Source organism: Stegodyphus dumicola, chromosome 2 (genome assembly GCF_044657685.1).
Source record: "Stegodyphus dumicola isolate Sdum_Otavi_A_Nest chromosome 2, ASM4465768v1".
NCBI lineage: Eukaryota > Metazoa > Arthropoda > Arachnida > Araneae > Eresidae > Stegodyphus > Stegodyphus dumicola.
Genome location: NC_140769.1, coordinates 224,914,812 through 224,986,900, shown reverse-complemented (window position 1 = coordinate 224,986,900; position 72,089 = coordinate 224,914,812). Strand labels below are relative to the sequence as shown.

The 72,089-nt window shown below is 32.8% G+C and overlaps 1 protein-coding gene across 1 annotated transcript; it reads right to left on the bottom strand.

The window, feature by feature from the left end:
- Positions 1-23,824: 23,824 nt before the first annotated feature.
- LOC118185087 (zinc finger TRAF-type-containing protein 1-A-like) lies at positions 23,825-62,551 on the bottom strand. Its single transcript, XM_035354881.2, has 5 exons — positions 62,336-62,551; positions 56,664-56,902; positions 43,386-43,597; positions 31,865-32,024; positions 23,825-28,019 (listed from the first exon to the last, which is right to left on the bottom strand). Exons 1-5 carry the CDS (start codon positions 62,534-62,536, stop codon positions 27,818-27,820), a joined length of 1,014 nt encoding a protein of 337 aa, XP_035210772.1. The 5' UTR covers positions 62,537-62,551; the 3' UTR covers positions 23,825-27,817.
- Between the last annotated feature and the right edge of the window lie 9,538 nt (positions 62,552-72,089).

The following is a 72,089-nucleotide window of genomic DNA, read 5'->3' as shown; positions in this document are numbered from 1 at the left end:
GCAAGTACGTAAGCCTACACGTGTGTATAAGCGGAGCCAGCAAAAAAACAGGCTTTATAAACGTGTGGAGGGTAAGACGAATTGCGTTCGCTAGGACATCTAAGCGAATTTCTTGGTGTTATGCAGCAATCAGTTAAATTTACATCGGAATAGTAAAAATGAGTAACCACCAACGTTTAGATGATGGAATTAAGTGATGGATTGTGGGGAGGCTAGAGGCAGGTAAATCTCAAGTCCAGATATGCAGAGAAGTTTACTTTAACGCCCAGCGTCGTGCGTAACCTATAGAAACAGTTCCAGGATACTGGATCCATCGAGAGAAAGCCTGTGTAAGATCGTCGAAGAGCCACGACGGCCAGAGAAGATCGCTATTTGACCATTTTAGCGAGGCGTAACAGAGGGGTTACAGCTTCTCAGCTCTCTCGGGCCTGTATGCAGCCACAGGAACCCGTGTAACAAGGGTGACTGTTTTTCCAAAAGACTGAATGAGAGAGGAGTTGTTTTCCAGAAGACCGGCTGTTTTATGTCTTGCTCACGTCTACGGACAGGAGAATCCGATTAGCATGGTGTAGGCAGCATAATGATTGGGGTACGGAGCAATAGGCGACCGTTTTGTTGACAGACGAGTCCCGTTTCAGCCTAAACGGGACCGATTCTCGCCGTACTTTCATATGGAGAGAGCCAGGGATCCGCTACCTACCCTCTAATGTCCTCGAAATCAACAATTATGATGATGGCGGTGTAATGATCTAGCCAGGCATCATGTTGGATGACCGCACTCCTCTCCACGTCTTTGACAGATGCTCTGTGACTGGTGTGAGGTCTTAGAGCCTTATGTTCGCCTTTTCCGGGGTGCAGTGGACCCAAGGTTCATCTTACAGGACGCTAACGCAAGGCCACATAGAGCTCTTCTGGTCGACGAATTTTTCTAGAGCGAGGATATTCGCCGGATGGATTGGCCAGCCAGGTCACCACACCTCAACCCTATAGAGCATGTCTGGGATGCTCTGGGGAGGGCAATTGCAACTCTCAACCCACCTCCGAGAACTATCCAGGAACTGAAAACAGCGTTGCTGAATGAGTGGGGCCATTTGCCACAGGCACTGATAAACTGCGTTATTTCCAGTATGACGTCACGCTGCGAGGCTTTATGGCTGTAAGAGGGGACCATACCCCCTATTAACCCATTTCTTTTGTGTCTTCTGCAACCGCTGTTTCAGACTCCCATGAGTGTTACATACGAACATGAGTGTTTATTATAACTGTTAAATATTTATTTTGTTTGTATTATATCAACCTATGTTCACACCAAATTTTATTAAATCTGTCCAGTAGTTCTGGAGATCGTAGATCAAATATCAAAATTCTCTTAATTTCTTTCACGGAGCGATTTAATTCACAAGAAATCATCACCCGTTATCATCATAGCTCAATTTCAAGTCACGAATTGACCAGTGTAGTAAAATTGATTTTTAAAATTTAATATTTAGAATGGAAAAATTGCTCTGATGTATACACAGGATGGTGCAAAAGCGATGACGGGCGAAAATGTTGATTTTAATTCCTTTGTTAAAGTTGTTGGTAATGAACTTGTAGCTTTTCCACACCGTCTGATCCATCAAGTACTTATAATCTATATTGAAAGCCGTATCTTTAAGAGTCGTTTAGTTTTAAATCATGTAAAAACATGGAATCCGAATGAAAAAATCATTATTACTTGCAGAAATACGATGATATCAAGAGGGCGAAGTTTAAGATTATTATTATTAAAAGACAAAATTATTATGTTTTTAAACAAACAAAAATCTTTTTTTCTGCAAATTAATTTTCATTAAATTCCGTTGACTCATTACTAAGAATTTTAATTAAAGTAGCTTTTCGTCGAATTTAATGTTTATTGCGTATTTGCTAAGTAATGTATCTATTCTCAAAAGAACGCTAGTTAGAAAAATCGACAGTAAGATTAAAATGCTGTGCCATACAAAGCACATCACCCTTGTGCGTGTATGACGCTATAAGTTATTACAACTTTTAAGGAGATCGGTTGTCATATTTTTGGTCTTACTTGTTCCAAAGTAACCTTTGATGTGATCTCAGCATCAACGATAGTGGGAATTTCAAGATCATTTATTTTAATGGATAATTTTAGCAGTGAAAAATGTCATTTAAAGCATACCCATGAACGATCACATGTTACATCCAACTTAAGTTCTTAGTTAACTTCCGATCCTAGGATGACCTGGAAAGCTAGCTAAGAAAACTAAGACTGTCCTTAACTACGATTCATTGAAAATGATAGCAGTACTATGTGAAGAAAACATCATTAATATTTTAATGACATTCTCAAAATCTTACTTTTTTTTTTTTTTTTTTTTTTATGCAGAACAAATTAATATATCGTAAACAGGTGTGAACTTACTTTCACTTGGTATCGGGTCAAATATTTGTATAATCCGCTATGATTGTTGTTGTTAGTAACCTTAAAACGCCTTGTAGGTAAAACTTAAAAGAATTGGCCTATCCTTTTACGTATTACTTGCCTCTCTGATTTCATAAATTCAGAGCAATGTTATAAAGTATTTTCTTCCTCCTTCGAGCATGCCTTCATGGTGTAAAGGGTAGCACACTCGGCGCGTATTCGAGAGGCCCAGGCTCGAGTAACGGTGACGGCACTGCTCCTTTTTCATGTCTCCTGCTTCAAAAACAACCTAATGAATTCGCTGTTATTCCAGTGACGGAAATATATCATAGAGCGAATGCATAATAAAACAGTTTTCATAGTAAAAATGTTTATTATTGTTAGATTTTAGTGTGAAAATTATGAATTCTTTCAGCTAATTTACATTTTGAAATTTTGAAAATGTATTGTTGCGTGCGTAGTGGTTCGTAGTGAATTGAAAGCACACAGAAACGATGATAGCTTGATAGCATCTATTTTTTCAAAAGAAACACTTTTTCTTCCACACTTAAAAAAAAAAAAAAAAAAAAAAAAAAAAAAACAAGTTCTGTCACTTTCCACAGAAATACAGTACAACTCTTCTCAGTATAACAGAACAATAATCAGTAGTTACCACTTCAAACTACTAAGAGCGTTAAACACGACGCAGTGCAAAGCGAACCTCGCAAGATCTCACACCGAAGTCTATTCTGAACTAAGAAACTGTTCCTCTCTCTGATCTAATGTAATTTTCCGACGGCCGAAATCTCAAGTCCCTTCCATTTCTCGAAATTGCTGGAAGGCATATACGGTTACAGTTACATATAAGGGTCCATTATAATATCATCCAATGATAAGTAAATGTATGTTAACTTTTTATATCGCTTTAATATGCCACTACGCATAATGTTTTTTCTTCCTTTGCAATGTTTTTGCAGTTGTTTTCATAATAATACATCTACTTTATTAAACGTTAAATTGATTTAAATTAATGTTTAACCTTTTGTTGATGCAAATTTATTTTTCGCTCAAATAATAAGGGTATAATTGTTTGGATATATTGTTTGGCTTGTAAACACGAAACATACATTAATAAAAATTAAATTTTATTCAAAAATTTCGATAAAATAAAATATTATTATTATTATTATTTTTATTGAAAATTGGATGATACTGTCGTTGTATTAGGTTATTTTTGTTAGATACTGGCCCTTAATGAATAGACTGCAATGAAAGGTCTTCAAATTGTGTACTGTCTCGATATACTACAATTCATTTGCAATAAAAGCTTTTTATTGCAACTATTGAAATTCCAGTGCTAGCTAGAATTACGCTTCTTTTCGACAATTCATTCTATCATATTTTTAAGTATCTCCACAGTATCTACTGTAACTTTTCCTCTCAAAATTTGATGATGTTTTTGCACAAGTTCTTTACTTTGTTCTTTTCAATTGCAGTAATATCTTTTCACTATTTCAAATAAAAATCGTAAGAACAATTGGAAGATGTTGCCTGAATAATTTGAAGCATTATGTGTAACATGCAGTCAAAGAGAATATAACAAATATTTACCATTGTTTTTCAACATTTAACAAAAATCTATCGGAGTGTACTGGACATTGAGCCGTTACATATACACACAAACAAAACACTAATAAATATTCTCTTTACGCTATATATATGTGTGTGTGTGTGTATGCGTGTCTCGTCGCAGACAGATAAATATTCTGGATATAATGCTATATTGTTACTATACATATATTATAATTGCGCTTCTGAGAAAAATTTCTAGATATAATGACATATTGCTATCAAAATCCTAAAAAATGCGTTATTGTCTTTTAGTTTTGTTTCTACGTTCATTTACGAGGTGTAATTAGAATACAACTTACATGCAGACTATACAGATATGCCAACAAGAGACACGTATTTGGGAGACCCTGAAAAGAAACCAGATCATAAAATCCAGATGGAAAAATGCCATCGACGCTTTATTCAGTAATGATGCGCTGCTTCAGAATGTCCACTTAAATACACAAGATAAGAATAATCAAGGATTCATGTTTCATAAAAACCGCATATCGTACTCTATTAGTAGAAATTTAACAATCGTAATAATGAATTTATCGTCTCAGCCCGCTTCATGATGACTGAATAAATAACGATCAGAAAGCTAAGGATAAATTACAATTTAAATCGTTTCACATGCTGCTTGTGTCAATATACGCTTGATTATTAATAAGCGACAGCTAAAGACTTCACAAGTATTCAGAGATAAGAGTCCCACAAAGCTTGAGAAAAGTTGTCACGATCCATGATGTTCCTGACTATCCTGTTTCCTCTCTTACTCGGTATTTCCTATGGTTTACCAATTTCTCTAGTAACGGATGGAGGTCTTGACCTTATCTCCGATTACCAAGACACCTATAATGGACCTTACAGTCTCGATTATAAGGCCAGTTTAATAAGCAACACGGGATTGAGAACTTCGTGGCCATTCGATCGGTATGGACCATTAGTGACGAATGACGTGCTTTTGAATTCAGCTGTCTGGGACTCGGATCTCTTATCTAGACCTGCAGAATTTTTGTACAGTAGTGTTTATCCCAGGGGCGTAGATATCGCCAGAGCTACTGTCCTAAGCTCGGATCTGCTAGCTAGACCTTTTGATTATTTGTACAAGGCAACTTACCCTAAAGCTGTGGACTTCGCCAAGGAGAATTACGTTAAGGATTCTTTGCTGGGTGGGACCGAAGTTGGCATTCGAGATTCCATCGCTATACGACCTGGATTTGTGCGACCGCCTTATTCAAGATATTACAGTACCTTGTCTCCTTCCTTTAGATCTAATGGACTTCGTCAGCTGGACAGTTACTATTATCCTTACAGTGCTGATTACAATTACAGACAACTGGCTTCACTGGGTGTTGGATATCCCAGACCTGCTTCATTGAGATGGGGAGGAGATCAAACAATCCTAAGGCGATGATTTTATTCATTCTTTTGAAAGAAGATTTTGGCTTAAGTAATCTTTGGATCTCACTTCCATCTGTATTGTAATCTTTTTAAACGTTTCTTACTACAGTGGTGTCTTTATTATTTCTGCTTGGTTTAGGAACTTTTGTATTTTGATTTATATGCATTCTTAAAAGTATGTCCTAGGAAACGCAAAATTGTTCTATAATTAGACAGCGTGAATAAGTAGTTAAAGCATAACAATGTGCTTGTATCGATATAAAATATAATTTATAACAATAATAAAATGTTTATTTTTGATCTCTACACTTTTCCTGATTACAAAATTTTCGCATATCTGTATACATATATATGTATAAAAATGTTTGTAGGCTTTTTATTTTATGATAATTCTGAATAAGACTTTTGTTTAATTGCTAGTAGTGTTATTTGATAACGAATGAAGACAGAAATTAGTCTCAAAATCAAAGAATATCCTTTAAATACTTGCTCATTTTTATAAATAAGTTATAAATGAATAGTTATAAGGTTTTTATTCAGTGTAAATTCCTTGTTGGCCCAATACGGGGAAAACCAGGATCTTAAATAAATATCTACAATTTTTTTTTCAGAGAACAATATGTATATTATGATTTATATCTTTCAGTAACCAATTAATTATGTATTTGAGCCGTAATTGATATTTGATTTAATTATGAACTTAAAATTGTTAAATAGTTTGTCTATAGATATTTTACATGAATATCACAGAAATTTCTAGGAATACAAGTAATATAAATATCGTTTGGAATTAATAATTGTGGGCTTCTGCAAAGCAAACTATAAGGTAAGATAATAGATGAATATGAAGTTTAATAAATAAAGAAGACTACAAATAAAGAAAACTGAGGAACAAAATAATTATTGTGTTCGGGATTAAGTTTCTCTCCAGGAGATATTTTTATGTCTTTTTTTTAACAGAGTAAATTTCAAAAGTGTTCTTTTTTCTTTACTTACACCATACATGTAAATAAAACTGATGTTTTATTACAATCAAAAATATGTGAAATCAGAATGCTTTTGGATTTAATAAGCATTGGTCTTACTATTATATACAAATAGTTATATTTTACTGTTATATAAAATACACCGTAATAATTATTTTAGATCTATAATAAAAGGTGCATATCTGGCTGATTTAAATCGTGTTTGATTGGTTAAGAACTTAATTAAAATCAATTTTTGATATATCAGAATTCTTTGATCGGGGAAAGGAATCAGCGATCATGAATCATTTTTTGCAAACGTTATTGTGATTTAAACAGAATAGTTTTTGGAAAGATTAATAAGCTTTTTATAATAATTTGGAAACCGAAAGTAATTTAAAAAACTTAAGAACTGATAAGTTAAAATCACACAATTTGCTAAAGTTGGATAAAGCTCTTTGAGTCTCAGTGCAATAGCAGAAGAATGAAATGATTTTGTTTAACATTTTGTTCTGAGTATAGAAGATTACCTTTTTCAAATCCTTCCTAAATTCGTATTCGTTCGTAAATTCATGTACGCTCTCATAGTGTCAATAATAACACGTCCAACTAGCACTAGATGGTCTATGGCTGGAATCCTGGATAGGCAAAAATTTATTTTCTCGCTTCCAAAAATTATCAATTTTTATATAATGGCACCAGAACTAAAATGTAGCGAACGATAATTCGTCACCGGTAGTGTTTTACTGAGTATCATGGCTCTTTTCAGTTGCTCTTTAAGTGCATAAGAATGTAAAGAATTATCAATTATCATGTTCTTTTTTGTGGGCTCTGGTGGGATAATCTGTAGCATGTCCAGGTCGCAGCGACGTTATTCTTGGTTTTTCGCTCCGAAAAATCGTAATATCTCTACAGCGTTAGTATGCTAACTTACATGAGTTGTTGTTACACGAGTGACTTATTGCAAATAAAACTGCGCTGCTTTTCTAGCTCCTCCATCTGAAAGAAATCTTTTTTTATATTATATTTATAATTAGGCGGGGCCTTATAATTTAACTGAGTGATATAACTGAAAGTAATTGTTTTTCATAAAAAGAGATCTTCAACAGTTTTTCAATAGGCTTCTTCTTGTAAATGCGAAAATTATAATGCGAGAGAATTATTTGATGAATAAAAATTTATAAAGATTTTATACATACAGAAAACGAAAAAAATCAAAATTATTTAAGATTCAGAACAACATATTCCACATGAAGGACATCTTTAGATGCAGACTTCTTCGCAATATAATTGATTGCGCTTAATAGAGGTGCGACGAATTGTAAAAAGTTCCCGAATCATCCGTATCAGAATGATAACAAGGAGAAAGAAAGAAGGGTGGGCTGGGGAACTCATTTACTTAATATTAAAAAAAAATGAAATTTAATAAATAAAGCACATAGTTAAAATCCTTGAATTCTGAAGTTCATTTTCTCAAGAATAAGCACTTTAGGTGAACCGGAAAGAAAAAATTAATGGAAATTTTTTTTATCAAAAAACACACATAGGAGAGGAAAACTAAGTGTCATACTGAAGAAGAGTGGCACCCAGAGCTGTAATGAAATGATACAAATTGATACCATTTAAAATTGATACAAACAATGCTACAAGCCTCTTTTTTTTTTTTTTTTTTTTTTTTTTTTTTTTTTAAGAAAATCTTCTCTATTACATATCAATGATGCTAAGTTTTCCAAAGTTTCTAATTAAAATATTTAATGGCTTTTAGGATTAGAATTCGAAAAATGCGAACAGTAAAAATAGCGGGAAGTTTTGCATTTTCGAATCTCGTAAATCCTTTTCAAGATTCATGAGATTTGAATATATCATCTCTAATATTAACCATTCACTGTAATGGGAATACGAGGAGGAGCTGTACAATACAGAAAGACCTTAAGTGTAAATATTACACTGATGCATACACGATTAAATGTTTGTCCAAAAAACTTCTAGAGGCACATTTCTATCTGTACCTCATCAACTAAAGGCAGCCACTAATGTATACATTGAACTTAATTAAAACGAAAACCATTCATAGCCATTTATAACGAATATGTCGGAATAGCTGAAGTCATGAAATATTAATACTTAAGCAACCAACTATGCCTAGTAATGGATAAACAAATCGTTTTATAGGGATGTAGGGTAACAAATATACCTTATTAGAATAGATCTACTTGTTTTTGTGCGTGGAAGAAATCTGCATTTATTATTCTTAGGAACAGCTTATTGTATACACAAGTTCGACAATACGGCATATCTGATAATCCGGCTAGCTTTTCACCGAATTCCGCCTTAAGATGCCACTACTAGCATTTCATTTGGCTTGGCAATTGTATGTACGTCTTTTTTTTTTTTTTTACACCTTTAGTTAATGTTTTATTATTGAAAATTTCACTTTTATATATAATTTATTTTCTTTATTTAATTAAAATATTTTCTAAATTTGATAAAAATTTTAATATGGAAATGAAACAAACACGTGATTTTAAAAATTCGTCAGAGCTAGGCAATATTAACTGTTATGTTCAACTTTTTAAATAATTTTGGAAAGCTTGGCCTTATGAAGACCACTAACCTTTTAGAGCATATTTTATGGCCTCTGAACTCATTATGGGTATCATTACTGTATTATATTCTCCACCGAAACGGAAAGTATGAAGCAGTTGAACAACTTTATTGAAAGGATTCCGCCCCCAACCTGTTAGCCGAGTTATTAAAATCTGCTAGTATGCATTGAATGCTAGTAGTTCGGCCTGGTGTGGATTCAACCCCAGACGAAAGGCTAGCTTCATGTTTGGTTTTCATGGTTTTCCCCATGTATAACGTAAATATGAGCCAGTTTCCCTCAGAAGGTCCTCCACAAAGGCATCACTTCTTTTAGGCAGATAGGCTTTACCATATTCAAATAACCTGACTTAATGCTCTGCCAATAATGATAATTTCAAAGCAGGTTAAATACAGTTATACTGTGAAAAAATTTATTTATCAGCAAGTCAGATTAATTAAATGTATAGGCATAATAAAAATGTGCAGCGTACCGAAGAGCCTGGGTTCAAAACCCGGAAAAGACATGGATGTTTATAAATAGTGTCTATGCGCCATGGGGGCACTCAAAATTTGTGACGAGACGATATAAAAAAAGTGAGATTAGTCACAACAACAAAATATGCAGTCCCCACATTTCTTAATACATTTAGTAACGCTAAAATAAAATTCGTTTTGCAGTATTATACAATTTTAATCTTATAATCTGGCGTTGCTTAAATCCTAATACAGTAAAAATATGAATTATCATATTTTTAGCATCTTAAATATACTGAAGGTAAAAATTAAAGAAACAGCTATAAAAACTCATGTAACTTGAAACGATTCTTTAACTAACAAATGGAACTTGCACAAAAGCTTTTTACCTTCAAAATGTAGAATTTTATACTTCTTCAAAAAGTAAATTTAAATAAGAACATAGAAAATGTGATTAGGGAAAAGTTAGCGCTACAATCTTTTAGAAATACGTAGAAAAAATTGGTAAGGTGTATAATCCTCCCCGATCGAAATGGGAGCTTCACAGTGTTTCCTCATCCTGTGTAATGGACTGTCCAGGATTTTCTACGGTAATAAAATCCATTCACTATAAATAGAGCTTTGAAATAATGTATTCCAATCGGGGTTTGAACCCCGGCGGACGGCTGGCTGCATGGGTGTTTTCGTTGTTTTCCCCAAAGTGTAACGCATATACGAGTCAGTTTCACATAAAAAGCCCTCCACGAAGGCATCTCTCCTTTTAGACAGATAGCCCTTGTGTGCTTTGCCATCTCTCGGAAGTGTTAGGCAGGTACACGTTGGCTCCTAATGAGTGCCATTCATGTTCTATGGATTTAAATCCGAAGAATGCACTCTCTTAGGGCAGTGATCTAAAAATCAAAATTGCATGCGGGTTGAATACACGATCTGAATACAGTTGACAGATCAGAATTTCTTTTTAATAAAAAATTTTATTAAAAAAATAAAGAACATATTTTAAATTAGTTTTAAATTTTGCTTACTAAATATTTACGAGTATTTAAACAGACATAAGCAATAATAATAATATTGCAAAAGAAAAAAAATTTAATTTATGTTTATTTTCTACCTGAAATCTAAACTCTGCTGCCTGTCAGAAATTGGCAGATAAATATTAAATTCTTAGATTTACGTTTCTTTCAAATAATTATAACTTGTTTAATTAATCATTAAATAAAAACAAAAAATTATGAAAACTTTTCAAAAAATGCTTTCAGAGAAAATTTACCAAGTGGGACAAAATTTCCGAAATAACAACAAAAGAGTCTCTTTCTGTTTTTTATTAAATTTTTCTTCAATGCGAAGATAAAACTACCGTGTTTGTATTGAAATCAAGCACTTTATTTTTTACTGTAGATTGACACTTGAAGAAGTTTCGGTTCTGATTGAGTTTATAGCCTTGGACAAAAGTTACTAAAATAGTCTTCATCATGGATTGTAGATACCCTATGGTCAATAGGGTCCTGGTCCTTCTCTTGTTAATTTTCGACTTCACGAGATCATTCTTAGAGCAGAAATTCGTAGCTGAACTTATTTATTTTTCTGACCCGTAAGAATAAATGTGTATAAAGTCTTGTTCTCTTAGAGAGCATACATGATAGACTTTAAAAAGGCCTATTGAAGAATTATCTTGTAGCCTTGTGAAACAGAACAAAAGTCAGAAGAAGAGTGTGTGAGACTGTTTTATTCAACTCAAACTTAACAGTTACCCAACCTGAGTTTAAACAAGCCAAGAACTTCTGGCTTGTTGATCTTCTGGCTTACATACCGTTGATCAAATTAAAAAATGTGGTAGATTAGCCTAACGGCTCACAAGATAATTTAACAGTCAGGCAAGGCTCTGGATTTGTAGAAAATCGGCATAACAAAGCTAAATGGCTAGAAGCATTCAAAGCGAATAAATCAAGTCGCTAATAATCACGGTACAACGTGGCCTGGAATAGGTAGACACGCTCTACAACTAACTTCCGAAAATCTTGCTTAAATAGCACTTCTTTCTGCTTTAATCTGAATAAACGCTCGTTGTCCCATTTACTTCTGGCATGAAAAGCGTAGATGGAAAAAAAAAAAAAAAGTAATAGGAAAGTAGTAAAATTTAAATAAATATTAACCTCACATGTTAATCAAATTTGTATCTTCAAATATTTGAATAAGATTTATATTACACTGTAAATTAATTAGCTCCATTTATTGATTTTTCTGGTGCGTTTATCATGTTCGTTTTTATTGGAAATAAAAATAATATAAACTCAGACTTCAAATAACTAAAATCTTGAAATCTTTACAACACCGTATTTACAACAAATACATTACTGAAATGTCATAGCGGGACGCATAAAATCGTTTTGGGAGCCGTATACGGCTCATGACACGCGAGTTTGAGGCCATGGCTTTAGGGGATCATTTATTGGTGAGCACAGGTTTCCCGACCCTAGTGATTTTTCTTCTTTTCCTCTTTTATTGTCTCTTGTGCTTTTGTTTACCTTTGTGGTTTCTTTCTCGGAGGGGGGCCCATCAGCGGCTGAGCGGCAAAGTCGCTAAACTCTGGTAATTCGGTCTGGGGTTCAAATCCGGAAGAACGGGCTGGCTGCATGGGCTTTTCGTGGTTATTTCTATGTGTAACATGCATGCGAGCCGCTTTTCCTTAGAAAGTCCTCCCCATACGCATCCCTTCCCTTAGACAAATAGCCCTCGAGTGCTTTGCCATAATCAAATAAACCATACCAACCTTTCCCAAGGCTGGTGTTCAAGATGAGAACTTGTTGCATCCCTTTTGTCTTTGGTTTCTCATGGGAAGAAAAGAGCCTACGCATTTGTTAAGCGTGCAAATCCGTAAGGCTGGGAAAAAGGGGCCTGGTAGTTTAGGAACGAAGTACTGTCCTCAATATACAGCTTTGGTCTCTGCTTCATACTGAAAGGGAAGCATTTAGCTGTTCTTACTAACGTCAATTGGCTCCTTGGTGTCAATGGCTTGGGGATAGGTTTGGTAATCAGGAGGTTCGGAATTGAAATTCCGGCAAGGGCAGGGCTTATTTTTCACGTTTTGTTTTAATACCTAATGACTCTACAAGGTTCAGCACATGGTAGCACAGCATCTCTGGTTCAGCATATGAGTCATTAAATTTTTCCAGTGGAATTACCTCCGAATTCGACCTTCTGCTCATTTCAGATGATGAATTCATTTAGGAACTTGCAGAACAAAATGTCTAAGCGGATAAAATGGCGAAAGGAAGATCAGTTGATTAACACGAAACACGTTATTCTTACCGTGAACAGGTCTGTTTTGCCGACTAGTTTTAAGGTACTTAAATTTTCCGTAAGGCCATACTCAATCCTATGATGCTATCAATGCAGCGTTTCGGTCGCTCTAAGATATATTGTGATACTCTACATGCGCTCGACGGTGTGCGGAAGCTCACGACTGCGATGGTGTGCACTGGGCCATTACGCGTTAACTGCGATAGGAGACAAGCAGTAAAGATAATTCCGTATGCAAAAGCGAAGAAAACTGTATAGAACACACAGCGGCGACCAAATACTTCCTATACTAGTGCTAAGTCAACTAGAATAATAGCTACTCCTACGATATCTGGTATTTGTGAAATTTGGTTGTTTACCAAAACAACAGGAATATAATAAAAAACTGACCAGAAAAAAAAATAAAGAACCTATCTATCATCTCAGATAAAATAAACAAAAACAACTGATAAACCACAAAATTCTGAAGAGGAAACCTCGAAAGAATCTAGGAGTCCTTAGTACCTGCTCTGCAGAATGTGTGTACTTAGCCACTAGACCCATGAAGTATAGAAACTGAATAGAATTGGATATTCTGAAGCATTTGCTTCCTCCAATGTCTAAGAAGAGCACATCTTGAACACCAGAGAATAAATATTCATTTCTTGGAACTGTCTTGCCTTTCGTGGCTATTTTGATATCCCAAAAGAGATGACTAATATTTATAAATACTCCTGAAACCAGAACGTTGAACCTTGAAGCTTCATGAATACTCAGTAATGAGGAAGGAATGTGTTCCCACTGACAACTTCACTTTAAGCTATTGCTGTAAAGATAAAATATTCATGATTAGATATTCTGTGTACCTGCCACCAATGAACAAATTCATCAATAATAGTTGGATGATCTCATAAAAAAAGCTGCCTGTTTCTTTTGTACTTGTAGGCAACTTTAACAGACATATTCCTCGATACATTAGTATTGACGCTAACTCACGTGAATGACAGACAGAGCGAGTAAAGAGGAGCATTTTCTATGTCTCGTTAATAAGAGCGAGAAAAACATGCTTTCATCAATTGAACCTGCCGTTTGTTCACCTTCTCTTATGCATCTTTTCACTTTTAGTGCCAAGAATGATCCTTTGAATAGCGATTATTTCCCCATATTTTTGTCTGTAGTACGAGACGGCATATACCCTGTTTTAAGAACTGCAAGACCTCTGTTTGGACAAGCCAACTGGGTCTTCTTCTTTGCTTACACTATGATCACAGAAGAAATGGTGAACAAATACATTACAGATGAAACAGTAGAAGCCATTACTGAAATTCTTTAGACAGCTGAACGCTCTATTCCACAGACATCAAACAAACTTATGGAATATCCAAAACCATGGCGCAACCTCGAATGCAAGGAAAATCCGGGAGAGCAGCGAAAATTTGGGCAACTTTTCGTTGATAACCTACTTGGACGAACTTTGTAACCTTAAAAAAAGCGAAAGCAAATGCTTGGAAAATTAAGAGGGATTCATAGATGTCCTTGTGTGTCAGGAATAACATTCTCTCACTCCAAAAACAGAAGTATGGGTTAGAGTTAGGAAAGTATGCAGAATGAAGATTACTCAGTTCCTTTATTGAAAAAAAAAAAAAAAAAAAAAAAAAGGTCGAATGGTAAGCATCCCAGAAAAAACAACAGATACAACTAATGAGATACTGTTCCTGTTGTTTCCATAGGCAAAAACTGCCCGCTAGCGTTTCTCTCTGCCAATTTTGCTCACAGAAAAGTCCCATGGCATTCAACTTTCGTAAAAACAGAGTTTTGTAATGGCGATTTTACAATATTAGAAGTTAAATTAGTTTTGTTGCAGACCCACAAATCTAGCATGGGTATAGTTGGTATCAGTTGAAAATGAAGCATTTTTCCTTACTTATTGAATGCTCTTATCACTCAGCTGAACCGATTGTGGAAGCAGCATACTTTTCAAAAAAAAAAAAAAAAAAATTATCATTCCTATAGAAAACGCAGGAACAGACGCGAAAAAATCTCTCTAACTATCGGCCCATTGCACTTAACAAGTTATACTTGCAGACTTTGAAAAAATGATAAACTACCACATAGTCTGTTACTTTGGAAAAAAAAAAATGCATTAGAGTGTTTTTCGTAAATGCACAAGAACCATGAAGACGTTCCTTTTGGAAACCTCCATCCATAAAGCTTTTATCAGAAATCACTATTTAGTTCCTGCATTTTTTTATATTGAAAGCCTATGGCATGGCCTCTGACGAAAGTAATATCGCAGGAAGAATCTCTTTAACTTCCCGGTGTATGGTCCCTTTCGATTGTGACAAATCTCGGGGATCTGATGTGTACACCTGAGATTTCAGATAAGCCCAGAACTAGAAATCCATTGTAGTGATGTCTATGGATCGTGGTGGCCACGACACTGCAAAGTTACGAGAGATGACTCTATTTTAAAACGTTGTACATGATGAAAATTTGATCCTGTTCATCAGCAGGATCTACCGATTTTTTCGGCAGTTTTCAAAACATCTCCGGTACAGAGTCTGTATATATACTGTTTTTTCTAACCATCACTTCAATTGAGGTATGAGCAGTTGTCTCTTATTTTAATATTTTATGTTAGCCTAACAATGCTAGTCAATTCCCTTTACTTGAAATCATATATAGCCTCTTATCTGCATGGATCTCCGTTCCATATTAGAGGTCAGTCACTGATATGCGTTAGAGCTGGTGCTGGCGGCCCGATCGGAAAAACTCCTGCAATTTTGAGAAGCCCCAAGCACTAATTTTAGGAATATTACAGTAAATTTAGAAAACTCAACAGGGAAAAGGGGCACCCACACCCAGCTTAAGCTGGTCACGGTTAATCGTCCCAATCCCTGAAGGCGATCCGATGAAGCATACCTCCCGGTTAATCTAGGAATTTCGAAGAAAATTTTAGAATTTAAGAAAGACTCTGGGGAGCAAAATTTTTAGAATTTACATATGGATCGGATAGAAGACGTTTAGAAAACGCACAGTTTGTACCGGGAGGTAAAATATCTAATGCCAGCCCTGGTCACTTATTGAAAAATACTTCAAATCTCGCGTAGCTGTCCAGACACCTGAAATCCTACCTTGCGAGAGTGCACGAATTCAGCTTCTGGATGTTTTCCATAATTTTGATTAAAAAAAAAACTCTTTCTTGAGCGTATGACAATACGAAAAATTATTTTCCAATATACACAGATGGATTCAAAGCAAGTTGACACATTGTAGCACTATTTGTTACAGGAAATCATATGCAAGGCAGACGACTGCTCTATGCCTGCTTTGTGCTAATTTCGAAATTAATTATTCTGTCTTTTCATTCATTTCGAAGCTATGCCGGAGAGAGTTTATAATTAATATTGACTCTATAATGCGCTTTTTGATACACAGAATCTTCTGAAGTTCTTCAGACCTTGATTAAGTAAACGTTCTTAATCTCAACTTAAGGAACCATTGAAACAAGATTTTCTACTGCTGAGTTCTAGGCATATAGAAATAAAAGGAAAAGAATAAGCAGACATCACAGGAAGTCTGCTGTGGACCTGTCCAGTGGCCTCTTCGCTTTTACAGATATGTAATCATCAAACGAAAAATCTTGAATAGATGACAACTACTCTGAGATAATCAGCTGAATAAGAAATTGAAGAACATAAAATCTACAATATTAATTTAACTCCTCCAAGAAGGGGAAAATCTCGAGTTACCCTTAATTACATGGACAGAGAACATCTTTGCTTATGCGTCATACCTGTTAACATTTCAAACTTCAATAATTCACTGAATAATGTAGGTAAAGAGAAAAAAACTGACACACATGCTTGAAATGCCATGGGGTTTTCTTGAAAGCTAAAACGCCAACAGATGGCGCTTAATGTGATAACAAAAGCTATATTTAGCATAACAACTGATTTTTTTAATAACAGATGTTCAACATGTCAGCCGTCATTCATCACAATACCTATAGTTGAGGAGCAATGCTGTGAACAGCATATCTATAGGAATGGTGAGAAATTGCCGCCGCATGTTGTCTTTTAGCATTTTTAATGAAGTCGGACGATCGCGGTAGACTTACGATTTCAAGTAGCCCCACAGCCAATAATCACATGGACTGAGATCTGGGGACCTGAGAGCCTAAACAACAACGGAAGTGGTGGCTCAGCACGCGATCCTCACCAAACGATTTGAGCAACATATCTTTTACATGTATACAGGCTGGAGCGCCCTCCTGCATAAAAGTCATATAATGTGATCTAAAAGTCCGTTAACATTTGAAAATTCAATAATTTATGGGATAATGTAGGTAGAGAGGTTAAAATTTGACCACATGTTTGAAATGACATGGTGTTTTATTGAAAGCAAAAAATAAATTGCAAAAAAGGCCAATACATAGCGCTGGGCAGCAAAATGTCAGTGACGACGCATGAGAATCGTGTATAAAATAAGTTGTAGCGACAGAATGAATCAGTCCTTTGATGATTTTGCCACTTTTCCATCATTGCCTCCGGGTGTTGCTCACAGTGTGATGTGGATTTATCACATCAACCGTGATCGGACTTTTTTTTCCCAAGGATTTTGTGATTCTGCTACTCAAACTGTCGGTGTGACAGATGCGAAGTATGCTGATATGTTACAGAATCGCATCATCCCTAGTTTAGCTGACAAACACCTGTTGAAAGGTATTTTAGTCTACTGCCGAAGACTTCGCCAAAAGTGTTTCGGTGATTGTCATGCGACTTTTGACCATTTAAGTGGAAAATAAAATTCAAATTTAAATGTATTTAGGTTTATAAAAAAGAAAATGAATTTTGTGATTTAATCTGATTTGGTTTTAATGCATTTCAATAAATACATAATACATCTGGTTGTAACGAAAGTTTTCTGCCAAATAAACGTTCTTAATAAATTTGGGAGGGGTGGACATGAAAGCAGTATCACTAGTGCGGGTAGTAATCACAACCCAAATCTATGATATGACGTTTTGATAGTTTTTCAAAGCCTTCAGCCTAGAAACTTAGCGGCCGCGTGTCCAAAAACAGATCAACTTCATTTCGGACGACCTGTTCAGAATGGAAGATAGCACCAGCAAGATGTAGCTGCAGGTGTGAAAAAAAAGGTAGAAATCTCAAGAATCGATGTCGGGACCAGGGATAAATAGAAGGGCTAGCTCATTTCTTTGTTCGACTTTTCGCCGACGCGAGCCTAGTGGGGGGACGTAACAGGCAATAATCTGACGTCACTGTGATGCCACCTGTCCTGATTTCCCGCGTTTAAAACAGTATTTTCATTGAGCAGCGAGACGATTTTCTAGAGGTTACATATCCCAAATTAATTTTAATAATATATATATCTGTTTTCTAATAATGTATATATTTAAAATAATTTATATATATATGTAATTTTAGTCAGTTTTTATTTTAAATTCTATATTGTAAAGTATCGTTTACGTAATATGGCTTTTTGCGCTCCAGTAACGCGCCGTAGCACTTACAGAAGTATGAAAGGAAGAGATATTTTATTTCATGGGACCAAAGGATCCAAATGAGAGTTTGCTTTTGAAGAAAGTATGGATACACAAATGTCAAAGAGAAGATTCTATTAATGTGAAGAGCGGAAAAATTTGCAGCGAACATTTTCTATGCAGTGTTTATGAAGATGATATGAAAAATCGCTTGTTTGGATAGCCACAAAAAGAAACTGCTGGAATGGAATGCTGTGCCGAAAGTAAATTATGATGACAATAATAAATCGAAATTGATGATGACAATAATGAATCAAATTTTAATGATTTTGAAATAAAACTCACAAATGAAAATGTAGATCATCCTGAATGTTTAAGGATAAACAAGAATGCATTGATAATTTGAAGAACAAAATAACATCCTTAGAAAATTTTATTAAAGTATTGAAAAATAGAGAAAAGAACAATTTTAGAATGTTTGTTCAGCGACAAAGAAGGTGGACGGCATCTAGACAGAAATTGGTATCAGAAATTAAAATCTCAAATAGCGAAATTGGGGGGGGGGAGCACAAATCGGAGAATTTGGAAAAATGTCTAAAGCCTATTTTTATAAAGACGCAAATTAATGCATTACTGAAAAAGAAGAAAAAAATCAGGTGGACTAGTGAAAATATTGCACATTGCATCGTCATAAGAGCTCTGTCATCTTAAAGCTATGATTTTTGGAAAGAAAAAAAATTGGAATATCTTTACCTAGTATTATCAAATTAAAGAAATGGTGTTTATTTTATTTTTTAGTGTTTTCTAAATTTTAGTGTAGTCCAAGAATTCAAAGTAATGTTCTTACTCTAAAGAAGGAAAGAGGCGAATATTTGTATTCTGTAGAAAAAATATGCGTTCTCAGTTTCGACGAAATGCATATAGATTGAAAACTCTGCTATGACTCTAAACTGGACTAAGTTGGTTCTTTTCAAAATGTGCAGTTTGTTTGAATCGGAGTCTCATTTCGCGCTCTTCCTCAAATTACTGAGAAACCGCGTTTTAGATAGAGGATTTGTTTTAGAAGATGTAACTGTTTGAAATTTTGATATTATTAAAGAGGTTTTAAATAGAGATTGAGAAGAAATCAAATTGTGTCACAAACTAAAACCAAATTATTTAATGGTCAAGGGAAACGAGAGACAAAAAGTCGCTCCAGAGAAAACATTATTTTCAAAAAGTACCGCAAAAGGTATACTCTACCCCACAGGAAATCAGAAAGCATCTGACTTCTATGAGTTAATCGATATCTTCGGTATTATGTGTATGTGTGTATTTAATTATGGCAAAGCACACTAGGGCTATCTGCCTAAGGGGAGGGATGCCTTCGTGGAGGACTTTCTAAGGAAAACTGGCTCGTATACACGTTACACATGGGGAAAACCACGAAAACACCTATGCAGCCAGCCCGTTCACGGGATTCGAACCTCGGACCGAACTACCAGTGTTCAGCGACTTTACCGCTCGGCCGCTAGTGGGCCTCTTCGGTATCATGAATAATACCAACAAGAATAACAAGTATTTAACAAACTAATTTTGTAAAGTACTTGTTAAAGTTATTCTTATTGTATCCTTTGTAACTAATTATTGATTAAATTTTGTGCTAGATTAGCATTCTAGATAAAATATAATAGTATAAAACATCAAAGTAATTGGCATAAAAAGACCTGCTTCCTTTACTCACACTTTTGAAAAATTAAATAACTGTTTTAGGTACTCTGAATAAAGTTATTTTGTCAAAATTAAGGTAACATTCTTATATATACATTTATTTAATTGTAATATAAGTATAAATTACAAAATTATTTAAAAAAATATCTATTATATTGAATCGGAAGAGAATTATAACAATGTAAAATTTACAATTAGGCAAAAAATCAAACGTAGGTTAGCAGAAATGTTGCCATATATGTCATATATGTTTAAACCTATGTCAATGTAAAGTTGTTTTTTGAGTAAATTTAAATAGCTGCTATTATAGTTATCTTAGAAGCAGCATAAAAATTCTCTCAGTTAGTATGCAAATAAAGAAATGATTAGAAATAAACATGCATTAAATAAAAAAACCTGCAAATAAAAATAAAAAAAACCACGGAACTTTATGTTAAAAGAGTAGCACATTTTATCTATTATTTTAAAATTGAGTAAGCATTATTAAATTTTTAATGGTTCAGTCTAAAATTCATAAAGCAGTAACATTGCCTTTTCCAAATTATAGCTATCTTTCACACACAGCTCATTTTAAACGCTGGTTCAAAAACGCTAATTTCCAAGCTGTGAATTATATTGGCGCGCTCAGCGTCATCATGGCTACGTCATCACTTCTCACTTTTTGCTTCAGGGGGAAAAGCTCTATGAGCTAGCCCTTCTCTTCTAAGTCCTGGTCGGGACTATATAGTGGGTGTGGCAAAAGATCTCATTCGAGACCGTATTGAGTCCAGCCGTGAATGCAGACATATGCGGCTTTGCATTATCTTGATGGAACATTACTTTTTTGCGCCGAAACTCAATTCGACGTTTTCCTTGAAAACAGCGTCAACATGGACTAGCATCTCGCTGTACACCTTACTGTTATGGGTTTTAACTTCTTCCAGATACTCTTTGTGGACAATACCACGACAATTCCACCATTTACAAAGCATGATCCTGTTTATAGTCCAACTGCGCTTCGCGACACTGCCGACAAGTTCACCTGGCGCAGACCAACCCTTCTTCGGCCAGTGTTGTTGAAATAAATTCGCTTTCATCACAAGTGATGATCCAGTCTAGAATTTTGTCCTTCCGTTGATATTCGAGCAGATTAGTGCAGAACCGAACACGTCTGTCCTTATTTATTTGAGTCAGCTCATGCAGCACCCAGCGATTGAACTTGTAAGTCAAGTTTATGCGATGCAGAGGGCGACTAATGGATATCGTATTGACGTCTAATGTCTTAGGACTCTTGAGTGGTTGCATACTGATCTTCTGCCACAAGTTCTCGCAGGCGGGCCTCATCGACATCAGTAGGCCGGCCAGAGCGCTCTGCTTCTTGAAAGTCATGGTCCTTGTTTTTGAACTTTCGCTATCAAACCGTCACAGTGTCATATGATACAACACTAGTACCTAACACTATGCAGATGATTTGATGACATTCTGTAGCTGACTTTTTGTAACAGAACTGCAAGTAAATGACAGTTTTAATCTGGTAGCGTGATAGTTCCATTTCAGACGCCTTGTACTTAATGATAACGATATTTTTTTACAAATTTTCACAACACAGTGTTCTACAGCAAGTCCCTTTCTTTTAAATAAATAAAAAAAAATTTAACAAAGTTTGATTAAACATGACAACGTGGACTATTTGTGAAGACGATATTTGCGGTGGTGGGAAACTTTGGTTAAAACCTGATATTTTTTAATTCCTTTTATGAACTGAGATTTTACCTGTTTTTATGGTAGCACCTCATCTTGATTTTTGCTTTATCGTGTCATTCCTGCCATTGAACTCTTAGCAATGCATTTTATTATTTGTTTTATTAATATATATTATACGTCTATACATTATCAATGCGTATCCTACTCACCTCATGTTTGACACATTATGGAGCTTTACAGTTATTCATCAGTAAGTCCATTGAACATAAAGGAAAGCTAATCCATCAAATGGATTGCTACACATTCAAGATAATCAATCACTACTACAGTGCAATAGCTTCACTAAGACGAATTTATTATCGACTGCACTCTTAAATAACTTGACATAAGGATTAAGAACCTCATATCTGTATATCTCTACATTGGTTAAAATGTGTAGGTCAATGCGACCATTTAAAATGATGAGACTGCTTATAACATGATTCCACTTCCTATGCTCCAACGCCCTTTCAGGCTTATTCTGTGTCTTTTACTCCCGTTAGGTTCTAACACATTTGGAATCCCTCTCAAAACAGAAAATAAACTCATCAGTAAAAAAGAAAGCAGCTCCAGTTCGCAGTACTCCAAATACGATTATCCTCTACAACCAAACACGTTTCGCAGCATAGGTTAGTGGGACACCCCAAATCATTGATTTCTTTGCATACAGCCAGTGCCGACCCCGGATCATCGGCCGCCTACGTGCAAATTAAAATTGGCCGTCATTTTAACAGAAATATTTTTTTAATCATTTCACCATCTTAAATCTGGATAGTCAAGTCAACTAATATTTTTTTTTTTTTTTTTTAAATAGCAAGGATTCAAACTATCTTCCATTTCAGGAAATGTACAAAAGATGTCTTTTAAATGAACCAATCAACAATTTTATCCAAAACACAAATTTTTAATAACTAACCAGTTTCTAGGATTGCTGCAATATGCTCAGGAAAGCATAATTGTGAGTGACATTGCTGGCGATCTATCTGGAGTGCCGGATATTACATAAGCATCATTTTTTGCAAACAATAATTATTTAATGAGCAAGATATTAAGGTTATTTGGCAATGAAAAAATGAATGGAATACATAGTTTATAATTTCTAACTGAATTAGTGTCATTCATTTTAATAGTATACCATAATCTAGAAATTAACTATGTTAACCACAAAACTGCAAAGTGTAGTAAAATTATTCTTTATTAAAATACCAGTTATTTCTAAAACAATGCTTCTGCACAAACAATTGAATAGGAAGATGTAAAAAGGGGCCATGTGAACAAAAGTCAAATTTTACAGGAGTAACAAACAACTATCCATCCCATTCCTAAGAAGAATTCAGATGACATTTTTAAAATGCTGAATTACATGAATCCTAGTTATATCGATCTCATAATTTTTTGCTATTAACTCCTGACATTCTTGTGAGCAATACATAGTTTATAATTTCTAACTGAATTAGTGTCATTCATTTTAATAGTATACCATAATCTAGAAATTAACTATGTTAACCACAAAACTGCAAAGTGTAGTAAAATTATTCTTTATTAAAATACCAGTTATTCCTAAAACAATGCTTCTGCACAAACAATTGAATAGGAAGATGTAAAAAGGGGCCATGTGAACAAAAGTCAAATTTTACAGGAGTAACAAACAACTATCCATCCCATTCCTAAGAAGAATTCAGATGACATTTTTAAAATGCTGAATTACATGAATCCTAGTTATATCGATCTCATAATTTTTTGCTATTAACTCCTGACATTCTTGTGAGCAATAGGATAGTTTTATATTTTCTCCTGCAAAATTGAACTTTTGCCACAAGCCCCTCTTCACATCTTCCAATTCAATTCTGCTTGCCCACTACATACATGTCTTTCTTCCAAAAATTGTCATTCAAACAGAAATGTTCAATAATTCATCCATTTGCCTTCAATTATACCTCATCCTAGTATTCTAATACAGAAGAGAGAAGCAAAGTGACAAAAATGTTTTATTTTAATATCAAATGCCATAGAAGATGTTCAAAAAGTCCATAAGTATTTCAAAAATTTATGTAAACCATACCTTGTTAAATCACATACTGAATTTTGATCAATTTATGGATGAAATTTTTAGACTTTCAGACCACTTTGTATTGCCACATATTTGTAAATGAAAAAATACAGAGACTGTAATGCAATTTTAAATATTTTATTAATGAATGAATACCAAGATAATATTCCACAAGTACAAGCAATATACACAGTTACATATGGTATGAATAACATCATGAGAACAGTTTCTGAGTTGCATTACAAATAACAATTACAATGCTATCATTAATTAATTGAAATAGGTGTCAAATGAAGAGTTTGATAGAAAATGATTGAAAATCTCAGTTACTCTCATCACTTACAATAACTGCCTAGTTATTGCCAGAGTTGTCTTACAATCCTCTGTGCATTCATCAGCAACTGTACCATCAACTGGAATACCATCAATCAACATAATAACAATTTGCAATGCAACTCAGTCTTACAAATTTCATAACACATCTGATTTTTAATTATCATTGCATTCTTCCTCCTTAGTTTTAAACCTCATTTAATACATTTCTGTTAAATCTAGTAACATAAGTGCATTTGTATCTAGATTGGTAATACGAGATTTTATTAATGAAAATTCCAGTTACACTTTTTTAAAAAGTAATAACATTTTACAGAATAAAAATTTAAGAAAGAACTTCTGAGAAAATTCCATACTTCGAATTATGATGATCATGTTTAAAACTAAAAATAATCATGCTGATATTCAAAATAATTACTCTAAAAAATGCTGCAACAAAAATCACACAGAAAATATTTGCATAATCCAGACAAATACTGAACGAGTTACTCACAATATAACCTGAGATAGGTTGCTAAAATGTACTACACAGTTTTTTTGGTAGCCATAGTCATAAATTCATCCATTAAAATTAAGGAGCTAAAACTTGTCCACTATTTATATAAGAATTAAAAATAATATTTAAAAAAAGGCCATCATATTTAATCATATAAACTAAATTTCAGTGTTTGGTTGATTTTTATTACATTTATCAAATTATATATATGTGTGTGTGTGTACACACACACACTATACTGCATTTATTCAAGCATTTATTGCGTGTGTTTGTATATATATATCTAGTATCACAGAAATATTTATTTAAAAACACAATTATTCAAAGTATTCTTTAATTCTTATTTTGTATATTTATAGAATATTTTGAAATTTATTGGTATTGAATTTTACTTTTTTGGGTCTTTGTGTAAAATAAGTTCTAAATTTCTTATTTATTGTCTATATATATATAATTATTAAAATTAAAAAAAATCTACGCAAATTCAGATATACAGAATTTGACAACAGGGAACAATGAACTGGCACAAAAATAGCAGAACTGCTAAAAATGCAAACAACCACTGTATCAATTGACACAATTAAAAAAAAAAATTATAATTTAAAAAAACAATATGAGAGCAGTTCCAAAATTACCAAATAAACCAAAGCAGTGTAAAAAGCAATTTGGCAAGAAAATCACTTAAAATACATGAAAAATGTGAGAAAATAAGCAAAGGGGTTGGTGTACTGAGAAATGCAAAAGAAAACACCTGCTTCTGAGCTAATAAATGCACAGTTTAAAAATTAATTTAAACTTAAATCAAGGAAAAATATAAAATAACTCAAAATACACATTTAGCTGTCCAATACCTATAGGCTGGAATCGAATAATATATATATATATATATATATATTTGTATCATACAGAACTGAATTTAATTTAAAATATAGAATTTAATCAATCAATATTTTTTGGTATAAAAGTTATGCTATTTTAATGCATATACATTAATATGCATTAAATAAATATACATTAATATACAAAAAACATTAAACATGCATTTATTCCCTTTTACAAAAAACTCTTTCAAAAAACCTTGAGAACTTAAACTACTTCAGAAGAAAATGTCTTTCAGAATTCTAAAAAAAACAGCACTTATTAATTTTATCTTAATTTCCCTCCCATTTTAATATTTTCAGTATATGAATATACTGCACAGATCAGTATAGCATGTAAGTTTCTGTTACAATTGATAAATGCATAATAACACCAATTAAAAATGAGTCCTGCTATGAAATGCATTACAATATGAATTTTTAAATGCACAGAAAATTTATATTTGCACTGTGATGTTATTTTTTTACATAAATAAAAAAAATACACTTTAAAAGCCATGCAAATGGTGAAATTTTGACTGACAATTAAATATTTGTGCTGTAGCTAGTGTTTCCCATGTCAATAGTGCCTCCTTGGGAAATTGAATTGTCCAAAGGAAAAAAGAGAGATAAAGCAGCAAGGTTTTTAGATTTTAAGAATGCAACTAGTATGAGCAATACTTTTATATTATTATGATAGCACAATCCAGATACTATTTTGGAAGATTGCTGTTTTGCATAAAAGTTTGAGTGACTTCTGCAGCAAAATATTTACTAAGAAACTAACAAGTATTGTGCATAATTTAGACTCTATATACTTAAAAATTAGTCTTACAAATGAGTACCATCCATTGGTTTTTAAACAATAAGTTTTTTTTTCTTTTAAGGGGAAAAATGGTTTAACAAAAAAATGCACTGTTACCGAAGTAAAAGCTTTAACCATTATTATTATAATTAATATAGCATTACCATAAAATATAGTATATAAATCAAATAAAATATTTTCTTGACTATCAGTGAAAATAGTGTCATTATAGCTAAGGATTATTGACTTAAGCTAGAATATTATAATTTGGAAAGCTAGTTAATTGGCTCAGTTTTATTAATTCAGTTTTAATTAACTCAGTTTTATTGATTCCTCTAAAAAGCTTGAATGAAGTTTTACTTTCCTTTTATTTTCTAGTATGACTAACATCCATCTATTCCTTGAAATTCTTTTATGCTACAGAAGATGTTTCTTGTAAGTTATTTCATTTTAAGCAGTGAATATGAAAGACATTAATGACAAATTACAGCATTACTTTAAAATATGTGACCATCAGTGAAATTTCTAGGCTAATGTATAAGCTTGGCATTACTAATGTCTGTTACAAGTATTACCAAACAGTGTATATTTTTTGATGGATAGAAGAAGTGAGCAACAAACAATTATTATGCTATTTTAAAAAACTGCATTTACTTGAAGATATTGTGCATGGTGAAAAACATATGCCTTAATGTATATGATAAAGATTGATTTGCATCGGCTTCACCTAAAACTGAGTCGCATAAAACAATCTGTTAAAGCTATAGGTAAAATAGCTATGGCTTTTAAATGAAATTTCCTAAAAAAATTAGTTTTTCATTTCCCCCCCCCACACACTTTTTTTTTTTAAAGCCTTAAAATTAGTGTATGATATGAACTACAAAATGAAATGAAAATTAAATGTCATATTTGGATTCATCCAAAAAAGTTAACAAAAAAGGGAATATTTCTCAATGTGAAGCAGTGTTACTACAGGATAACTATGTTAAATATTTCAGGAATTTTGACAGAGCAGTCCTGAAATTTTTCATCATGAATCATACGGAGGTTAGTGGGATCTGACTGCTAGTTCAAACTGCATGATCTCGTATAAGACTTGATTATTTAAGTGTATCCTTCTCCCTTCATCGCAGATATAATATTAGTCTAGTCCTTGTGATGAGAATTAGGCAGCATTCTTGGTGATGAGCTAGGTAAACAATGAATATATTTAGCCAGTCCTGACAAATGCTTGAGAAACAAGTGTCCAATCATTTTGGGAGGGGATTGAAAATTTTTAATAGAAGATGAATTAAAACTGATTAATCAGTATTTAGCTTAGAGTGGAAAAAGACACAAGACGTAATTTAAAACAGCAAAATCTGAAGCTTAATACTAAAATCGTATTATTTGAATTTATAATATATTCTTAAATATTCTAAAGAGATATAAATCTGTTATGAGCAAAATAAGGTCATTCAGCAAAGATGTAAACAAAAAATTCTGAGAAACACTAGTATACTTTCCTACAAATAAAATGTTGCTTATAAATGCAACAATTTTATACCATCTACTTTGCTTTACATTGATGATTACACAGCCATATGAAATTGTTAAAAACCATAATTTTTACATTCAATGACTATTATTTAGATAAAAACAAGAAAATTCTGAAATTGACCCTCTTAGAGGCCGTAAAATTTCGATAGTTGTTTTTATTTATGAAATATATTTCTTCACGTTGACTTTCCATGCTTTTGTCTGAGAATTTAAACTGGTGCAATTTGGGTTTGAAGTCCATGTCACTGTAAGGGCCTTTATTTAACATATATTGCAAATTGATGGGACTGTAAAATAAATTTTATAACAAATTATATAAAATATCTATAAAAATTCATTTATACATAAGATTTCTTACACATTATTCCCCCACTCCCATTTTTTTTCTTAACCACAATAAAAATACTCTTTTCACTATTAAATTTCATGAATTTCATAATTAAATCATAATAATTTTTACTACCCAAATCTTACTTTTTTTAGCAAATCTTTTCCTTAAATAACTTTGTTTAGAGAAAAAAAAAAAAAAAGTCCAAAAGCTTTCAGATTTTATACTACTCCCAAAAGTACTTTTTTCAATGTTTCATGTGTTACCTTTATTTATTAAATATCATGTTCTTCATAGTTAAACCATAAGATTCAATTCAACAGCAATATCACAAAATAATTTTAAAACAGCATATCTTTAGACTTTCTGGGCCCACCAGTGGCCGAGCGGTAAAGTCGCTGAACACTGGTAGTTCGGTCCGAGGTTCGAATCCCGCAAACGGGCTGGTTGCATGGGCGTTTTCGTGGTTTTCCCCATGTGTAATGTGTATACGAGCCATTTCCCTTAGAAAGACCTCCACGAAGGCATCCCTCCCCTTAGGGAGATAGCCCTAGTGTGCTTTGCCATAATTAAAAATACAATACTTTAGACTTTCTGATACACAGTCTTGCATGCTGGAGATAAAAATGTTTTTTTTTTCCATATAGTGTTGCCATTGTTCAGTTTGAAATCGTTGAGTTTGTTAATAAAAAATTTGTTAAAGTTTGGTGGCAACAATTTGAAAAGTGAAACAACACTTGTAGTGAATCAACGCAAAATGCCAAAATGAAATTAATAGTCCTTCTGGGTATGCCCTTTGGACTAAAAAGAAAAGATTTTCCAAGGTAAACATACTCTGAAACAAAGTGATTATTTTTTTTAAACAAATTCATAACTGAGAATATTTATGTTTTGGCATGTACTAATAAAACTAAGTTGAATCTTCAAATTTTGTATAAGATTTATATCATAGTGTCAATTAATTAACTCCATTTCTAGAGTTTCCAAAGAGTTATGTTCATTTTTGGCAGATAAAATAATAAAAAAATGGAGTCCAAATGAAATTTTTTTCTGTAAATTATTATCATGATGATGGCAATTAAGAGAAATATATTTGCAGGCTGAATAAAATTGCTTCGGGTGCCGCCAAATTGAAACCACTGCATTATCATATGAAACTTTGAAAGAAGCCAAGTAATGAAAATAAATGAGCCAATTTTAAACTAAATGTACAATACAATGTAAAACTCTAACACAGAATACTCACATTTGCATAATAATAATGCATAAAACAATTGCAAAAAATTCAGTGTTAAACAATGAATACTTATTTTCTCCATCTGAATGTGATAAAAGTTAGGGAAAATTCAAATACCCGGGAAAAAAAGAAAAAAGTTTGTTCCCTTTGTCCATATAAAATACAATACTCCATTAATGATGCTAATATTTACACAGCAAGCAGAGGCATAATCAGAGAAGATAAGATAATGTGCAGTTCATTTTGCTTTAAATTTCTGATTCCAAACAAAATCAATGATTCAATGCAAAGCTGTATATTTAAAGTTATTAATGAGGATTTTGTTACACAACTGAGTTTAAAAAAAAATATTTCTTTTTTTTTTTTTTTTTTTCTTTTTCTATTTTAAATTTATAGGCATGCACTGCATGTCCTAAGACAAGCCCCTGTGTTTAAAGCTCTTTGTACTTCTTCATAGTGTAACTACTCTGTGATATTGAGAAGAACTATATGAGAGCTTTTGTGAAAAGTTTCAGAAAGAACTGTTTCTTTTGGTTAAAATAAATTCCATCAAGCTATCATCACTTCTAAGTGCATTCAATGTATCATGAACCCATATGCATGCAATAAGAATAAATTTTTCAGGACAGATAGATGCTAAAAAAAAAATGCTTATACTGTACGTAAATAGTCAGTACAAGACAACTGATGCCCAAAGGAAAAGAAAAAAAAAAAAAAAAAAAAAAAAAAAAACTAACCACTAAAACTGCAGTAGGAGGAATAAGGAAACAGGAATTTCAAAAATCAGTTACTGGTTTTTGAAAAGTTACATACAACTAATTCAGAACCATTTCATAAAATTTTACTTCTTGCCGCAACACAAAAAAATTCCAATACTTTCTAATTATCCATATGCTCATGAAAAGATATCGATTTTTTGGCAACTTTCTAAATATTTGAGAAGCATTTTGTTTGGCTCTCTTTATGGCTAATAAGGCCTGTTCTATTCCTAAATAATAATAAAAGAATTTTGCATTTCATAAGAAAAGAAACTTTTTATCAAAACAAGATCTACGTAACTGACATTCACATTTTTTATAGTAGATACTTTTCAGCTGTGGCCTTCAAAATTTCTTTGAAACAGACTTTAGGCTTTCTGCCAGCTAAATTCAGTGAGATAGGTCATGAAATGATGTATTACAGTTCCTTTCTGCTTTTTGTTTCTTCATTTAGATGAACCCCACATTTATTCAGCATGCTGTGCATAGATGCCAATTTTGAGCACCCGAGATGATAATCGTTCCTTTATTTACTCCCTTCCTTGACATCAACACACCACATTTCTATCTGTAATTGGCTATCATAAAAGTTTCCTTTGATGCCCATTCAATTACTGACGAAAATCAGTTATTGATGTAAAGCTCAACCAATATTATTTTTATGCCTTATTAATAGGCTCTTGTCTATTTTAATGATGCATCCAACACCACCTTTTTTATGTTCTTTTTCTCTCTTTTCTTTTTTTTTTTCGGGGGATGGGGTATATGAGACATGCATGCTTCATGGAGGTAACTACACTAACCAATAATTGTATTGGATGGAAAATCTCAACTCTCCTTCACAGAATTTTATTGATGTATATTAAAATAAGATATGCTTGTCTTCAAAACAGTTTTACAATTTGATTCTAGTATTTCACTTGAAGTTTTTGACACTACATTTCCACACAATTCAGTTGTTCAAGAAGCACAATTTCATGGAATGCAAAATTCTGCAGTCTCTATTGATAGGAAACATTCTATTTTTGAAGAAATCCAAATATTTATTTGTTATCATCCACACTCTCCACAGTCCCATTACAATTATTTAAGACAAAATAAATAAGGGGGAAAAGGCACTTGGGAAAGTTAGTTTGGTTTAGTTTATTTGATTAAAAGCATGGTAGGGCTATCTGATTTAAGGAAAAGAAGCTTTTATGGAGGACTTTCTAGGAGAAACAGACTCATATCTATGTTACACATGGAGAAAACTATGAAAACAACCTTGCAGTCAGCTTGTTCACTGGAACTCAAGCCCATGTTGAACTATCGGTAATTAATGATATAACTACTCAGTTACTGGTGGGCCTGGTACTTAGGAAGAAAAAAACACTGAACTAAGAAATGACAGATAAAAAATAAAACGTGTATGGTATATGAATGCGTTAATTGGCTGTTGTCATAAATGCACTTAAAAATATGTCAAAAACATCACAGTTCTACCAAATGGTGAAACCAGGGATGCAGGTAATCAGAAAGTACATTTTACCTACTATTAAACCAGTAATTTTAATTACAACAATAAGGCATTAATTAGCAAACAATATTTTTTCAAATTAGATGCCAAATATTAATCAGTAAATCAAATTACAATAACAAAACATTAATTAATCTTTACAACAACAGAACATAGATTTTTAGGTATGAATTTAAATGATTTTAGGCACTAAACAAAATATTTATGCATTCACATGATTCCCAAGGGGGGAGGAACTTATGAGTACAAAGGGAAAAATAAAGACACAATAAAAAAATTATTAATTAACTTACTTATTTATTTTGGTCTTCAGAACTAACTGGAAATTACACAGTAAACTGTACATAACTGCCTCACAGCGAATCATCCATTGGTTTTCTAAAGCACAGAATGTGGTAGTTTCATACTTAACAATATTATTGCCTTCCTCTCTGCATTTCTTAAACTGAAGGTCTATATACATAAACAAAATAAAAATGTAGGAAATATACAAATAATAAAATTCAGTAACAGATGGACAAAATAATGATTACTTAAACTGAACAATTATTCTTTTTTACATCTGAAGCAATATTATTAATAACAAAATTCTATTTAAGCACATTTAAAAATTATATCAAAGGGAATAATCTTAACATGGTTTAATTTTACACCTGAAAGATATAGGTTCATTAATATGAAAATACTCGCATAGTGACAAACTCAAACTTCATTACAGGCAACATTCAAGACGATAACTAAATACATTTTTAAATATCAGTTCTAGACATGTAGTTCAAATAACAAAGTTTCTCAGAATATGTATAGTAGAAAAACTATAAAGGACATAACCATAATGCATAAAAAAAGTCCAAAAGGTTTCAGATTTTAAATTATGTCTAAAGAGTTTTTTTTTTTTTTTAAACATTTTGTGTGTAACCTTTATTTATTAAATATCATGTTCTTTGCACTTAAACCATAAAATTCAGTTCACGAGCAATATTGGCAAAATAATTTTAAAATGAGCATATCTTTAGAATTTCTGATACAAAGTCTCGCACACTGGAGATAAAAATGTTTTTTCTATACAACGTTGCTATTGCTCGCTTTGAAATCCTTCAGTTTGCTACTCAAAAATTTGATAAGTTTTACAAAATATGAAATTGATAATCAAACAAATTCAAAATTTCAAATTTGGGCTTCCAGATGCCCATATTCACAAGAGGATTACATTATTCAAAATTTGATGGCTCTAGGTATCGTTGTTTTATCACAATACAAGAAACACACATACACTTATATAGATTCTTCATTATTTTATTTCTCTAAACACAATACAGGGCGATAATTTTTAGTGGCAACAATTTGAAAAGTGAAATAACATTTGTAGTGAATCAATTCAAAATGCCAAAACAAAATTAATAGTCCTTCTGGGCAAATTGCCCCTTTGGACTAAAAATACTAGCACTTTTCATAATATAATCACATGCAATAAAAATTCCAAATAATAATACAGTACAAAGTCCGTAATCCGGACTTGTCGGGACTTCAGCAATTCCGGATTATAGATCCTCAATTTAAATCTGGTAAGATGGCATGCAGAAATTATACAATTAAAAATATGAAACCGTAATTTATGAAATAAAGAGCAATTATGATCTAAAGGGTATCAAAATTTACCAAAAAAAAGCTTAATATTTGTTTACTTTATTAAACATTTCTTTCAATGTAAGTTGTTTAAGTTGCTTTGTTTTTTATGTGATAATACATTCTCTTTAATTCTATAAACATACATAATTTCTTGTTCAGTTACAAAGTTACGCTGTTCAAGTCCTATAATTGCTGTGTCAAGAATACCGACTAACTTGTCAATCAAAATTTTTTCATTTCAATAACCTCTCTGTCACTTTCTTCACTATCGGAAGTGGTATTTTATTTGGATCTAGAACCATATTACAGATTTCGCCATCTGTTAATTGAATTATGATTGGGGCATTGTCGTCGCAATGAAAAACTTCTGTTATATCATCTTCACTTATTACTGCTTCTCACATTTCTTTACAAAATCCAATAACTGGAAAATTTCACCTTTAGTTTGCAAAGCCCAAAAACCTTCAAATTCGCGGCTATCATCTTCCTCGTCCTCACCATGAAATATAGTAGCTGGCCATAAATTATGCCAAGCATTTTTTAATGTATTTGGAGACACATCCTCCCATGATCTTGTGATGCTCCACACAGCAGATTTTATGCTAAAAAATTTCAAAATGTCTTGAATAGTCTTGCCATTGTTCAAGAAATTTAACATAGATTTTAAAAATGCTACTTTATATTTGCATTTGAGTGCGTGCACTATTCCCATATCCATAGGCTGAATGATATATGTACAATCTGGAGAGAAGAATAATATGGATACATTATCTTTCACTAAAACTTTAAGTGAAATATGCACCGAACAGTTGTCAACAATCAGGACTATTTTTAAGTCATCAGGTAAACCAACCAAATTCAAATGTCGTCGAGCTTCAGGTATAAAATGATTCTTTTATTTGCGTGATATATAATGGGGAAAATCGTTATTCCTTTAAATGCATGTTTTCCGATCACAAAAAGTTTGCACTTATGCGTTCCTGCAGCATTTGCACATGCTAAAATTGTTAGTCTCGTTTTGGAATCTTTTACACCAGTTGGAGCTTTTCTGTAGAGGTTGCCAAGGTATTTTGCGGTACATATTGCCAGAAAAGACCAGTTTCATCAGCTTTGTAAATTTGTTCTGGAGATAATTGTTCACTAGTAATGAGTTCAATGAATTCGACTGCTAATTGTTCAGCAGCTTCAGTATCAGCTGAAGCTTTTTCACCTGAAATTTTTAAATGTCTTATACCATCGCGATTTATAAATTTGTTTAACCAACCTGTCGAATATGTGCACTCAGTGTTTAAATTAATTTTTTCAAGAAATATTTTGGCTTGAGCCATTAGCATTGGAGCCGTCAATGGCACGCCTTCGCTGCGACGCTGTCTGACCCATTCAATCATCACTTTCTCATGATCATAACTTTTAGCATAACGAACCCTTTTCCTGTTATTCATTGCAAGTGAGGTGTCGGAATCCACAAAAAATTCAAAAAGTTCCTTTTTCTTTTTGCTTATGTCATATACAGTTGACTTTCCAATGTCATATTCCTCACATAATTTTGAGACGGATGTGCCTTTATCCATTTTTTGCAATTCCACTTTTTGTTTGATGGACATCGAAACATGCTCTCGCTTTGTAGATCTTTTGGCAGCTCCAGAATTGGAAACTCTTTTCGACATAATCGAATGTTCAAGCTTAAGATAATTTTAGCCTAGCTTATACCCTCCTTTATACATTAAACGCGCATGCCTAAAGCATACACAGGGTTCATAGCCACATTTTAGTTAATAAAACAAGCAACTATAAACATTTTTCAAGCACATTTTAAGGAAAAAATAAGCACCTGTCTAATTACATTATACACAACTGCATAACTTTAAAAGAAAAATTAGACTTGTAATTTAAAATATGAGCAATGCAATATTTATTAAGAGAATGAGCATTACCTCAACAAAGGAAAACAATTAACTTTTTTTTTAAATTTTAAATGACAGTTTAATTTACAGAATTAGTTTACAATGAGAGAAAAAAACTATGCAGAACTAAACTATATTACAAGATTTAATGATGATATTTCAGTTGAAAATATAGAAAATAAATAATAATAAGCCATATTAATTGTATTCATTTGGCACCTAATAATAAATACAATTTATTTTTCCACTCATATTAATATTTAAATAATTTAACTTAAATCAAAATTCTGAACATTTTCTAAATTTTCATTGCATAACAGTTTTTCCTTAACATATATATACCAAGCAAAGTAATTTAAGTAAAAAAAGAGGCACATTTCTGAAATCAGAAGACGGGAAATTGCTTCATCCAGTCATCCTTTAACAGTAAAAGCTTAACTAACCCGCATTCTCTGAAATTCCCGAATATTCCAGATAGTAACTGGAAAAAGAGGAGTGAGGGAGATTGTAGTTGTTCTTAAGATTTCTCGGCCAAATAAATGATTTTGATGTTTCGATATGTGCATCATATAAAAATAGACCAACAGAACTGAGAAATATTCTGCTTAGAAAGTACAGTAAAACTCTTTTAACCAGTTAACTGGGGAATAAGCTTTCAGTAAAATCGTTTCACAATGGGGAATTTTTCCTTTGCAGTAATTTCAGCACATCACAAGGAATAAATAAAAGAAAATTGTTTTAAAATATTTAATGATATTAAATATTAAACTTAAACATTTGTAATCCGGAAAAACAATTTAATTGAACGAATTTAAACAATTATTTCATATGATATTCCCTAAAGCAATGTGGCATACACAAAGCAACACTGCAGTCCGGACACCAAAATCTCGATTCTTTCCTAAGACCTTTGGAATAGCATAATTTGCATCTCCTCGTTACATTTACTCTTGAAGAGTCGGATGGTATATAGTCTGCAAAATGTCTTTCAAAGAGTCGAGATGGTTTTGGTGTCAAAGATGATCGTCCTGTACTAGTAGATGGCAACTGCGATCCATCTCTATATTTTTCAACACCTTTTTCTCAAGGAGGTTAGAATAGAAGGTCTTTCGCAGTCTCCTCCACTGTCGGGGAATGAAACTCCGCCGAAAAAGCGGCGTCCATGTTTGTGACTTCAAAACATTGCATTACTGCAGTGACATGTACGTGTTTCTAAGCTGTTCCGTGCATTTATTTTCCAGTAAAATTATGTTAAATTTATAATGAAATCCCCCGCTATTGTTGAATTTTTGTTTTAAAGTAATAAAGATGATATCCATAATTTACTATGTACAGCAAATTGTTAAGAAATAGTTTGAAATCTAAATGCATGTGCATAACATTAAAGCCTTTAAAAAATGTTGTTTCTGTATATTTAACGGATTCGCTTAGGTTAGAAAATAAATCTTAATAAAATAAAACAGAATTCATTGATTTCAGTTTATGCGCATTTCATATTTATTAATCTCAAAGAAACTGCCTTTAATTAAGTTGAATTACAGAAATACACCTATATAAGTTTTTGGATACATTTTTCCACATGTTCAATTGTGTAAATATTTTACTTAATTTTATCACTATACTGCTCAGAAATTTGTAAGTTTATACAAAAAATTTTTAACAACAGAACAGTTTATCTTAACTTAAAAAAATGAATAATAATTAATATATAAAGAAAAGCATTGCTTTATTTAACACCTTTACAATTAATAAAAATAGTAACAAATGATTTCTTACTTTTCATGAAAGTTATAAACGAATTAACTAAAACGTTCAAATTATACAATTTAAATCCTACCATATAGCATTGTATCTTAAGGAACGAAGATACCAGCTATAAACAGAAACATTAAAATGTATTTAATATATTTTGATTATAGTTATATTAAATAACCTATTTTAAGTCCTTTTTTTCACATCTGGAAAGAAAACCACATGACATTGTGATATTTTTTGACATAGTTGTCATATTACATAAAAAAAAAGAAAATTAATACTTACGTGTGAAAAATAATGCCCGGAATTTTTTTCGAGAATCTATTTGTGCATCCATATGCAATACAAGCTGACATGCTTCAAAAAGAAAAGAAAAAAATGTTGCAATGACAGACTTCCTTGCACAAGTCACGGTGATAATAGGAAGATGGCCGCCATGCTTCACCGTTTGAGTTGAACCTTCCCTCCTTCTATTCTAACCTCCTTGCTTTTTCTACAGTTTCAATAAGGAAATGAAGCCTATCTAGGTAACTGCCATCTTTCTTGTATAAAAGATATGCATTCAAACACACCATGTCTAGTGCATGTAAAAATATCTTATAGTAATACATTTTTACTTGGTTTCTAGCGATTTCATAAGTTTTCATTTGTCCGTCAGTAAGATCAATTCCTCCCATATTTTTGTTGTAGTCAGCGATAACTTCCGGTTTTGATATAGTTTTCCTTCGTTTTTCCATTTCTACAAATTTATTGTCGTGGATAGTACTCAATATAATTACATCCTTTTTGTCTTTCCACTTCATAATCATTATTTTGTCTCTGTACCTAGCAATATGTTCATCTTTTTTCAAAACACAATTTTTGATATCAGATGGTATTCCCTTTCTATTTCTTCGCATTGTTCCTACAACATCGGTTTTTCTTCACATCTTCTCAGCTAGATCAGTACTAGTATATCAATTATCGAGATATAGCGTATATCCCTTATCCAACAAATCGTGGCACAATTCAAGAACAATACGATTTGGTCCCTGTTCTTCTGGATAGTTCGAACCATACTGCGTGTCTTTACCTGTATATATAATGAAATCACTTATGTATCCAGATTTACTTTTACATATCTTATACAATTTAACACCAAATCGACTTCTTTTCGATGGAATGTACTGTTTCCAAGACAGTCTTCGTTTCCATAGCAAAAGAGACTCATCTACAGATATTTCGTTATCTGGTACGTATAACACCTCAAATTTGTTTCTCAAATAGTTCAAAATGGAATCGATTTTGTGGGGTTTTTTGTTGCACACTTTTAGATCGAAAGCATTGTTATCACTAAAATGTAAAAATTTTACTAACAGTTGGAATCTTTTTTCTGACATAGTTTTATAAAAAAAAATGGAGTCTCCAGACTTTCTCGCTTTGTGAAATAAAGCTGATAAGAAGGTTTTCCTATTATTCCTTGCAAAATTAGTAAAAAAATAAATACTCTTATCTCTCGGTCATCTGTGTCAACCCACGAGAGACATCTTGAACGCGGTTTCATGGAAGTATTTTTTCAAAAAACTGTCCGACGTATTTGTTTGATTGTTCCACAATAAGTTCTACAAAATTCTCATCGATAAATTTCTCAAAATAAAAAAGGCAATCCTTTTCTTCAGGTCCTTCAAATGTAAGTCTAGATTGAGATAAAAACGGGAAAGGCGATCGCAATATTCTTTCACATTTCCATTCAGCTGATGTCGGTTGAGTATTTTGGTCTATAACATCATCATCCTTTGATTCAATGTCCAGACCATCAGTAAAGAAGTCGTTATCGCTTTCTTCCAAACTGGTAGTTATTCTTAGAATTTGACGTCATTTACCAAACCTCCCGGGCAATATTTCATCGTCACTTTCAAACAATTCAAAAATATTTTCTGCTTCACAATAATTTTTAGCCATATTTATAAAAAACTAACAATTACTCAAATCAACAAGTTATTACTAATATGTAAAATACTGAAATGCAGACTAAAATGAAATTAAGTTGTGCAAATTAGGAGTGTTATCACAATTTATGAGAGGACAAGTGTTTCCATTGATTGATTTTTCTTGAACAACGGTCAAGTGACAGATTGCAAAAAAATGTAAGAAAAATTTCATCATTTCGTCATGCCCATTGAAATAGTCTTCCCAGCACGACGAAACATTTTGTCATACCCATTGAAATAGTCTTCCCAGCATGACGAAACATTTCGTCATACCCATTGAAATAGTCTTCCCAGCATGATGAAACATTTCGTCATACCCATTGAAATAGTCTTCCCAGCATGACGAAAAATTTCGTCATACCCAGTTAACAGATTAAGTGTTCATAAACAAATCTCAGACTGAACATCAAAATTAATTATCAATGCAAAATACCGCAAACGTTATTACGCAATACGTGTGGCATAATTCTTCCATATGTGATATTACGCAATCGGAATCAACACCTGCTGGTATTCGGAGAATAAAAAACTAACTAAAGGTAAAAAAAAAAAAAAAAAAAAGACTTACTAATCTGTGTTTCTGATTCTAATTTTCAACAGACTGTATTAAATTTCTGGAATAGAATCAATCTTCGCTTGGATTGGGTAGACCGCAAAAACTTTTAGTCCTATTCAATCCAGATTGGACAGTGACCAAAAAAAAAAAAGTCCGTTGCTTCAATATTAGAGATTTTGTGGAGAAACTCCCAACCTCCGTACTGTATAATGTATTGGCAAAGAAAATGAAATTATTTTGACTTTTCGATTACTTTCCTTTTATTTAAGCCATTCCGAATATTATTCCTTAGAAAGCTAATCTGTGTAAAAACACACCCATTTTTGGAAGTTTATCTATACTTCAGCAATTACTGCAACTATATTATTATAAACATTCATACATATGCTCATAATATAAGCATAACGATCATAATAAACACGAATATGAACTGACCATGTGGAACGAGAACGCAAATTATTAAAATCTTGATAAAAATTCAAACGTGTGCAGTATTTGGACGGGAGGAAAAGAATACCAAATGTACCGGAATTTTCTACCGTTTTCAATTCTTTGGCCAATAGAACGACGTGCACCTGTCTGTACTCTCGCGCACACCATAGGTTACGTTAATGCAGAGGAAGGGGGAAAAGCAATTTCCGGGAGTATGATTCACCATCTGACATTGCATATAAGGAAGAAAAGTTGTTTATTTAGTTTTGGCTTTGGTACGGGGAAAAAATGCGCGTTCATTAAAAACAAAGGATTAAAAAAAAAAAAGCACTAAGAACAAAAAAAAAAAAAAAAAAAAAAAAAAAAGGCTTTAAAGAAAAAGTAAGCACCTATAAGGGCCTTTATACTTTATTTTCAAATATAAGGACTTATAAGCACTTGTAAGGATCGCTACGAACCCTGATACAAAAGAAAAGTTTGTGGCTTTGAGGTCTGGATTATATAGATCGTTTCAGATAATGGGCATCCGGATTATGGTCTTTGTACTGTATAAGCATGCCTAGTATTTTCGTGCTTTAAGCTGCAGAAACATTATCATTAAAGACATAAAGTAAGAAATTTAGAACCAATATTTCACAAAGACCAAAAATTGAAATTCATATTTAATAATTGGCAAATAATTGCAAAAAAGAATTTAAAAAGGTTAAAACCAAAACATTTCAAACAAGCAAAACCCTATTTAAAAAAATTAAAGAAATTTAGTGAAAAATGAACAAAAACAGAAGAGGAATTCAATCAACTTCAATGCTACTTCATCGGGGGGGGGGGGGGGACTGTGTAATCAAATGAAACTCTCTTCTACAAAAATCCTTGCTTTTCTGTATCCAGAATTAGCCGATGAAACCATTTTAGTGTATTTTAATTATATTAGTAATAGTTCACCCAAAAATTCTAACCCTTGCCCAACGTAAGGTGAAAACAAAGTAAATTCTAACTAGAATAATTAGAATAAGAACTAGATAATTAGAATAGAATTCTATTTTATTAAAAGAACTGAAAATGAAAGTGAAAAATTTTTAAATCAAAATGTTTACCTTTAAACAGATAACCCAATGAATTAACATGGGAGTGAATTTTTTAAACACAGTTGGAAAAAACCTAATTAGAACACACAAGAAGTAATTAAGAACTTTGAGCATGAGATGTGAAACAGTAGGAACATACAGGTTTGCCATTTTGGCTTCATTGGCAAAACTAAAAAACCTTGGCGAGAAAGTAATCACTCAAAAGGTTAAAATTTTGTACAAAATACGTAATTTTGAAACCAAAAGAAAAATTTTTAAATATTTCAATGAAAATTTATTTTTATTTTTTAGTCAAAGAAAAAGATTGCATATTAATTGAATGAAATTTAAATAAATTCTAACTCTCATAAAACAAAAATGGGAATACAGAATACTATACTATAGTGTAAAACTTAGTTAAATTTTAATATCAATTAATCCTTAAAAAAAAAGACTAAAAAATTTTGCTCAAAAAGTGATCAAATAGTCTTTAAAAATTGTTAGATAGATATGAGTTAAAAAAATCTATAAAGTTGAATATTAGTTTTTTAATTTTATAATTTAAAATTTTAAATTTCAAAAAAGTTGAAAAGGGAGTAAAGGAACTATGTTAGAAAAGTAAAAAGTCTTCACGTCATGGGCTTCTCATGACGACTTGGAATATATATAAGGCCATAGTTAGTAACAGAATGGTAATTAAAAAAAAAACCTATATAACCTTTAAAACATCTTTCTTTATCCTTCTCATTTGGAGCTTTCAGATCACACATACACAGTAAATGTATTAAGTTAAAATTAAAACAGGCAAAAGAAAAAAGAAAACAATATATTAAAAATTGAGCAATTTTATGGTATTTCAAATTAAAACTAAAAATGAAGTCAAAATAACATTTTCTACATCATAATTAAGTATAGTCGTAAAAATGACAATAAATCATAAAAAGCTTATTATTATCTTCAGATCCTTAATCTGTCAAGAGGAGGTGAAGCTTTCTTATGACAATATCCTTTTCCAGGCAGAATCATTCTGTTTAGTTTTTTAATTTCAACTTAATATATATTTACAGCTCAAATAGCTATATATGTATAGCTAAAATCTCACTACCGCTGGTGGAGGGCTGCCTGTAGCAATCTCACCAGACTATATTTCTTGAAAGGCGTGCTTCGGGTGAAGACAATGGAAAACAGGTGGTGATGCGTCTCGAGGAGAAAAGAAAGCAGAGCGGTGTCGCCAGAGTACACTGATTCTCTTGGCTTGATGTTCTGATTTATGCGGTAAAATACTCCTGTAAGTTTCGATTTAGAAATCTTGTAATGCTCATTACAACCTAAAACTAAAAATAACAGCACTTTATGTAAACAGATACCCTGTGTGCTTAAGTAACTTGTGTAAAATAAATTCTAACTTGAATATCAATCAATCAAAATTTATACACCTCTCCTGCGATCAGTTACGCAACTGAGGGAACTGTTTCCCTAACTGAGACACTTCCATATTAGGCAAGGGGCAGGTCAACAGCGGTTGAGCCATAAACAAACTCTCTCAGTGGGCTGAAGTACTGGGTGACAAACTCAGTGGAAAAAACTTAGTCTCAGCTCATTTATAAAATCCAACTTGGGAGTTTTGAATGAATTCACTTATGTCTGGAGAACCGGGATCCAACCGGCTCTTAGCCACAGAGGAAATAATTTCAAAAACCCTCTGCTTATTAGGCCAGGCCTGAGGGGTCACCACTCCCTGCTTTCGCCTTTTTGGTAGAGGTGTGACCTGATCACCTGATGTACATGACTGATCGTTAATTGCTACCATCAGTACTACACGGGCAACGCGTCACATCAAGACATTACCTAGCAAACTCGGTGCCATCCAACACCGTGGTGCTGCCCCATTTGTTCAACCATTTGTTCTATGACTTACGCAATCCCCCGAGGTCAGATCATACAGACGACCCAACCCTGAGTTCTGGAACTACCAGGTTCGTGATATTATACCCCTGTGGCCGAGACTGCCTAGGTACAGATCCTAGCCAGTAGCTTCGCAGAGTTCTCTAAGTCAACCCCTAGGAGGGGTGGTAACTTGAACATAGATAAGTTGCATCTTACTTTATAAGGTTTTTATTAAGCATTCTAATATATATTTAGTAGAAACAACCTAAAACTAAAAATAACAGCACTTTATGTAAACAGATACTACTCAGTAATACATCAGTTAGACATGCAGATTAACAAACAACAATAGAATAATGTTATCTAATATGCAGTTCACTCAACCTAATGCAATGTCATTTGTTATTTGAAAGATAGTTAATATTATAGCACAATTTTTTCAATTAAAAAACTCACGCATTTTCTCTTTTAACAGAACTATCCTATACCTATATGTAGAATTTACTTACAATGCATTCATCATAAAAATTTAGAACAAGGCTCATAAAATCATACAAATAATTAAAGATATTTGTTGGATTGAAAAGATATTTTAAGTATGTGAATTTATAACTTACCACAATGAGTAAATTTTTCACACGACAGCAATTCCATTAGTTTATTATGCAAATCAATTTGGTCTTTATGCATCCCATCTATAGTTGATAAACTCCGCAAGATATCATAACCAACATCTGAAGATTTACTGCATTTCAATCCATGCTTAAAGCCTGAATACACTTTTCCTCTCCAGCCACAACCTATTGCATAATTTGGGCATGTAAGACGTCTAAATAGAGAAAAATAAAGTTAAATTTATAAAATATAAGCTGATTTTAATAATGAAAATTTATAAAAATTAAAAAAAAACTTTTACTATTTTTTCATTTTTCAAAATTACGGATTTTTCAATAACACGCATAAACATGCTACATTTACTAATATTTCCTAAATAATAAATTAGCATAATAATTTCTAAAATACTACTGAACAAAATTAAACTAAACTTTCATTACAAGTTAAAAAAAAATGCAGAAACTGTAAACAAGCATTTAAAAGATATAGAAACTTTTCATAAGTTGAGTAGTACTAAAACATTTCTATTAATGCTAACTATGCACAAAATTAAAACAAAAAAGAAAGTATAACCAAGATATATAAGAAAGTATTACTCAAGCTATTAATTTTTAACAGAATGAGCTTCTCCTGAAATACATAATTTATAACACTTTCCCATATTATTACCTAAAGTGTCTAGTATTACACACCATTCTTCAAAGAGGACAGATCTCAATTCCAGAAGGATTGAATGTACTAGCTATCATACCAAAACTCATCAACTTAGAATATTTCAGATACAGTAAACCCTTGCAGAATGCAATTTTGTACATATGTGTTGCTTTTACTGCCTCCATTCAATTTGTCCAATGTGAGGATTTCAATCATATGTGGTATTCTGCAAAGCATCAGCCACATTGCCATAGTCCTCTTCTATCATTGGTTCGAAAACTCATTCATTAAATAAATCAAACTTACTCAGAACAGCAAAACCAGAGCTTTACAGTGCTTCTATTTCTTGATACTGCTCCAGGACACACAGCCCTCACAACATTGTATACAAATGTTTCCAAATAGTTTTATTCCTTCCACTGAAAACTACTTCCTTAATAAAATCAATGAATCAAAGAATCATAAAAACATTCCCTATTATGTCAAGTATATTTACATCTCTGCAACTGAAGGACTAGATGAAGAAAACACAACACACTAATGGCATTTTGGAAGCTTTTAATATAAGACACTGCATAGAAATCATTAAACTCACATGGGAACAAAATAGATTTTCAGACATGGAAGAAAGAGAAATCAAACAATTAGTCAAGAATGACAATCATGAAATCACAAATGAAGAATCAGATGATCTTATGGATGGTGAAAGCAGTGACAGTGAAGAAGATACAAAGCCTTTAAAATATAAAATATTACATGAATTAAAAAAAAAAAAAAAAAAAGCACAGGCACTGCTGAATTTGTAATGGAGAATGACCTGAATGAAGAAAGAAAAGGCAGATTATCTTTATGAGAGGTATGGAAGAACTTCTGCCACAAAACATTTAAGGAGTTGAATCAGACATAGTCTTAAACAAAAGTCACTATTTAAAAATTATAATTTCATCATATACCTACTTATTAAGCATTTATAGAAACCCTTTCAATTCACATTTGCTTAATTTTTGCCTTTTATACAATGACATTTAGGTTTGCATAAATTATGCATACTTTCTTAATCTGAATTATATCTAATTAATTTTTCTCCACAGAAAATTAAACGTTAGAGAATGTACTTTTACCATACACATAGAGTGTTAATGACGTAATCCCAGTTTTCGGTAAAGGTTTACTGCGTGCTCAATAAGACTGATTTCAGATGAGAATGGTGACCAATCCATTTTAACAGCACCCTCATTCATTAAAGGTATTCAGATCCAAAGCAGCCTTATAAGACTGAGCAATGCAATGCACACAAACTCACACTAAATTAACTACTAGTTTTCAAACTTAAGCTGGATTTATACTAGCATGGTGAGGCAACACATAATGTTGGAGACGGCTGCTGCAGACAGACGATTATGTAACGGCTGTGTGAAGTCGACAGAAGGAACGCCACATTTGATTGGACTATTTTTTATTATTCTTATTTTTTCTTTTAACTTTTAGATTTTATTTTATCTTTTTTTTTTCCTTCATTACGCTCAGAAAATTTTATGCTCCGAAGTTTATGAATTATTAAAATAACTAATCCACTTTAATGTTAATAATTTAATGATCATATAATCAAATAAATATGATCATTTTGTAATGTTATTATAGTTTGGAAAATCACTGCCTGAAAATGTTCATTAAATTAAAAAAAATGATCAGATATTGTTTAATTTTACCTTATTTATTTAAAAGCATCGCGTACTATCAATCTTATTTAATTTTACTTTATTTTTACGCAGAATTAAGTTCATAAATTTTGTGCTTAGAGTTTTTACCATTTTACCAAAGTAAAGATTTTTGTACAAGACTTACGTGTGAAAAAAAAATGCACGAAATGCAGTAAAAAGTGCTTTAATGAGATATATTAAATCCTATTTGGAAAAAACTGTGGCTTTCATAATCTCATCACTATACAATGTATCACATTTAATAATTAAAAAGAGTTATGTGATACAAACACCATAGGTTTCAGTGTTAAAGTAAACCAGATCGTCCCTACTCTTTCTTGCCGACATGTCGGTAACGCGCACCCCGCCCACTGGGTTAGTCTATCTCTTATAAGGTCCATGACCTGGCTTCGAACACTTGACAGATGACGAAATTGTGAAGAAAGCAAGTGGAGTGACCAAGAATGAAGGACAGTGAAGTGAAGGCGAAGAAGAGCCCACTGTGCAGATGCGGAAGACTCACGAAGCGGCTTTGCAACAAGTCGACGGATTGCTGAGCTATTTGGAAGAACAAGACGAAGCGGAATTGGCTGAGAAACTTATGCTACGAAAAATGCAATCTCGGATCAAGAGAAAATGCTTCCAAAACAAGAAGTAAACACAAATGACTGATTTCTTCAAAAAGGTGTAGTTTTACAGTTATGCTTTTGTAATTACATAATACATTACAGTATTAAAACAGTACACATGTATTAATTTTTCTGTATATCCTTGACGCCTCTCGTAAGTATACATAGCACTTTTCTGTTTTCATTAACAAAATGCATTTTAGGTTAGTTTTGAATGATATACTAAAATATTAAGCGTTAGTTAAACATTTTCTTCTGTTTATTTTATTTTTTATTGTATATAAAATGATTTTTCAAAGTTGGAATAACTGTTTTTTTTTTTTTTTTTTTGCTATACCCGTTTTTAGCTTTTTTCCAGATTAACCACGATGAATTGCCACTACCCTTTAAATCTAAAATTCTGTTACCTAACAATAAGTCTATGACTTTTAAAAGGCATCAAAGAATGTGTCAACGAATCATTAATCAGGAAAATCAGGAAATCAGGAAATCTGAATTAATCAGGAAAATCAGTTAGATGACTATAAAGTTGTTTTTAAGCAATGAGAAGACCTAATAGTAATAGAAAAGGTTCCTGAAACTGATAATTTGAGTTATTATTTGCCCCATAGACCTATTACAAAGCATACTAGCCAGACAATGAAGGTAAGGCCAGTGTTCGACGCTTCAGCCCAAGAGAGACATCAACTGTCCCTAAATGATTGTTTAAATAGAGGGCCGAATTTAATTGAACTCATACCTGATATAATTGAAAGGTTTAGATTGTATTCCTTTGGTTTATAATCGGATATAGAGAAAGCGTTTCTTCAGCTGAGTATTATCCCAGAACATAGAGATTATTTGAGGTTTTTTCTTCCAACTCTTGAAGAACCTATGATTTACAGACACTGCAGAGTGGTGTTCGGCGTTTGTTTGTCTCTGTTCCAACTCTCTGTATCGATTGAGCATCTCTTGGATAATTTCCTTGCAGAATTTGTCGATGTGACCCAAAAATTAAAGCATTCGTTTGTGTTGACAATTGTGTCACTGGGGATCACGATATCAAACAGCAAGAAAATTTTATAGTTAAGGCGACAGAAGTAATGGCTCGGGGATGTTTTAACCTACGGGTTTGGGAAAGTAATTTTTCAGGTCATTGTATTTCCCGCAGTTCAGGTATAACTTTTCTTCTTGGAATCTTATGGGATTTGGATAACGATATATTAAAATGTAATCTTAATTATTCAATGGATAATGAGATAAGTAAAAGTAATATTTTGGCTATGGAACATAAAATTTTTGATTTGCAGGGTTTGAGTCCAACTACCTTCTTACGTAAGTTACTATTACAGGAAGCTTGGACTGTGAGATTAAAATGGGATGGTCCCTTGCCACATAACATTCAGAAAACGTTTCAGAAGTGGCAGGATGAAATTAAATATCTTGAGAAAATTAGTATTCCACGATATGTAGAGATAAATGAGAATTCAGAGCTACATCTATTCGTTGATGCATGCAAGAGCTCCTGTGGTGCATGTGTCTACATTAGAACTGTATCTCCCAAGAGAGTCAAAATTTGACTGATCAGAGCCAAATCCAGGGTAGCGCCATTAAAATCTCTGACTAGAATTGATGGCCTGTTGCATTGGTGCAAGACTGGTACACTCAGTATACGCTGCCTTAGATTTGCCTGATTTGAAAATTATTGCATGGAGTGATTCTATGATAGCACTCTGGTGGATTACGAACCGTGGTGATTGGTCAGTGTTCGTTGCGAATAGAGTAAAAGAAATAAACAGTCTGATTCCTTCTCAGTGTTGGCGCCATGTACCAGGTGATTTAAACCCGGCAGATATGCTTTCAAGAGGCAGTTTCCCTCGTCCATTTTCAGATTCTCTTTGGTGGGAGGGTCCATCCTGGCTCCTGGAACCTAATACCAACTGGCCACCAGACCATTTGGCTTACGAGACCTCTGAGGTAGAACGAGAAAAAAGGAAGGTCAGATTGAGTAACCTTAATTCAGTTGAAGAGGAAATACCTTGGTATGCAATTAGGTTTTCGAATGTTCAATTAATCATTCGATTAGTCGAATGGATTGCGGTTTGTGAAAAGCGCAAAAAGTAAACGTGCATTTCGAGAGACTGGAGATTTAACCGTTCATGAGATGGAATATGCCGAAAAAACTCTTATAAAAATTGTACAAAATAAGTATTTTCCCTCTGTCGACTCTACTCCCAATATGAGTGTCATTTCAGATAGTGAGGGTATAAAAAGGGTGAAAATGCACATTACAGAGTGATCAGATGACCCTGAATTCATTTGTCCAATTATTTTACCAGACTGGTGCTTTTTTCACGTAGCATCTGATAGAATATTATCATTTACAAAATTGTCACGCTGGAACCCAAATATTACTTGGACTATTAAAGGGGCAATTTTGGATAGTGAGAGGCAGAAGAGCGGTCAGAAAAGTCGTAAAAAATTGTGTAAGATGCAATCGATACAAGGCCAAGTCTCCCAGTTGCGAGCCGGTGTCTCTACCAGGCGATCGTGTCAATGACGCAGCGGTGTTCGAGGTGGTAGGAGTTGATTTGGCTGGACCCTTGTATGTGAAGGGAGTGAGTGAGTGAGTGCACCACTATGATGGCTTCTGACCACGGACATGAACCAAACGGAATTATATACCATCACGGCGGGGAAGACTCCAGAGTAGCAAGGTTGAATATTATAAACTAATAACGGTTTTTACATATTGTTAACTGCAAGGCACTAAGCATTATTCTGGTTTATCTGCTTTAAGTTCTGAACTTTTGAAACTTTATAATATTATCCACGGTTGTTTCTGCTTAGGCAGTGTCCTGAGATTTTCTCTATTTTATTAAGGGCTATTCTGTTTTTGAGTGTGTTAGTCGTCCACATTGCCCAGGCACAGTCCGCTGGTTTCTTCAAGTGCCAGGTTCTTGTATGTACACAATGGAAGTAATAATGGTCCGTGTCGCCTTCCTCTCCGCATTCGCAGAAAGGAGTATCCCTAAGTCTGAATCTGTTCAGGTATACTGGGAATGGTCCATGACCTGTCAAGAACTGTGTTAGGCTAGCACAGTGGGTCTTTATTTCCATTTTAACTTTTGGCAGTAAGCAAAATGTCCTTCGTCCTACCTCTGCCTCTGTCCATCTACTTTGCCAATTTTGTAGCAGACTTGTCAAAGTTGTTCGCTTAATATGAGACCAAGGAAGTTTAGTTGGTCTTTCTAATATATCCGTGCAGTTGGCTGCCTGCTTGGCCAGTAGGTAAGCGGCTTCATTGCCTTGAATCCCTGTGTGAGCGGGAACCCATTTTAAAGTGGGTCTTTTGTATGTGAAGGGAGGTGAAAATTTGTGGATTGTTTTGTTCACATGTGCAATATATAGAGCCGTTCATTTGGAATTGACTTCCTCATTGTCTACAGACGCATTCTTGTCACCGAGACGATTCGTAGCTAGAAGGGGGAGGCCGAGAATAATTTATTCTGACAACGGAACTAATTTCAGAGGAACGCAAAGAGAACTTAGTAACATTGATTGGAAAAACATTTTGAGGCAAACGGCTATACAACGCATAATATGGAAGTTTAATCCTCCCACAGCCGCTTGGTGGGAGAGGTTAGTTCGTGTAGTAAAGGAACTGTTGAGAAGAACACTCGGTAATGCGGTTCTTACAAACGAGGAGTTGTACACAGTATTGTGTGACTGCGAGTCAATAATTAACTCTAGACCTCTTACCTAACTGTCCAAAAATTTGGATGATTTAATCCCACTTTCCCCAGCCATGTTTCTCATTAAGAATCGTAGCTTAGGTGTTCCGGATGTTGATTTCTGCGATTCGAAAGGTCTTCGAAAACGGGCTAGACATCACCAAAAACTGCTCAATGATTTAAGGCATAGATTTAGGAAAGAATATTTAGGCCTTCTGTTCCAAAATAAGAAGGGCACATCATCAGAGCTACGGCTGGGTGAAATTGTCCTAATAGGAGATGACATCAAAAAACGTATGCATTGACCTTTAGCTAAGGTCATTCGACTAATTCCTGGGAAAGATGGCAAGGTGGGAACTGGAGAACTAAAGACTCAAGCTGGTACACTGCTTCGTTCCATTCAGCGAGTCTTTACATTGGAAGTGCAGTTAACGGACACACCCACTGATCCCATAAACGATAACTCTTTTACTAATCCTACTTCTAGAGATGAGCATTCAGATTCTAATGATTCTTCAAATGACTCTAGTAATATCCTGCAAGGTGCTAAAGTGTCAAGATTTGGACATGTGATCAAGGTGCCTCAGAGATTAGATCTCTTTGACCAGGTATTGTATGTCTTTGAGCCAACCTGAAGTCGACTCAAAGAGGGGGAGAATGTTGAAGATGGCTGCTGCAGACAGACGATTACGTAACGGCTGTGCGAAGTCAACAGAAGGAGCGCCGCATTTTATTGGACTATTTTTTATTATTCTTATTTTTTCTTTAACTGCAAACTAAGCGGGGAATTCCTTTTCACTCAGTTATATGTATGCACAAGTTAGAGTAATGTAACGTTTTCGGCTTGTGTAACATATCCATATTAAATCTTTATGTTAATAATCCCTGCTGTGATTATTTAATTTGTAACCTGCACGTTGTAGCCCTAAGAGTTGCAACACATAACGAACCAGTTTAAAACACTTTTCATAACTGTTAGTTCACACTAAAATGGAAATTTCCACTGCAACATCTTTCATTGAAATAGACTAGTGTTACTTGTGAGCACTTATGTAATCAGCTGTAAATTACCTAAAAAAAGTCATTCTCTAAAAAAAACTTCTTTACAAAATCTAAGCAATTTAAATGCATTATGGGTTAATGAATTTTAATGTTATTTAAATGTCCAAATACTTTTTTGAATATACTCATGATTCTAAAACAACTATTACATAATTTCTTAACTAATATTTCACAAAATATTTCTCTAACTCAAGCATTTAAACAAGTTCCACATTCTTCTTCTTTTTTTTTTTTTTTTTTTTTTACATTGTATGACAAGTTAAGGATATTTCAGAATTATTCACAAAATCATTGAAATATTCTCCAAACTAGCAGCTACGCTGCCAGCCTTCGTCTGGCTTTTAAATGTACCATAAAAATGCCTGAAGGAAACACCAAACGTTAAATTTAAAAACTGCTTAGAATTTTACTCTGCAGAACAACATCATAAAAAAATACAAAAAAAAAAAAAAAAAAAAAATTAACCAACTTTCTGTTGAAAAAAAATCATGCAAAACTTTTCAATATCTTACAAAGAGTGAAATAAGCAAAAAATAACATGAAAAAAACTCAAAAAACAAAAAAATTCTTCACAGAATTTTACTCTGCAGAACAACTTTATCAAAAAAAATCAATAAAAATGTATTATATATATATATAAATGACAATGAAATATGCCAATCTCTTAAATACAGTGACATAAGAAATACGATGAAAAATTGTTTCCAAACCCATATTTCTAAAAGAATGAAACTATTCAAAATGATGCAATTTCATCAAAAATCTATCAACAACAATAAGAAAGTAAAATTGTTGCCAAACTTACACTTTTAAAGATGTGAGAAGTGTACTCGGAAGCTTCATTTAAAAATTTTTTTTAAAAATACAAAATATTATCATTTTTCCAAAATTCTTTTTGTAAAAGCAGTCACAAGGATAAAAGTTTAATGTGTCCAAAAATCTAAGAAAAATAAACTGTACATTTTTAAAAATAAACTTTTTTAGAAAAAATCCTGTTGAAAAGGAGTTAAGCTCACTTTGTTACATAAATTCATATTTAATCGATTTACTGAAACACGGAATTTATTTTAAGTTTGTAAAATAGCTAAGTACCTATGTTTCATGACGATGTGAAAATGGAGTGTGTAGAGTAAAATCTCACTTTCCTATAGCCCATTATGTCTCAAAATGACGCGATTTCGTCACAAAACATAAAATAAAAAAAAAAATTCTAATTCTAATTTCGAAAAAAATCGAAGTGCACTGGTTCTTGTCTAGATGCACCTATGTACCAAATTCCGTAGCCGTGGGTCTATTAGCGCAATGCGAACGAAAGACACACACACAGACAGACTCTTTCTTTTATTATATGTGTAGATAACTTGCATAAACTGATCTATCCTTCTCTCAGCTAATTCAAAGTTCTGTACACAATGTCGAATTTACATGATTTTGTTAAATCAAAAGAGTTAACTTCATTTATCTCTGCTCCTTCTACAGCATTGGAAAATGTTATGTTTAAAGAGGAAGCTGTGACTATAACTACTACCCAGCAACATGGGCTGTAATATAGCAGCTGCATTTTTAGGCATATATAAAATTACATGCAAGTGTAGAGCATTAAAAAGTTAAGGTGACCAAAGGCATTATCAAGTGGAAAGATAATTTTAAAGGTAATGCAAATAATATTGCTCATGTGACACTATAAAGCAGAGACTACTAATTAAGCAAGTCTCAAACCTCACATTATTATTTGCACCACACTAAATAAGCAATACAGTGAAAAGTCTTTAATCCGGAATGATCTATAATCCCAAAGCTACAAACTTTCTGTGCATGCGCATAATATCTTTACGCATGCGATATGCATTTATGCATTTGCATAATACGTTTACGCATGCGCGTTTAATGTATAACGGACAGTATAAGCTAAGCTAAAATTATCTAATTATCTATTTCAGTTAATGTTGCAGATTGCGTTGTTCCTTAATCTTCAAATTGGATCCGGCTTATTATTTTTTGCAGACTGTTTGAGTAATTTTATAAAAGTAAGCTTGAACTTTCGATTATGTCAAAAAGAATTTCCGATTCTGGAGCTGCCAAAGGATCTACAAAGCGAAAGCATGTTTCAATGTCCATCAAATAAAAAGTGGAATTGCTGCCAAAAATGGATAAAGGCATATCCTTTGTTTCTCTAACCATTCCGAAATCTGTTTATCAATTTCACGCTGCTCTGCGAGGGGGGGGGGTCACGGCATGCGATGAACTCGAAGTCGATCTATCAGCGCTATTCTTATCTTTTATTTTATTCGGCTTATAATTCCTTACTAAATGTAGTACTTCATCTCGATGTACTCTGTCTTTGATATGATTTAAATCAAATTCCTCGTCATTATAAATATCACGAGTACACATCAAATAGTTTTCTGGTTGCAATTTTCTAATTTCGACTATGCATAATGTATGCTTTACACCGCGCATATTAAAAGAAATGTTTAATAAAGTAAACAAATAAATATTAAGCTTTTTTTTTTTTGTAAATTTTGATACCCTTTAGATCATAATTGCTCTTTATTTCATAAATTATGGTTTCATAATTTTAATTGTATAATTTCTGCATGCCATCTTACCAGATTTAAATTGATGATCTATAATCCGGAAAAACAGATAATCCGGAATCGCCGAAGTCCCAACGAGTCCGGATTAAAGACTTTTGGCTGCATATGCTTATGAATCTGTTTTAATGCATGTGGTTTCTAAGAACACATATATAAAATTAAAAACATAAATGCTTTTACCTAAACCCAGGGGCATTTTCTCCAAAGGTCTATACTGAATACCTATTCAAGATGGCAGCTTCTTTCTGAATTATATCATCAATTTAATCACAACACTTTTTTTCAGCCGCTTCAACAATATTCTCATATCACCACTAATATTTTAATCACATAAACCAAATCACTGAAACCAACCAATCAAAATTAATCATAGAAAAAAATTATCTCTCCCAAGTTTTCAGTTTAGCATCGAAAGATAATAAATGTCATTAACAGTATATGCTTTCACTGCTTTTTTTTTTTTTTTTTGTTCTTTATTTTTAACCTTCTCAGCATTATAGATGCAAAATTCCATACAGAAATGTGGCTTTCTTATTCATTACACATGAAAATTTCTGGCCAGCTTTTAATATATCTGGTTTTGGGTATGATATATATTGAAAGAAAATGAATCAAAGTTCAAAGTGAGAGAGTTGATTATAATGAAGAAAATACCATTTACTCAGGTCATTTTAAGGAACTCTGAAATTTCAGGGCTAAACCCATAACGCTCGGAGGTTTAAAAATCATCAAAGCCATTGAGTGCAATCAAAAATCTATATTTTAACTTTTTTTTACTAAGTTCATAATCACTTATTCATTTTTTTTAATATCATGATCCTTCTTTTTATTTTTGGTATTTTTCTAGATGATGTTACATTCTTTGATTATTGGTATTACAGTAGAGAGTCTGAGATCTAAATTAGTCATGATTTCAACGATTCCAAATTTGGGATTTTTCTGAATCTTAGGTCAGTTTAGATCTAGTTAAGATGACATGTAGAAATTATAAAATTAAAAATATAAATTAGTGATTCATAAAAAAGTTCAGTATGTATTTATTTGTTTTATTTCATTATTATTTGTTTCAGTGTAAGTTGCTTAACTTGCTTCAGTTGTGTACTAATACGTTCTATTTAATTCTATAGATAGACATAATTTCTTGTTCAGTTATAAAGTTCCGTTGTTCAAGCACTGTAACTGCCGCATCGAGAGTTTCCATTAAATTGTTAATCGAAATTTTTTTCATTTTAACAACTTTTCTGTCACTTTCTTCTCTATTGGTAGTAATATTTTCTGGACTAAACCATAATACAGGTTTCACTGTCCGTTAGTTGGCTGATAACTGGATCATTGTCATCACAATGAAAAACCTCTTTTATGTTAAAAATTTTATACAAAAATTATTAATTTTTAAAAATATTTTTTTTTAATTTAATTTTTTTAAAACTTTAAATTTTTATTTATCTTTTATTTTAAAAATCTAAGATATTCTCTCTTAATATCTTTTATCTTCCCTAATTCCATTAATTGGAATATTTCACTTTTTGCTTAAGACATCTTATAAACAGTCAGATTTGAGTCTTCATCATAAAGCATTGCAAGCATCTGTTGTACACTATTGGTGATGTACCATGAGACTGGCAACATTAGACGTAGTTCTGCTAAATTTTGTCTTGTTTCTATTGCATGTTGACAAATTTAAGAGTTAGCACTAGGCATTTTGCAGCCATCAGTCTCTGCAAGTCTGAAATTTTGCTGCTCAATGGTTCTAAAAATATTGGGTACTTATGCAATACCCCACTGACTGGCAAAGTAGCATAATTTACTGCTAATTGAGGAAGACTATATCCTTTACAATTCTTCAGTAACAACTGGCAACCATTGCCGGAATTTCCACCAGTTGTCAACAGGATAATATGTTAGTACCATATTTTGTCTTCCCTAAATTCTGCCATCCAATGCAGCTATATCAGCTTTGGTGCCAGTCTTAGGCTTAATACCAAATCAGTTATTCTCAAAACAAAACACTAGTAAATGTAATCATTTGGCCTATGAATTTATCTAAAATTTATTTTTGGCATATGGAAAGATTAAATAAATTCAATTAAATTTCTCCTCATCAACACACTCAATACTTTACAGCAGAATTAGCTGAAGTTTGTAATCAACACCAAGGTTAACATAAAAGGTTACCATGCTCTTGGGTATTACATTACTAATATTAAAAATTTTTTAAAAAAGTGTTAAATTTCACTGCATGAATCATTTCTCAAGCTGCAGTGTGTTAATAGCCATGTGATGATGAAAGTAAAAAATAATGATTTTCAAGGTTGGCATCAGTGCTGAAGTGAAATTAAAAATTGGTACATTCCACATGCTTTATTACAAAAAAATATCAAAATATCAAATAGACAAGCATAAAGCATAAAAAAAAGAAAAAAATTCTTAACAAAAAGGTTGCTGATGATCCAGAGGTTTGGATTATAGATCATTCTGGAGATTGGACATCCGGATTTTGGGCTATGTATTTATACTATAAAACATTAATTTTATGGAGAAAATATGTAGTTCTAGAAAATGTGAATGTCATTGTAAAATTGTGTCCTATCATCTTGCAGAAATGACATTTATGGAGAAAGAATATGCAACATGAAAGGTTGGCCACACTGCAATTTTGACACATAAAGATAACTCTTTAGGGTCAAAATTGCAAAACTGCAGTGTGGCATAAATTTTAACAAATCACAAACATGGTCACAAGTCCATGTTGTCATTAAAAAAGGAGTATCTGTATGTAGTTTTCAATTAATTACAATAATTCTTTAATCAGAATAAAGAAAAATATTGCTTGAAATAAAAATATTTCAGAGTTTTGATCAGAAATTAAAAATAATACCAACACACTTTTAATCCACGGCATCAAAAAGTAATAAAAAAACTCACCTATGATTGCATTTCTCACTTTCATGCTGCGTAAGAATATGAAGTCTGTATTCATTATTACAGAATTTACATCTACGTGGAAGCAGTAATATGGCTTTTTCTGCAGCAACATTACGTGAGCAAAGATCTTTATTAATTGTAGTTTGGCAAACAGGACAAGTCGCAATTTCATTCTGAACTCTACTTTCTAAAAGGATATCTCCAAAACAACCAGCACAAATTAGATGGCCATACTTGCACTAAAACGAAAAGAAATATAACAAAATGAAAAAAAAAGGTCTAAAATATAAATTAATTTCATACTGTAAAAATCATATTTAAAAAAGGAGAAATTACTAATAATGCAGTATAACCCAAAAATAATTATAAATATACAAAATTCTGAGAATTTATATAGTACAGTATTATTTTTTAACCTTTTCTTCATGCTTTGGTAAATTTAATGTCACATAAAAATAAATGATAGCACTAATTTTTATAGCACATTACTTATTATAAAAATGGACTTTAATAATTTTGGAGAAAATTTATACATTTTAGAATTAATTCTCTGCACTGTAACCAAATATTTCAACATAAATACCTTTTTCTTTAATGATTTACTTTACCCAATGAACCTTTTTTTTTTTTTTTTTTTCCATTATTCGGTCTACATTTAAATTTCACAAATAAAAACTACTAAAGTTTACAATAACATGTTTTTTCACTCCTCTTCCACTACTGTCCAAAGTCAATCCAATGTTACAATTTGATGATTAAAATTTTACGATTTTGACAGTTCATTAGAAAAACAGTACGAGATTGTGAATGAAAATGTGGAAAAGGTACAGATTTAATCCCTACCTTGTTTATCAATTTTACACAAATTTAATAATAAATTTCGTTCAATGGTCAGTAACTTTATTGTGATGTAATCTTTAGCAGCTGTGTGGGCAAACAAATGAAATTTCCTTATTAATTTCCACAGAAGTTATCAAATGGGAAAAATTTCAATAATACAAAAAATTAATTTCTCTTTTAATTTCACAAATTTTATTATTATTGCTCACTGTATGAGAAATGAGCAATAATCATAAATCTTTATTAAATCTTTCTCAGAATTAAGATTGCAATCTCTTAATTTTTTCAGAATAAATCAGATTTTTTTGTTTCAGAAATTTAAATTGAAATCCATATTTTTATAACAACCACATTTGCTCTTTGCCTCTGGTTAAATGATTGTGATAAGGAGTTCTGCAACATGTTTTAAGTTTGCTTAGGTTTGAAAGTGCAGGTTGGGAAACAATTTTTAGAAAATATTTTAAAGTATTCTTTTCTGTACTACATAACTGCATATTCTTTACTTGTAATTATAATTAATTTATGAGTATAATTATGTTTTAATTAAATAGCTAAACACATAATTATGTATTGTTATTTTTATTACACTTTTTTATTTGAAATACATCTCTTCCAACCTCTTTTTTAAGTAACATTACATGAATCATGATAAATTGCAATGATATGCAAATTGTTCATCATAAAATGCAAGTTTTTGACAATTTTCTGGACTACATTCATGCTCAAAATCATTAGGTTAGCAACAGTATATTCCAATCCCATAGCAAGGAGATCCAGCTATTTTTCCCTCATCTAACAACCCATGAAATCCTCTGTGGCATGACAATATCTGTAGAATACTCATAGTTCAGATTTTTCCACTTGCATAAATTTCTGATCTAACTTGGCAATAGAAATTTTTTCGTTTTCACTAACCTCTCTGTCACCTTCGTCATGTCTTTATCCATTTTTTGAAGCAATTCCACTTTTTGTTTGATGGACATCGAAACATACTTTTGCTTTGGCAGCTCCAGCATCGGAAATCCTATTTGACATAATCGAAAGTTCAAGCTTACTTTTATAAAATTGCTCTTACAGTCTGCAAAAAATAATAAACCGGATCCAATTCGAAGATTAAGGAACAATGCAATCATCAATATTAACTGAAATAGATAATTTTAGCTTATACCGTCCGTTATACATAAAACGCGCACGCAAAAACGTATTGTGACTTGCGCACACGCATATGCGCAGTCGTAAAGGTCTTTATGCGCAGGCGTAAACACCTATGCGTATGTGTCAACGCGGCGCATGCGCAGAAAGTTTTTAGCTTTGAGGTCCGGATTATAGATCATTCCGGATTATGGGTGTCCAAATTAACAACTTTTGACTGTATTTAAAAAAAAATTCATGGGACTGCCATAAGCATTGCTGATCAATTAGTGAAAATATCACAAGAATTATACCAAATGTAACCATAAAGCAGCAACCGAAGACTTAGTCATACCATATTGATGGCAAGAAACACAAACTTAATCACATTATAACAGGTTTTAATGCAAATGCTTCATCCAGTATCAGCACAAAAACTTTTCATCAGCAACTACCATCTCCATACCTAATGAGAAAACGTCAATCGATGTGGCTGCAGTTTGCTGAATTGCACTACCACTGGATGGTAGAAGACTGGGAACACAATATCTTATTTGACAGATTTAGATTTCAACTGCTGCAGGGGAATGTCAGAATTTATGTATAGCATAAATTGCATTTCTCCTGTCAGAGAGATGTAAGGACAATGATAGCAGTGTAACCATCTAGAGCATCTTTATGTGGTCCTCATTGAGCCATTTCATCATGCTGAATAAGTTCAGGCTATGTTGAATTGCTGGCTGATCTATATCCCTTTATATACTTGTTGTTCCTGCAAAATGATACACACTTTCAAGCATAGTGGTTAGCATCTTGTTGCATCTCTCTAATACAATGATAGATTTTTATGAAAAATAATGGGACAGCTTAGAAGGAGACACTAGCAGTAACAGTCTGAGAGTGACACTAAGCTCAAGAGCTGCAAAGTAACTTTCAGCATCACAAATTTGCATGAGCAGTAATACTGAGTGAAGGGTTACTAGATGTTACCAATATAAATTCACCCTACAATTTTCTTTAAGGATTAAATTCCTACATTTTAAAACTCAATTAGATCTACTAACTGCCCTTAACAGTGTACCAAAAGAAACATTTTCTAGAATCTTAGCTTTCAGAATGTATAATCTTTTAACTAACATAAAATGTTTTTTTTTTTTTTTTTCAATGACTCCTGCAAGATGTGCACATGTGCAGCAAAACATTTACGTCAGAGTCACAAAATGTCTTGCACACATAGGCTGGGCACAGATTCCAGTGGGACTACCTTGGATTCATCTTTTATACAGTACTTATGCATTATCACAACCACTTTGGTAGAAGCAGCCAAATAGTGGTAGTCATGCTCACAAAATACTTCAGTCAAGCAATGTCACCATTTTCATATGCATTCTTCTTCTTGTATTTCTAGTTCCAGCAGTTTTTATACAAAAATCTTGATAATTTTTGCCTAAAACTCAACTTTAAAATAGGCATTTGTAGAATTTGCCAGCAGTGGAAGAAACTGTGGTAAAATTCCTATAGTAGTGCAGTACTATGCAGCAAAATCACTAAAAGGAACAATGATAAGAAGCATTTCGTAGATAAATGGTGTACTATGCCCAAATTTGCGATATTCTCTTATTTATTATTATTTTTTTTTAGTGGAAACATATTGTCGTGTTTATGGAAAGAACAGCGGAAAACACTGCAGAAGGATTTCCCAGAAAATGTGAGTTTTTTGTTTTTTAATGCATCATTCAATACTAATAGAATAATTAAAATTTGTATTTTAAATTGATAAGTGTATTCACGTTTCATATGTTGATATGTTTTGCTGAGTTATGATAAACATTGATAAGTTGGGAAGTTCTTAAAAAAAGTCATGAAAACCACTAGCTTCCATCTAATATGGAACTTTTATTTTTCATCAGTAAAAAATTCCTAAACAGCATTAATACATAAATACTTTTTAAACTAATGTTGGGGAGAAATTATTTTGGAAATGTTTCATCTAATCTCATGCATTACTAGATGTGATAATCCCAAATGTTAAATTGGTGGTGTATTTTGACACACTGCCATGTGTCTTTGTCTCTTCATGCATGCAGACACAAAGATTAACAAAGAAAGTTACAGCAAATATCCAAATGAGGTTAAAATATTTCAATTAGTAGTATGCTACATAATAATAAAATATATGCATTATATAAATTGGTGTTGTATTTTGACACACTGCCATGTGTGTTTGTCTCTTCGTGCACGCAGACACAAAGATTAACAAAGAAAGTTACTGCAAATATACACATGAGGTTAAAATATTTCAATTAGTAGTATGCTACATAAAAATAAAATATATGCATTATAATATAAATACAAATTAAGTGCAAAAGTTAATTTCTTTCACTTTAGCAGAAGAAACCTAGTATGTCTTCCACACAGTTTTTTTCTGCTGAGATAGAAATTTGCTACGCCTGTATGATATACTATATCACACTGACATTTTAATATTACCACCTAGAGACAAATGCAAGAATAAAAATACCGTACCTGTGCTATATGGTATCATGTATGTTAAGTAGAGATTTTTAAGTTAGCTCCTAAATTATAATGCATCCCAATGCTCTGAAGGTTCCAGTTCAGATTAAAAAAATATAAAATGATTATTTTGATTATTTCTCATTTTCCTGTTACTGTATAATGTTCATTAAAAAATAATCTGAAAAAAGTTAAATTGTAAATAGTTTACAATTTATGTTAACTGAATTTGACAGATAGAATTTTAAAATGTATATGGTTAACTTTCAATAGTGTGATTCTTCAAAATAATGAAATGGGTAGTAATTTAAATCTTTATTTTAAAAAATTGTGAAGGATAAGAAAGACTGTCCACTGAGTGGAAAATTGGTTTCATGACTAGAACATGTAGGTATGCAGTATAGAGGGATGACATAAGACTAATCAAAAGAACAGATAACTACTACTTCCCTAATATAAACAATTAAAGAAATACATTCCCTTCCAAATGAAAATAAGTATGCATATTTCCATAATTCTCAGGAAGACAATTTGAAATTCTTACAAAAGGGTATGTTTAATTTCTTTTATCATTATTCTTTCTTTAACACTCCAAGCACTATGGGTTGCCCATGAAATTCTAAAGTTCCGAAAAATGTTATGAATGGTTAGAGTACAGAGATGGGTACCCCTTGTATTATCGCAAAATTGTTGTTTCATTTATCACCAAGTAATAGTTTATTTATGGTAATCTAAGTAGTTGAATGTTATGGAAATTCCATTATGACATAATTGGTTGCATGATTATGGTCAATTTGAATCATGGGAAAAGATCCGGAAAGTGTGCGTCGGATTTTCGATCAAGTACGTTGTTAATTTGTAGTGTACACAGCAAATTGGCTGAATGTGGTAATATTAAATTAAAGTTCTGTATGATTTAGAATGAAATGGGAAAATGCATTAATTGACTGGTGCGTAAATGAAGGTTTACTTAGTAGCCATTATTAAGTATCCTGTTTGTTAGAAGGAAGTGCGTTTACGGTCGAACGATATCAGCTCTAAGAAGAATATTTTTTATTCTTATTTCTGTGAATTTATGTGGCAATGCCAGTATACAGATTCTAGTTCAGATAATTTTAGGAAGTTTTTGGATGCTGTCATATAAAATTACTTTAAAGAACATCTCAAATTTAGTATTATCAATCTACCTGGTATATAGGCGTACGTCGCACTTCCTCACAAACCGTACATTTAAAGATTTCTTTTAGTTTGGTGTTCATTGCTCTATTCTCTTCTCCCAAATCACTAGCTAATTGTATCTGGTCTTTCACATAAGCGTTAAGGACATTCATAGAAAAGTCCTCGTCGTCTAGGATACTACGATTCGACTGCTCTGCTTCACCCGCCATTGTTTAACAACAAACACACTATAAATACGAAATTACATCATTTCACTTCACTCAGAGAAATAACTATTGGAGTAGAATATTACAAAGACGCGCAACAGTAAGCTTGTTATGGCAGTCCGAGCAGTGCCCAAAATAGTTTTAAAAAAGAGAGTAAGAGAGAGAGAGTAATTTAGAGATATCTGAAGGATAAAATTTATAAAACTAGTCGTAGAATTTTATAACAAGTCTTAACTTTATAAACAAGTCGTAGAATTTTTTTATTAAAACTAATTTTGGCCCACCAGCGGCCGAGCGGTAACGTCTCTGAACACTGGTAGTTCGTTCCGAGGTTCGAATCCCGCGAACGGGATGGCTGCATGGGTGTTTTCGTGGTTTTCCCCATGTGTAACGTGTATACGAGCCAGTTTCCCTTAGAAAGTCCTCCACGAAGGCATCCCTCCCTTAGGCAGATAGCCCTAGTGTGCTTTGCCATAATTAAATACACCAACATACCAACTAAAACTAATTTTGGCACAGCTTCAGTATAGCCCACCCGGAATTTTAACCAAAAAATATCGCCAAGAAGGACGATAAATGATCTGACCCAGACAGACGAAGTAGACGAATTTTACAGATAACTGAGTCCCTGATACCAGAAGTTTACCGAAAAATGTGTACTTTTTGCCATGATGCCTTTCGAAATCGCTGATGCAATGTAAGGTTACCAGAATAAATTTTAGAGCCAAGTGCATTGTTCAAAAGTAGCCAAGCTTTTGTTCAATCTGTTTTTGTTCGTAGTAGTATTATTAATATTAGGTCGTTCGGCGTGGTGTAACGGGCTTGTAATTTTGAAGTTTTTATAACTTGTAATCGACTATAAAGGTTCTGATAACCGGTGATTCCATGATTAAATATGTGTAAAAATATTTACCGTCTCAGCTGTATGATAATAAACTGCATGCTCTCGCGTTTCCGGGCATAACAATAGAAAGATTGACCAAAAAAATTTCATCCTTTAATGAATACGATTGTATTCTTTTTCATGTAGGGACCAATAATATAGATTCTACTGTGGATGAGAGTGTCTTAAAATATAAAAGTTTAATTCGGGAAGTGAGTAGAGTGAATCCGTATGCGCGGGTAGTCATATCAGGAATTTTGCCCAGAGTGGATTCGAAGTATTTAACTTATAATGAGAGAGACGAATTGCGACCTCGACTGCGCTCAACAACAAGAGTTCTCAGTTTAATGAAAAAATGATTGATCTCTGTGAAGAGCTGGATAATGTAACCTTCTGCATGTCATCTCGTGACTGGAGTGGATGCATGGCTCTGGATGGGCTGCGTTTGAATGCAGCAGGAACACGGCAGTTAGCTACACTGTTTGTTCAAGTTTTGACGCAACTTTTAACTGAGAGTTCCAAAAGTACCAGTAAAATAGAGCTTCGAAGTTCATTGGATTTTCCGGTACAACTCTAATATACGCCCTAATTTCACCAAATGTGGCGATATGTGTTCTGCGCTAGTTTTTGGCGCGATTGCGTGTTCTATGGTAACCCTGTTGACGTTGAAAAATCTTTCGCTGTAGCTCGTTGGTTCGCCTCTGTGTCTGAGAAGACGGGAGGGAAAGATAAAATGTTAGTTGTTGAATTGAAGAGTTCGGCAAAAGGAAATATGATTGTGGCTACCCTGTTGAGGGGTAGTGGGTATTTGGAACTGTGGAAAGAGGGTCTGGAAGATTATTTTTAATGGCAGTGCATGATAGAAGTAGGGATTTGTGATTTTATTTATTTGTGAACCATATATAAATTTTCTGGATAGTGTGTCTGGCTGTTATGTAAATACGATAGTGATTACGTGGCGGCATGTTAAAGGCGGTATGAAATTTATATTTCTGCTAGTCGAAAACGCATTAATTCATGGTAAGTGCATTTTATTTTATCCTTGTTCTTATTTTATAGAATGTTATGTTAATTGGTTCTTTAGTATGAATTTCTGTCGTTATTGTTGTTTTTTTAAATTGTTTGAAATTTATTTTGTTGTTTAGTGTCTAGACTGTGCAATTCGTAGATGTTTTTATAGTTGAAACAGAACGCTGTGTACATGGTATTATTTGAAATTTATTGTTGTTATATTATTTTATTAAAGCGAGGAGTGCGTAGATCGTAGATTCCTTCCTTGCCTGAATTGTGCAAGTCGTAGAATTTTTTTAAAGTTTAAACAGGATGCTGTGTACATGGTATTCTTTGAAATTTATTGTTGTTATGTTAATTTATTAAAGCGAGGTCTACGTAGTTTGTAGATTCGCTCGTTGCCTACATTGTGCAATTCGTAGATGTTTTTTTAAGTTATAACATGTCGCTGTGTACATGGATTCTTGTCAAATATTTTTGGTTAGAAACTTTACGTTTTTGTTATGTAAATTTTTTGTTTTTGTTTCGGATTTTTAGCTAAATTCTGTGTTCAAAATGTAGTTTTTGCATGTGCGAAAACCGTGTTTTTGGAGACATTTTAGGCTAAAAGTTCAAAATGTAGACAAAAAATTTAGATAGTAATATGGCAGCGTGAAGTTTCTCGCCAAAAATATTTGGCGACTTGAGGGCGCATATCAGAGTAGTTCCGATTTTCCTCCTCTCTGTGATGGCGGCAGGGATATTTTAACATCTTCAGCCTCTCGTCTGTATTCTGAAGTTGTTGCTGAATCAGCTCTGTCCAGGTATATATATATAATTTCTTTCCTTCTTCGAAATTCAAACACAAAGAAATATTTTTACAGCAAGGCATTAAATATTTAAGCAATCTGTTTGTCAGCCAAGCTGTGAATTTCGGAATCACACTAAACAACTGTTGAACTATCAAAATCTTTATTCATTTTTCTTTTTAAAGTAATGAAATTTGACAAGTAAAATTCAATGCCTAAGAATACAACTTGTATATTGTTTTCTTGAAAAAACTTAATGCTTCCTTGATAAAGCAGCTATTGCACTTAGTTGTGACAGCTGGAGAACGTAATCGCCCAGTCAATAACATTCAAATTTCTAATGTTCTCAAAGGCTTATGTAGTGGCTTCTTTAATGAGGAATTTTTATCTGTCATGGATCATTTCAGTGCAGAGGCAGATTACAGAACAAGAGGCCCAAGACTGAGTTCCTTATTTTATTATATATGTGCTTATAATTCTTCCCAACACTTTAAAATTCAAATTTTCTTTGTTGATGACACAACTATTCTCATGCAAGCTCAAACACTATAAAAAAAAAATCCATATTCAACTGCAAAATTATTTCCGTTTGTAGAAATATGGTTAGAGATACTCAGTGCAAAGTTCTGTTTCACACAAAAAAGTTTAACTTGCTATCCATTCCCATGTTATTTGAAGGCTACAATGCAAGAAATCACATTTGCATGTAATCTACTTGATAATAAACACACTTTTAAATTTCACTTTGCCAAACTCTGAAATAAATTCTTTATTTCTGTGGCAAGCTTGAGATATTTTCTTGGAAAATAAGTAATTTTTCCATTCACAATAAAAAATTAGGCAAGTAAATTTTATTTGTCTTATATGTTCTGTTGGGATTACACAGGTGATAAACATCAATTTGTTTCAAACTGTAGCTGTTTAAAAGACATTAACCTTGTGACTACAGATCACTTTCATGCACAAAGAATTACAATCAGATAAATATTTGTGTGTGTTTATAATAAATCTTTTTAAAGTGCATCACTTTGAAATCAGTCCTTGTCCTATGATTCTAACATGCTGCAAATGACACATCTGTTAAGATAACGGCAAATTTGAAAGTGAATGACGAAGTACAGAGAATTTTTATATGTACATGTAGGATATTTTGGTACAAAAGAATCAGTCCTTTGCCAGTCTGAATTTAATAAATGGCATTTTTGCTAGTGATTAGTATGTATTTCTTCTGGTTTCTGAAAATCTGAACGTCATAAATGGCTGAGTTTATTAACTATATGCATTATTGTTACTGTTTATATATATATGTTATAACTTACCTGCTCATTTAATATTTGTTAAGAAAATAATACAGCCTACTAGGCAGTTAATCTTCTGATTGCTGAAAATATTGCCTAAAGTCACTGCAGAGGAGAGCATCTTCTAATGAATCATCACTGCTGAGGGGAGAAAACGCATCCCCCCATGGCCTTAATTTTTGCATAGCTGTCAAACTTACCTCAAAAACTGTGTGGCTGTTCTATTTAATAAATTGCTTATGGAAAAATAGTATTTAAACAGTAACATATATAAGCTACAGAATAAAGGGAAAAAACAGCATACAGGATAGTTTGCAGTGCATTTTACAGCTTGACTTAGCTTTGATGCTCTAAAATTGTTTTTTACAAAATAATGCAGAAAAGTGTAATCATAATTATTTTATTCCACAGGAAACTGCCATCACAGTTGAATGTGAAAGCTCCTTCAGAAACTGAACAGCAACTTCAAACAAGGTAGCTTTTTTATGCAAATGCTTGAAGTACTACATAATCTATAAATTTTTGTTCATGAACTCTTTGCTCTAAATTGATATTTATTATACTTCATTGCATATAAATTAATTTTTTCAACAGAGAATTTCAACAGTGTTCATCTGCTGCTGTTACTCAAAAAAACCTAAAGGAAAATTCTGAATTGTCTTCTTTCTTGAGGTAAAGGATAATTCATTAGTGGTGAATCGTAATCATTTGTACCCTATGCGGCATCCATTTTTCATAACAGTTATTCCTTCTTATTAATTTTGAGATTTCATGAGTTATTAAAGAATTGGTAAATTTCTTTTTGTGCAACGGTAAACAAGATATGTTTCCTCCACCTTTCAGGAAATCTGCTCATCCAGATCCTAATGGTTGGATTCCTGTAGGGCGAAAACGTTTCACTCAAAATATAGAACAGTGTTGTCAGTTGAGGTAAAATATTGTTTCTAACTTTCCAAGGACAATAAATTAGAGCTTTTATCAAGATTAATTTCTTAGGATGTGGATATGAAATTACTCATAAACATAATGCTTCTATCTCCCATAGGAAGCCTTGCCTGGTTTCACCAAAGCATGTAGCATCTTTGAACTATGAAACGGATCCAAGGTAAATCATAAATTCTTGTATGCTTAATCAAACATTATTATTTATATTTTTGAAAGTCGTGTACATTTCATTAAATTATTATTCTTCATTTCATATAAATTAATTTTTTTGAACAGAGAATTTCGCCAATGTTCATCTGTAGCTGTTACTCAAAAGAACCTAAAGGAAAATTCTGAATTGTCTTCTTTCTTGAGGTAAATGATAATTCATTAGTGGTGAATCGTAATCATTTGTACCTTATGTGGCATCCATTTTTCATAACAGTTATTCCTTTTTAGTAATTTTGAGATTTCATGAATTATTAAAGAATTGGTAAATTTCTTTTTGTGCAACGGTAAACAAGATATGTTTCCTCCACCTTTCAGGAAATCTGCTCATCCAGATCCTAATGGTTGGATTCCTGTAGGGCGAAAACGTTTCACTCAAAATATAGAACAGTGTTGTCAGTTGAGGTGAGACATTGTTTCTAACTTTCCAAGGACAATAAATTAGAGCTTTTATCATGTAACCAAGCACATTTTCAGAAAAAGGACTGAAAAATGTTGTTAGAGCTGGCATGTGGGAATCCATTTTAATGGATTGGTCCCAGTTGAATATTGGGCAGCTCAGTTCAATATTCAGCTTTCTGCTGAAGACCCACTTAGGTCAAAGTAAGAAATATATATATATCTTAATGTAATGCAATCATTATACAGGGTGTGAATCAAAAGTTTAAAGACTTACCTCAAAATAGAAATTTATTGGACATTTAAATACAGCGGACTAAAATTCTTCAAAATATAATACTTCAGCATCAACACAGCGCGCCTTCCACTGTTCGTAGCCTTTCTGGAAGGCCTCGAGTGTCATGCTGTCAAGGGCTCTCGTCGAAGCCTGTTGGATGGGGTCGAATCGCTTTCCTTTTAGGACTGTCTTGATTCGGGAAAAGAGGAAAAAGTCACTTGGAGCCAAGTTGGGACTGTAGGGTGGCTGCGTCAGTGTTGTCACATTGAACTTGACCCAAACGTCGGCGGGTGCATTGTCGTGGTGCAGAATCCAGACGCCGGGCGGACTCGATCCCTCAAGCGGCGGAGCACTTCAACGTAAAAGTCACCTGTGACAGTCTGTCCACGAGCTACAAACCCTTGTGAATCACTCCTTCACAATAAAAAAAAACAATCAGCATGCACTTCACATGCGACTTGCTCATGCGAGCTTTCTTGGGCTTCGGAGAGGAAGCAGTGTGTTATTTTGAGCTTTGACACTTCGACTCAGGATCGTACTCGTAGACCCAGGTCTCATCACCAGTCACCTTTTTCTCCAGAAGGTTCAGATCAACATTCAAATGTTGGAGCATTTCCTGGCAAACAGTCATGCATAATTTTGCATAACATATGTATATACGCACAGAATAAACGACTTCTTTTCCAAAAGGAATTTTTTCAATGATGTCTGTACATACATATGTATTTATCTCACATAACTAAAAAAGATTAGCCGTAGAATGTTTGTTGTATATGGGACTGCTATAGTTGTGCATCTCTCTTTTTATTGTAATTGCCAGAACCAAATGTGTATATATACACACACACACCTTTACCTAGCCTTAATTTTCACAATCATTGGCCCTGGTCTATACTCCCAATTATCATTGAAATGCTTTAAACGATGAAAATAGTTGTGTTTTGGCAATGTAAAACTTTTTTTTAAAAATTATTTTTGACAAATAACGAAATATATTTTAATGTGATCTCCAGCTTCCTTATGTCTGCAAAAATATCTGGGACATTTTTATACTCATTATAAAAAATGAAATTATGAGAAGTTTGACTCCCATGTGACAAAGACTGAGCAGTGTTTTAAATTTCAAAATCTGCAGTTTTTGTATAATTTAATAAGTAATGTGATGTGCACATCAGATTTTGCATATATATTTTAGATACTCTTTAATTTACATCTAGTAATAATGTATTAGATTGAATTAAATTTTATAATATAAGTTTCTGATGTTATTTTTATTTTAATGTTTGAATTTGTGTTGAGTCAGAATACATACATGCGAGCATCTCAGTTAAAGGATGAAAATATGACTTTTTAAGTAAATTCAAAATAGTTTCATTCAAATAATTTTGAAACTGATAAAAAGCTTTCAGAGATTTGTAAAATAATAATAATTTGTAATTGTCTCCCGAATCTTTCTCTTGTAAACATTGTATGGTAAAAATCTGAAAATATTAGTATATATGATGTTTGAATGTATTCAAATCAAATAGATATTTATTGAAATTGTTTTGTTCTAAAGAGTTTATGTTCATAATGTATATTTTAGCATCTATAATCAGAATTACCTAAATCAAGCTTATGTTTGTTTGTCCCTTCATTAAAACTGATGGGCAACAAAAATAAGCTTGTTTTAGTACCTGACAGATTGAAGGAAAACCAGCACCTGTATATCTAAGTGGGTACTTTAGGTATTGCTGGGCCTTGCTAAGTACTAAGCTTCCACCAAAATGGAATTTTGAAGAAGAATGCTCTGAATGTGGTCAGAAAGTTTCCTACCACCAACCTCTCAAGGATTTCGCCTCACCTTCTGCTTTTAGTGCTCCTTGCTAAACAACCATTACACACTTACATTACAACATCCATGCCTTCTTTGGGATTTGAACTCGAACCTTTTGGTATGGTAGGCAGCGTCATTAACTACTATCCTGTCTGTGTGCTACAGCATAGTGTTGCTATAATGGAAGATGTCTTGTTCTGTGAAGACATGAAAACAATCACAAAAGAAAAAGATGCCTTTCTGCATGTGAAGGAATTCTTTGTGAAGTATGCTCTTTTCTCAATCAAAACAAAATTCAGAAATCGCTTGGATGCACAAGCAGATATGCGAATTGCTATTAACAATAAAGTGCCACAATTTGAAAAAAAATATCCAATACAGAGGAACAGAAATAGTTATTAATTATTGTTTTGAAAAATTTATGCAAATATTAAATTTTGTAATATTCTTTTAGTTCCCTGTTTTATTTTTGTTTATTATTAAAATTTGATTACATAACTGTTTTCTTTTCCCACACCCTCCCTAGAAACTTTGTTAGGGGCTGCAAGAATATAATTTTTTAGAACTGCTAGACATGGAAAAGTTTGGGAACCTGTGTCTTAGAAGATGATATTGTGAAGTTCAGTTTTGAACTAATAAAGAATACTGTATATGCACATATAAAAAAATCTAATATCTATGTGAATATGTTTCAAACCTGTTTCTGATACATAATACACTTAAAAAAGGGAAGATAACTAAAGTTTTCATTTAATAAACTAAATATACATGCAGGAGTAGTGTTTGACCTACTCCACTCTCATGTAGACATTACTCCTGCATGTATATGCAGGAGTAGTGTTTGAGCCCAATTAAGACCAGGGATTAAGAACAGGAAATTAGCTAGACGCTTTTAAACACGGACTGTTTATTGTATGACATTCTAACTCGATGAAAAGGAGATTATCATTTGCTTATATTATACATATTAATAAGTGTGGTGTTAACTTATTCTGAGTCTTTACATGCGGAAAGATCTTGAATAATCATAATAGTGCAACTTTATACCTGTTACTTGTGGTGTTTATGTTGCAGCAGTATAGGTAATTATTTCTTAGATTCGATACATAAAACCCGAAAAGACAGATTCCTGTGGTTTACACTTTTTGTTTCCTTTCTATCATCCACATCAGAGCACTTTTGGACTGACAGATTTCAAGTGTCCTTAATGTGCTTAAGCATAACAGTAAAAAATAGCTTATTTGAAATTCGAATCTTGGCACAAGTGAGTCGGTACTTCTGAACCATATTGATCAAGTTGCTGCATAGCAATGAATTATCTAGGATTAATATTTCAGAAAACACAAACAGTTCATGGTTTCTGGCAAAAAAAGGGGATGCAATGTCACAAAATAAGCGAAATGTAATCACAGAAAAACGCAATGATGTTCATTCACTATGACATAAATCAACAATGCTATGTATTAAATCGATGAAGAATTAGCAATTTAAAAACAGACTGGAAGAAAAATAATAGATCGAATAAGAAGCAGACTATATTACTTAAAATGAATGACTCATAAAATTTCTGGGCTGGCATAAACATTCAGGAAATGTAGTGTTAGAAGAATTAATGTGCAATTTGAGAATACAGTCAATGCGTGGGAACGTGCAGAAAGAACGTCTATGCACACAACGTCGAATAATAATTATTGTTTGATCAGTTGACTTATGCGAAAACCGGTTCTTTGGAGAAATCAAACGAGAAACAGTGCTTCAAACGAAACATTTTCATTTAAGTATAAAATTATCTCGCTAGCTAGGCGAGACGCAGTTTTCAACGAAACATGTTTCGGTTAGGAACACTTCAGTAGTACACTGTTGGCCATTAAAATAGCAATACTGTGAAGAAAAGCAAATACAAAAAAGATATTTATTGCACGTAAACTGTAT

Coding starts and splice junctions, on each gene's coding strand:
- LOC118185087 (XM_035354881.2), bottom strand. CDS start 62,536: ATGGCGGGTGAAGCAGAGCAGTCGAATCGTAGTATCCTAGACGACGAG. Junction 43,598..56,663: donor AGTGAGAAATGCAATCATAG/GTGAGTTTTTTT, acceptor TTCTCTATTTAG/ACGTCTTACATGCCCAAATT. Junction 28,020..31,864: donor CTGAAGACCAAAATAAATAA/GTAAGTTAATTA, acceptor TTTATTTTACAG/TCCCATCAATTTGCAATATA.